This window comes from Lepus europaeus, chromosome 10 (assembly GCF_033115175.1).
Source record: "Lepus europaeus isolate LE1 chromosome 10, mLepTim1.pri, whole genome shotgun sequence".
NCBI classification, from domain to species: domain Eukaryota; kingdom Metazoa; phylum Chordata; class Mammalia; order Lagomorpha; family Leporidae; genus Lepus; species Lepus europaeus.
Window position 1 is genome coordinate 72,456,855 of NC_084836.1, and position 72,089 is coordinate 72,528,943.

A 72,089-nucleotide genomic window follows, 5' to 3' on the forward strand; every position below is an offset into this window, starting at 1 on the left:
GTAAAAAGGCTTTTCTCATGTTCTCAAACAGCCTGGTTGGGCTCTGGCTACCCCTACCCTAGTGGGAACTAACTTGCTATTCCATACCAGCAGACTAGGAGTTCTGAGCCTTGAAATCTGTTCAACTTTAATCAGGAAACAATTTTGTGTTGAAATGATTGGGCTGTGGGTAGACAGGGCAGCTGTATTGATACCTGGTGAGAATTTATGCAAGAAGGTGTTTTTTCAACTCCATATTTTGTTCTGAGATATACTTCAATTTATTTTCTTAAGAAAACTGTATCTGAGCTTTGCTCTCCCCTCTTAAATTTTTGTGCTTCCCTCTTCTTTTTAAACACCAACATGTGTACCCTTCTTTCTCTTCTCTCTATGATGCTGAAGAACCAGAGACTCCATTTTAAAACAATAAAAAAAAAAAAAACAACAGCCTCCGTTTCCCATAGCAGACACGAGTCCTTGTAAAAGCAGGCATTCAGGCATTCCAGAGATATCAAAGCTTACCAGGTACAGCTAGCTCGGTAGACCAAGGACAGCACAGTAGAGATTACTGAACGAAGTAATTCCCTGTACCCAAAGATTCCGTGCTGTAAGTCCCTGCTTTAACTCCCTGTACCCAAAGCTTTTATGCTGTATATAACTCTTTTTTTCCTGCTGATGTAGCCCTTTTTTCCTTTAAAAACTCTCCCAAACAAAGACCGGGCCTCACTCCTTCTCCGCTGTGCCAGTTGGTTGGATGGGGTCCCTGTCGCGGCTTGTACTCCGGAATAAACCTTGCTTTTGCAGTTCGATGTGATCAACTCTCTGGGGGTCTCTGCGGGGATCTAAGGATCTGGGCACAACAATGCTTAGAAGAGTTACAGAGACATTGCAGCTGTCTCCCCTGTCAGCACCACTTCCTCAGGCTGTTTTCTTGAAGTAGGCACTGGGTAAATTCTGCTATGCTAAAAAGTACCTGCCGCAACCCAACATACCTTTTCAATACAACTCATCATAAAATCAACCTCCCATGCAATCTCTCATCTTTGGTTTTTAAATATGTTTTGAGTGTGTCTTTTATGACAATGTCTTTAAGCTGGAGACTTCCCACTTAAAGCAAAAGGCTACTGAGGGACAGCACAACTGTTCTCAATACTCTTCTACTTTGCTGTGGATTCTCTTTTACTGTTTCCCTTTCTGTTTACTTCTGTGTGTTCTGATTCTGCTTCTTGGAGATATACACTGAATAGGTTTGGCATTGTTTTTGAATTTCTTATTTTTTTTGATCATCATTTATTGAGTGGTGTGTAAGTGATCCAGGCTAGCCATAGTCTGTCCTCTGGCTAAAGCTGCCCTTAGTTACAATATGAATGATGCTTCCCATTTATTTCTACAAATATAAGTTTAAACTGAAATCTCAAAAGTAACACTCAACAAAATACCAACTGAAAATCAAGATTCATTTCTTCTCTCCTAACAGATCTAGCTAGTCTCTGTTTCTATCTTGATATCCTACACTTGTACCAAATTCCAGAACAAGAGGAAGTTGTTAGCCAAGTCAAAACTGATAGATGTGGCTATCCATTCCCCTCAGAGTCTGAAGTCAGAATTGTGCTCTCCCTGGTGTAGTGGTGACATCCTTCATGGAGATGGGTCCCTCACAACAGGAACACACCTGGGTAAAGGAAAATTCAATGAGTCTTTTTGCTAAAATGAAATGGAATTTTGACTTGGAAATTCACAGGATTCTGATCAGGAGGGTGGAAAATTTTCTTTGTTTCAATTTGGAAGTTATATAAGTTGGCATCCTTTCCCCTTGGCCCAAAAATATCCCTTCCTTATAGATTTCTGTGTGTTTTCCTTCCACTGCACACATAGAGAGCCCATGCATATCTTTGTGACTGAGGGTTTATGGGGGTGTTTGTGATTGAGGGTATTTGGGAACAACTGCAGTATTCAGTTTTTTTTTATTTCTTTTTTTTATTATTTTTTGACAGGCAGAGTGGGCAGTGAGAGAGAGAGACAGAGAGAAAGGTCTTCTTTTGCTGTTGGTTCACCCTCCAATGACTGCCACGGCCGGCGAGCTGTGACCGGTGCACTGTGCTGATCCCAAGGCAGGAGCCAGGTGCTTCTCCTGGTCTCCCATGGGGTGCAGGGCCCAAGCACTTGGGCCATCCTCCACTGCACTCCTGGGCCACAGCAGAGAGCTGGCCTGGAAGAGGGGCAACCGGGACAGAATCCGGCTCCCTGACTGGGACTAGAACCCGGTGTGCTGGCGCCGCTAAGCGGAGGATTAGCCTATTGAGCCATGGCGCCTGCCAAGTATTCAGTTTCCTTTGTGACCAATAGTTAACCAGAAATGAAAGTGCAAAATGAAGAGGACATGGTTAACCTTGTAGCCAGCCTGGGTTTGTACTCCTTTTCTTTGCCAAAGTGCTGGAGTAATGTTCACTATGTCATAGCAGGTAGCATTGGTGTTTTTGATTTTGAGTGCTTGGAAATCAGATAAATAGTTTTTCTGTAGGCAAGGACTGAGGAGTCACTGGACACATCAGCAACAGCTTTCTTGGCTTTTGTTATATGATAATGTGTCAGAATATTTATGGTCTGTGTTATGGAAATGCATGCTTGCAAGACATTAGAAAACCTGCATATTCCCATTAGATGTCATTTAGGTCTTCTCTACATAATCATTTAAAAATAAATAATATTTTTCATATAACTGAGTGGCAGTCTTTAAGAGTGCTTCCAGGGGCTGGTGCTGTGGCATAGCAGGTAAAACCACCTCCTGCAGTGCCAACATCTCATATGGGTGCTGATTCAAGTCCCAGCTGCTCCACTTCTGATCTCTGCTATGGTCTGGGAAAGCAGTAGAAGATGGCTCAAGTCCTTGGGCCTATGCACCCGCGTGGGAGACCTAGAAGAAGCTCCTGGCTCCTGGCTTCAGATTGGCCCAGCTCCAGTAGTTGTAGTCATTTGGGGAGTGAACCAGTGGATGGAAAGCCTCTCTCTCTCTCTCTCTCTCTCTCTCTCTCTCTCTCTCTGCCTCTGTGTACCTCTACCTTTCAAATAAATGGATGAATCTTAAAAAAAGAAAAAAGAAAGAGTGCTTCCAAAGGCAAAATGAGTTGCAGCAGCAGAGGGTCAGTAATATGGACTAGGGGTAAATGGGAAGGAAGATGGGGAAGCAAGAAGGGGAGTTAGAAAGTACCTATGTCTCTCATCTTATAGAGACACCAACTAATCAGTCTATTTGGAGTATATTAGAAGGACTGTCAAGATGTGATGTGGTACCAGACTTTAAGTCTCTATAATGGAAAATGCTATTAATACAAATGTTTGAGAATTAAAAAGTCTAATGATCTTGTGTTACTAGACATGATAGTTATCTTAATGAGAAAGCCCCAGAGGCTTAAAGGGTTAAATACTTGTAAAATCCTACAGGTGCTTTCAAAAATACTGTGAAGTAAGCAAGTGCCTCTTGTTGGTTGATGAGTTTATAATTTTAAACATGGCGAATTAAAGTCTTTTGTCATCCACAGTTATATATGATGTGCTGCTCATAAAACTAAAGCATTGTTGGTTCTGTGCTTAGCTGTCCTCCTATAGGTTCCTATGGACTTTTTCCAGCCACTTTTATTGTATTCAGTACTTTGGGATGGCTCTGTAAACAGATGAAGCCAATAATGTATTAACAGTACCAACTGAGAGAAAGTATGGTTAACTGAGGTTACTAAAAAGAAAAAGCAATTCAAATCAATTGGCAATCTACAAAAAGAGTTAAAGATTTTAAAAGCTATTATTAAAATTGCTATATTGGTCTATTATGCTATATTATATGTGTGTACATATTGTATGTCCACATGGGGAAATTTTATTAAGAGTTTTATTTTCAATGGCTTATAGATAAGATTATCCATAAATTTAAGCTGCTAAAATCAATCAAAGATACATTTTAATTTGTGGGACCTGAATCTGTGTATCATATGGTTTAAACTTGTTGGTAGAAAGAAACTAAAAACATTTTAGATGGTTGTGCTTAAGTTTACTGGCTAAACAAACTACACCATGTTAGATATTTAAGAGGTGTTTCCAAATACATGATTCTTAAAATTTGTAGAAGGCATTGGACCTTCTGGTAAATGTTTTCTTAAGTTGTTATCTAATGGTTGAAACGGTTTGCTAAGTATTCATGTGATATTGCTATTGTCAGCAAGCGATCTAGGACTTGCTCCCTCATTTCTCTATTCTAAGCCCAACTTATTCTTTCATTTCTCTATTCTCTTCAAGGTAGGAAACTAATTCTATTATGAAGGAATCTGTAGGATGCACAATTTAATCTTTAGACCTTATAAAAGAGACGGCTAACATTTTTCTGCAATAGCATAGCCAAAATAAGAACTCAAATAATAATCTCATAGCTAGATTCACTTCGCCATCAGCGAAGTATACAGTAAGTAGAAAAAACCTCCCTTTCAGACCAAAGGGAAAGAAAGTTTTAAAGTGAGAATATAATTTTCCTCATGGGCATTGTCTACCTTAGAAAAACTACTACAGAACATGCCTGTGACTATAGACTTGTAGTTCAGGCCACCGAAGATTAGAGATGGGACACGGGCACTCCCTTGACTTGCATCCTCTGGTCTGCTTTAACACAAACCAGGAGGAAAAGAAAGCTTGGCATCAGAAGCAATGGGTGGCAGGCCTATTAATGGCTGATCTGTACAGTGATCTGCCCTCAAGGAGACTCAACAGGCCAGTCCACTGCAGTGGCTTTCAATGTGGTAAGCCTGGGCTTCAGCAGAAGTCAGCTTGTGAAGAGCCCTGGCAGCTCTGCCAAAAGTTGGATCACTGGAAATGGACCTGCCCTGGAGTTGAAGGATGCCCAGGTCAGAGCCACAGATCTTATTGGCTCTAAGCTGAAAAGCCCTTCACTCAGCCCAGCTTCCAAGGTGACCACTGCAGCTGAGGGGATGGTCAAGTAGGGTTAGCAACATTGCAGGCAGAACTGTAAATTTCTTGTTAGAGATGCCCCCTGCCTTTACCTGGCCAGCTCTCCTCCCAGGCCAGCCAAGTAATGAAAGTCAACAGAGTGCCTTCCCCTAGGAGGTTCACACCTCCCTTAGGATATACCCCATGTGAAGAGATAGATAGGCCTGGGCCTCTGAATTTACAAGGCCTAAAGCCCACCAGATTATTATCAAGCCCCTTCTATCAGGTTCTATTTGCCTCTCAATCAGAAAACTTAATTGTAGCTTAGACAGCACCTTTCTTAGCTCCTCTAATAATGACTCTGTCCTTTGTTCTAGGCCCTGTCTAGTGCACTTGGGCCTCATTCCTTTGTAATCATAACCTCTACTCTACCACCAATGGCTCTACTCCCAACCTGTGTGTACTGATGGTCCTCTTCCCCACTTAATGCTGTATAATTGTTCAAACCTGGTAAATGCCACTCTTAGGATCATTGGTTACTATCCTCACCCTGTCTTTTATGACCTTGTCTAAATATGATCAGAGCCGGCAAACTTGGAAGGCTTCCATAGCCTTGGCAACTCATGACGACAGCCTAGGATGGTTACTGGCGCCATAAACTAGAGTGTCAATTTGTTGGGTCAACAACAGGAGCCACTGTGCACTTGCTCCTCATGTGGGATCTCTGTCCTTAATGTGCTGTCCATTGTGATTTAATGCTATAACTAGTACTCAAACAGTATGTTTCACTTTGTGTTTCTATGTGGGTGCAAACTGTTGAAATCTTTATACTAAATTGATCTTCTGTATATAAAGAGAATTGAAAATGAATCTTGATGCAAATGGATGGGGAGAGGGAGTGGGAGAGGGGAGGGTTGCGGGTGGGAGGGAAGTTATGGGGGGGGGGGAGCCATTGTAATCCATAAGCTGTACACTGGAAATTTATATTCATTAAATAAAAGTTAAAAAAAATAAAAATAAAAGTGGAATTACTGTAGCCTCAGGAAAAGACTCAAGAAAAAAACTGCAGTGGAAATGCTTCCAGATCTAGTGGATGTGACACAGACGACCGACAGGGAGCCCACCGCGTGGAAGCCCTGCCGCGGGAGCCGAGCCACAGAATCTCACTAGCACAGGAACAGGAGGTAAGAGAAAAGCCTCAGAAACGCGAGATATTGGTGGGGAAAGGCAGAGGCCTCTCTCTCCACTTGAGCAAAACAAAGAGCAGGCACCATTTTACATATGTAAAGAGACAACCAGTACAGAAACTCAGTAACTTTGGGTCTATGGTGAAACTTGAGAACACACTGAGGGCTGCATAAACTCTTTGTGTGGTCCCAGGGGTAGATCAAATGAATACTCAAAGAGGCCAGATTTCAACTACACTCAATTCCACTCAGCTCTGCGGAATTACTTCCCAACTGAGTCAAAAGAGAGAGAGAGAGAGAGAGAGAGAGAGAGAGAGAGAGAGAGAGATATCCAGCAAGGAGCAAGGGAGAGAACAATCTGGGTGAGTCACTTTTTGCACAGCCTTAAACCTGAAGAATCAAGCAGAGCTCTCTGGCCACACCCACCACAGCCTCTAAGGATCCATCAAAGCAGACAGCCCACTTAGAGGCATAGTATAACGAGAAAAAAATCACCACAGCAAAAACAAAAAACAAACAAAAAAACCCCATAAATTATCCCCAACATGCCAAACAACAAACATAGAAACCGAGGTAACAAGAGCAAGGAAGACACTATGATGCCCCCAAATGAACAAGACACCCCAATGCAAGATTATGAAGATGAAGAGATAGAGGAAATGCAAGAAGCAGATCTCAAAAAATTGATGAGAACATTAAGAAGTTCTCAAAAACAAATTCTTGAACTTAAGAAATCCTTAATGGACAAGATAGAAAATCTCTCGCGTGAAAATGAAATATTAAGGAGGAATCAAAATGAAATGAAACAACTAGTAGAACAGGAAACTGTGATAGTGACAAAAAACCATAAAGAATGAAGAACTCAATAGATCAAATGACAAACACATTAGAGAGCCTTAAAAACAGAATGGGTGAAGCAGAAGAGAGAATATCGGAATTAGAAGACAGAGAACAGGAAAGGAAACAGCCAAATCAAAGAAAAGAAGAAGAAATTAGAAATCTAAAAAATACTGTCAGGAATCTACAGGATACTCTTAAAAAACCCAACATTCGGGTTCTAAGAGTTCCTGAAGGCACGGAGAGGGAGAAAGAATTAGAAGGCCTTTTTAGTGAGATACTAGCAGAAAATTTCCCAGGTTTGGAGAAGGACAGAGACATCCTAGTACAGGAAGCTCATAGAACCCCTAATAAACATGACCAAAAGAGATCCTCACCACGACACGTTGTAATCAAACTCAAAACAGTGAAACACAAAGAAAAGATCCTAAAATGTGCAAGAGAGAAACGTCAGATTACTCTCAGAGGATTTCCAATTAGACTCACAGCTGACTTCTCATCAGAAACCCTACAAGCTAGGAGAGAATGGCGAGACATAGCCCAGGTACTAAGAGAGAAAAACTGCCAGCCCAGAATATTATATCCTGCAAAGCTCTCATTTGTGAATGAAGGTGAAATAAAGACCTTTCACAGCAAACAGAAATTGAAAGAATTTGTCGCCACTCGTCCAGCCCTGCAAAAGATGCTTAAAAATGTGTTACATACAGAAACACAGAAACACGGTCACCAATATGAAAGAAGGTAAAGGAAGGAAACCTCACAGCAAAAGATCACAGGAATCTCAAACCATATATTAGAAAATATGTTTGGCAAATGGCAGGGCAAAGTTACTTCTTCTCAATAGTCACATTGAATGTTAATGGCCTGAACGGTCCAGTGAAAAGACACCGATTGGCTGATTGGGTTAAGGAACAAAACCCATCTTGTTGCTGCTTACAAGAAACTCATCTTTCCAACAATGATGCATACAGACTGAAAGTGAAAGGCTGGAAAAAGATATACCATGCCAACAGAAATGAAAAAAGAGCGGGCGTAGCCATCTTAATATCAGACAACATAAACTTCACCACAAAAACTGTTAGGAGAGACAAAGAGGGGCACTATTTAATGATTAAGGGATCCATTCAACAGGAAGACATAACGATTATCAATATATATGCACTTAATTACAGGGCACCAGCTTATTTAAAAGACTTGTTAAGGGACTTAAAGGGAGACTTAGACACCAATACAATAGTACTGGGGGACTTCAATACTCCACTCTCAGAGATAGACAAATCAACAGGACAGAAGATCAACCAGGAGACAGTAGATTTAAATGACACTATAGCCCAAATGGATCTAACAGATATCTACAGAACATTTCATCCTACATCTAAAGACTTTACATTCTTCTCAGCAGTATATGGAACCTTCTCTAGGATTGACCACATACTAGGCCATAAAGCAAGTCTCAGCAAATTCAAAAGAATTAGAATCATACCATGCAGCTTCTCAGACCACAAAGGAATGAAATTGGAAATTAGCAACTCGGGAATCCCTAGAGCACGTGCAAACACATGGAGATTGAACAACATGCTCCTGAATGAACAATGGGTCATAGAAGAAATTAAAAGAGAAATCAAAAATTTTCTGGAAGTAAATGAGGATAACAGCACAACATACCAAAACCTATGGGATACAACAAAAGCAGTGTTAATAGGAAAGTTTATATCAATAAAGAATTTGGAAAGGCACCAAATAGATGAGCTTTCAAGTCATCTCGAGGATCTAGAAAATCTGCAGCAAACCAAACCCAAACCCAGTAGGAGAAGAGAAATAATTAAAATCAAAGAAGAAATCAACACGATTGAATCAAAAAAAAAAAACATTACAAAAAATCAGCCAAACGAGGAGCTGGTTTTTTGAAAAAATAAACAAAATTGACACCCATTGGCCCAACTAACTAAAAAAAGAAAAGACCCAAATCAATAGGATCAGAGATGAAAAGGGAAACGTAACAACAGACACCACAGAAATAAAAAGAATCATCAGAAATTACTACAAGGACTTGTATGCCAGTAAACAGGGAAATCTATCAGAAATGGACAGATTCTTGGACACATACAACCTACCTAAATTGAGCCAGGAAGACATAGAAAACCTAAACAGACCCATAACTGACACAGAAATTTAAACAGTAATAAAGGCCCTCCCAACAAAGAAAAGCCCAGGGCCAGATGGATTCACTGCTGAGTTCTACCAGACATTTAGAGAAGAACTAACTCCAATTCTTCTCAAACTATTCAGAGCAATCGAAAAAGAGGGAATCCTCCCAAATTCTTTCTATGAAGCCAGCATCACCTTAATTCCTAAGTCAGAAAAAGATGCAGCATTGAAAGAGAATTACAGACCAATATCCCTGATGAACATAGATGCAAAAATCCTCAATAAAATTCTGGCCAATAGAATGCAACAACACATCAGAAAGATCATCCACCCAGACCAAGTGGGATTCATCCCCGTATGCAGGGATGGTTCAACTTTCGCAAAACAATCATCATAATACACTACATTAACAGACTGCAGAAGAAAAACCATATGATTCTCTCAATAGATGCAGAGAAAGCATTTGATAAAATACAACACCCTTTCATGATGAAAACTCTAAGCAAGCTGGGTATGGAAGGAACATTCCTCAATACAATCAAAGCAATATATGAAAAACTCACGGCCAACATCCTATTGAATGGGGAAAAGTTGGAAGCATTTCCACTGAGATCTGGTACCAGACAGGGATGCCCACTCTCACCACTGCTATTCAATATAGTTCTGGAAGTTTTGGCCAGAGGTATTAGGCAAGAAAATAGAAATTAAAGGGATACAAATGGGGAAGGAAGAACTCAAACTATCTCTCTTTTCAGATGATATAACTCTTTATTTAGGGGACCCAAAGAACTCTTCTGGGCCTCCCACATGGGTGCGGAGGCCCTAGCATTTGGGCCATCTTCCACTGCTTTCCCAGGCTATAAGTAGAGAGCTGGATTGGAAGAGGACCAGCCAGGATACAAACAGGGGTGGAGGCTTACCCAATTATGCACAGCACTGGCCCTCCAGTCTGTGTTTTTAGTGTAGGGTGGATGATAGGTTTGAGGGGAAAGAGAATGTGACCAGAGGTGAGCTAGGAATCAGACCTGATGGCCTTGGGGTGCAGGGGTCTTGGTGAGGTGTAGGAAGCATGTGTGGGAGGCAGGAGCACACCACATAGGCAGTTCAGGAGGCCTACTGGAGGGGTGAGAGCTTAGGAGGGGTGAAGCTCTTTTCCCCAGGGACATGGATATGCAGACACCTGCACCAGTGCTAGTTTCCCCCCAGATTTTGTGCACCTCCACATTGTCTTTGGAGTCCATATCACTTCCTGTCTCCTGTTCAAGACTGTGGAGCACACAGGGGGCATTTTTCAAGCCCAGGATCAGCAGTTCCGGGGCAGTGGTGTCCATACATTGTGAGTTCCACTTGCCTCTACAGTCTGAGACCCACAGCAGACACAGTGGCATTCATTATGAGCCCAGTAGTTTCTGGAACTCTTCACATATGTTTTATTCCAGGGAGCCCTCCAATGACATCCAGGTTGATTATTGCAGGCCTTTCTTTAAAATAAAATACATGGTATCAAAATAACAGAAGGTGCTCCACACCAACCCTGCCCCTCTTTATGACAATGCAGAAAGAGAGGGTGAAAGGCTCAGAGCCCTTTTCTGTGCTGGTGCAGCTGCTTCTCCTCCCTGCATTATTAGCCACCCACCATGTTTAGCCCTGGGTTGCCTCTGACCTCTTTTTCCCTTCATTGTATTTAGATGCAATATCATATTAGAGTTAGCAAATCTGAGTCTCTGAGTCAGGAAGGGACTTGACTAGGGCTAGATATTTATGTGATAGCTCCAGGTAGAGAATCCCCACTCTCAAAATATTTTCTTTCTGGAATTCTTTATTATCAGATATTGTTTGGAATAAATGGGCTTATAGAATTTGTATGTCATGGATATTGGGGTGATATGTAATCAAATTTACTGTAATGATGTTTCAGATTTGAAGTCTCTGGTGTGCACATAGACTATAAGTTACACAGACACTTCTACCCCCTGGCCTAAGTGAGACCCCATCTGCAGGCCTCCCCCATGTGTGTGTCATAAGCCCACAGTATGATGGGTTATCTATTCTCATGGGAGCTTAGGATGGGGCTTGAAGTGGTCTTGTAGTTCAGTGACAAATACCAAGCAGAGCTGAGATGGGGCTTCTGGACAGGGAGTAATAGGGGCAGGGAAGGGGATTTGAGTGGGGAGAGGCCTCACATGTATTGTCTGTGCACATTCTTATAGTAGTGAAAGAGGGCTGCCCATTAACCTGCACGCACAAAGAAACCCAGTATTTTTCTCCCCATATAAAGAGAGCCCTGTGGGGCTTGGGTATGCCAGAGAAAGGCTCTGTGGGTCAATTGGAAAGGTGGAGAGTAGGAGGGTTGGAGTGGGAATCACTGACTCTCTGCCTATTAACCTTGGATTTGAATTTTTTAAAGGTTTATTTATTTACTTAAAGGCAGAGTTACAGAGAGGCAGAGGCAAGGGAGGTGGTGGTCTTCCATTAGCTGGTTCACTCTCTAGATGGCTGCAACAGCTAGAGCTGCACTGAAATGAAGCCAGGAGCCAGGAGCCAAGAGCCAGGAGCTTCCTCCCGGTCTCCCACATGGGTACAGGGGCCCAAGGACTTGGGCCATCTTCTACTGCTTTCCCAGGCATTACAGAGAGCTGGGGCAGAAGTGGAGCATCCAGGACTAGAATCGGCACCCATATGGGATGCTGGCACTGCAGGCGGTGGCTTTATCCACTATACCATAGTGAAGGCCTCTGAATCTTTTATTTAAATAGACTCATTTAAATATGACTCATGTTTAAAAAGTCTTTTGTGCCCATGTGTATGTGTAGTAGAAACAGCCTTGGGAAATGAGATACTTGATATCTCAATCCCTGTCAGCTTCTTCATGGCTCCCTTTAAAATTTAAGGGAAAGGTTGAGGCCAGCTCTTTGGCACAGCGGGTTAACGCCCTGGCCTGAAGTGCCAGTATCTCATATGAGTGCTGGTTCTAGTCCTGGTTGCTCCTCTTCTGATCCAGCTCTCTGTTATGGCCTGGGATAGCAGAAGAAGATGACCCAATTTCTTGGGCCCCTGCACCCACATGAGAGACCCGGAGGAAGCACCTGGCCCCTGGCTTTTGATTGGCACAGTTGCAGCCATCTGAGGAGTGAACCAGCAGATGGAGGACTTCTCTCTGTCTCTACCTCTCTCTGTAACTCTTTCAAATAAATAAAATAATTTTTTAAAAAAAATTTAAAGGAATGAGCTCAGTTCATTGTTGGGGCTGAATGCCCTGCCAATCATGGGTTATCTGGTTCTGTCCACCCTGTCCCTAAGTCCTTCCCAAAAGCTGTCACAAAAGTGAACATGAGATTTAGACCCAAATGCCAAAATCACAGTGAAGAAGGAATTCTAGAGAAACTTTGACCTGAATGAGAAGTAATTCACCCAGTGGGGGAAGCCACCTAGGCCTGGAGGAGGAATCAGCAGAAGCGCAGTTAGGACCTAAGCTGTGCCTTCCTTCCTGAACAGTACAATTGGAAACAACAATCTTAGACTAACAGCCATCTGGGTGCATGAGCTTCCTTCCAAAGAGTCCCATCTGATGGGACTTCCTTCACTGTGAATAGACATGTGGATTTAACTATCCTAACAGTGGAGTTGCTTCATTGCAAATGCCATCTCTTTTTAACTTCTCAACATAGTGGTGGTAGCTTTTTTTTTTGGACAGGCAGAGTGGACAGTGAGAGAGAGAGAGACAGAGAGAAAGGTCTTCCTTTGCCGTTGGTTCACCCTCCAATGGCCGCCACGGCCGGCGCGCTGCAGCTGGTGCACTGCGCTGACCCCAAGGCAGGAGCCAGGTGCTTCTCCTGGTCTCCCATGGGGTGCAGGGCCCAAGCACTTGGGCCATCCTCCACTGCACTCCCGGGCCACAGCAGAGAGCTGGCCTGGAAGAGGGGCAACAGGGACAGAATCCGGTGCCCTGACCAGGACTAGAACCCGGAGGATTAGCCTATTGAGCCACAGCACTGGCCGGTGGTAGCTTTTTATTGTCTTTTTTCTTTATTTGAAGAAAGCACCTGTTGGAAAATTGACTAGTACCTACCTCTTGATGAAAGAACTGTTTATGAGAATTTGAATGGTTATAAGACCCCTTACCAACAAGGTAGGCACAGAGCTGGCATTATGATTCATGACTATTATAGCCCTAAGGAATTTGATGGCATTAGATTGATTTTTGAGCACTGCAACTTTCTTTGATAATGGGAAGTGAACCCTGGAATCTATATCAGGGTGTTCCTGGGAGCCCTAGTTTTCTCTGTATGCAATGTTGGTACTACGATGGTATAGCACTGCATTATATTAGATGCTAATTGGTGGCAGTTGATAAAACTAAGGCAGAGAACATGGACATTACTTAGTTATATCTTAGTTCTGGGGTGGATTGCACTCATTAATGTAAGCATCCAGTGAAATGTATTGAGCACCTACCATGTTCTAGGCACCAGGTTGGGTACAGAGGATAGGATGCTGAGCAAGGAAGACTATACTTTCTGCCTCCCTGCACCTTAAATTTTAGTTAGTAGTTTCAGGGTATTGTGAAAAGTGCCCCAATAGGGAAAGTATAAAACACCACATGATTCAAAGTATGAGAATTTTCAGACTTGTCTAAGATTTAAGGATGGCTTTCTAGAAGAAGTGACCTTTGTGATGATATCTGAAAATTAATAAGTTATTTATTCTAAGTGGATATATATATATATATATATATTCTTGTCTCCTTTTTTTGGCAACATAGAGCATTGAAATGGAAGAAAGAACAGAGTTGTCAAGAATCTTAGGAGAAAGAAGGAATAAAATGTCTCCATGCTAGGGCTAAGAACTGAATTCAGATCTCTACATTAATTCATCCAATTCTTGATACTGTCCATTTAGTGCTGATCTGGTTCTGAGACCTGATACCAAAGATGATCTTGCTTTTCAAGTAACTTTGTAAAGAGAAGTCACTATCAAATACTTTCTGCTAATGGTTGCCCTCTTAATCTCAAAGATCAGAGAACACTCAGAATCTTGTCTGGCCCAGAGGAGACACAGAGGAAATATTTGTTGAATGAAGGAAAGCATTATACTTTTGATGTTTATTGAGGTGGATTAAGGATCCTGTCTTTTTACTAAAGACCATACTCAGCTCTATTCAGAGACATGCTATGTCTCAGGACCTAGAGTACTCACTTGGCCATCAGCTAAAGTCATATAGTACCTGGGATCCTTGCCAGAGTTGTTTGACAAAATTTTCCTTGGGAGGTGCATTGCTCAGCCTTGAGGGAGGTAAGGTATGCAGTGCCCAAGACTACTGAAGCATTGTTCCAGTCTGGCACACACAGGCATATGAAAACCAACGCATTCCAGCCCAGGGCTCTGTACACTGCCATCCTCATTGTGGTTTTTCTTCTCTGCACCTTTATCTTAATCATCTTTCTACATCCATGGCGTAGACATTTCCTGGGATCCTGTGGGTATAGTTCTGTCCCCAGTGCTGTTTGCAAGTGAGTCATAAGAGGAAGTACTACCTACTCTTCTTGGAAGCCTAGTGGTCAAGGTGAGTAATTAGAATGTGTATGTGAAGAAGAAATGGTCACATAAAATAACAGATGGGAAAGGCTTGAGAATTTCTTTTTTTTTTCTTAAATTTGAAATTGTTTAATTTTTAGTATAAAATGGAGCTTTTCCACAAAATGTGTCTGCACGGAATTCACCTTCCCTTCTGCTTCATGCTCTAAGAGTACATTTATAGACATTAGTAATCAGGCTGCTTTCTTGCTTAAATTCAAATGAACATGGTAAGCACAAAGGAGCAACTGTCTTTTGTGTAGTAGCGAAAAGAGTCAATAATCCTTTCAAGAATGAGACTATTTCATTTCCTCCCAACTTGGATTCACCATAAACACGATCCACAAATGATATTGGAACCTCAGCTGCCTTGCCCGAACGATCATCTCCATCTGGAAGATGTAGCCTTTAGAAACACACTTTTCTATTAACTTCTGTAGAACTTCTTTTTGATATAATCTGAAACTTCCAATTAGATCAGATGCTCCTGGTCTCAACAAAATCTGGGTAATAAAATTGGCCCCATGGCTGATCATTTTTCTTTTCAGATCCCAGCCATAGACACCTCCATTTCCTTTGTAGCGAGTTCCAGAGACAATATCAAAATTCCCTTCCTTTTGTTTCCTAATGAATTCAGGAATAAATTTTGGGTGGTGTGACAGATCAGCATCCATTATAATGATGTAGGTCCCTGTAGCATGTTTCATTCCATGAATGTATGCAGTTCCTAGCCCCAACTTCTTCTCTCGAGGTCTCAGAAGAATTCTGTCTGACCCATAGATCTTCTCCAGCTGTTCAGCCACATCTCTTGTTCCATAAAAATATGGAACGCTTCACGAATTTGCGTGTCATCCTTGCACAGGGGCCATGCTAATCTTCTCTGTATCGTTCCAATTTTAGTATGTGTGCTGCCAAAGCGAGCACAAGGCTTGAGAATTTCAAAAGCAGCTCTCTTCCTGTGATGTCAGGACTGCCGCTTTAGATCATGTGTGGTATTGGAGGTGGAAAAGGGGAATAGAAAGTATTGAGATTGTTATATATGATGCAGATTCCTAGGACCCACTGTAGTCTTCCTGAGTAGAATCACAGGGAATGCTGTTCAGGATTCTATGTCATTAACTTTCAGCCCCCTGAGGCACTGCTTATGGCCCTGTGGTTTTTGGGTCACTCAACAAGTAGACAGCGTCCAAAGGAAGATTTTACATGGGAGTTAGACCCTGAGGGAATGGCAGTTAGGACAAGGAGAGAGTGTGCACAATGGTGTCTTTCTCACCCAGTCTCCTGTCCTGGGGAGGATCTGTACAACTGCATTGTATTGCACCTTGTGGCCTTTGCATCTCTATGGGTAGTTTCCTTTTTTTCTGTATCACTGCCTTCCTCTGGCTTCACCTTCTCTGTGCAATATTGTAATTAAGATGTGGCAAACTGGAGGACCTTGAGGTGGTTACCAGGTATGAGGGAGACTGGGCTCATTTTGTTGTGCCTTCAACACCACCAGTTCATCTTGCTGCTGTTATGCTGTCAGGAGTGGCTGAGTGCTTTTTAGCCAGCTTTTCCTTTCTTTTTGCAAGCCCTTAAGTTTTCAAATGCTTATTAGTAGAGAACAAAGGGTTGGAGGGTTAGAAGACACTCTAAGAATTAGTCACCAGCATATGCAGAGGACTTTCTGCTTTAAGCTTTTACCCTTCTGTGCCAGACCTGAAAGCTTAAATGAACCACAAAAAGGGGTTCATGTGAGCTCCTCATGGCTTTATATATCTGTTTACTAGAGAATCCATTGATCATATTTCCTTCTAGACTTGGGGAAGGGGTTTTCCTTTCAACATAAATTTTCTGCCTGCTTATAAAACACTCATTCTATTTTATTGTGATTATTTGCTTGTTTCTCTCCCATAGGGCTATGTCTGTCTCCTTGTGTGATTATCCAGTGTGTCACCTCATGTAGTGCCTGGCTCAAGACATGGTGATTGTGAGACTAACTGAACCCCAGATTACTCTTTCCTCTGTTGAGAATTGCCAGATGGCTCCACCCTTTTTCACATAATGTGAATGACCCTTCTAAGGTTGAATGCAGGACTGGGCACCTCCTAGCACACTGACTAATGGGAAGTCATGCCCATCAAGAGAGGGAGCCTGATCAGGGACAGGGTCACAATACAGAATCAGAAACTCTGAGCTTGACAGGTACTAGTTGTGTGACTGGGAAAATCACTTTGTTTTTCTGAGTTCCAGCTACTCATATAAAATGAGAGGTAGCAAATAATATTTACCACAGCTTGAAGAATTGCTAAGTTTGAAAAGGTAACAGTTTTATTTTAAAGATCTATTTGAAAGGCAGAGTGACAGAGAGAGCAGGAGAGATAAAGGGAAAGCCATCTTCCACTTACTGATCAATCCCCAAATAGCCATGATAGTTATGGTTGGGCCAGGCTGAAGATAGGAGTCAGAAACTCCATCCAGGTCTCCTACATGTTGCATCAGCTCTCAGTGTTTTCTCAGGCACAATAGTAGTGAACTGGATTGGAAGCAGAACATCCAGGGCTAGAACTAGCATTTCAATATGGGATCCAGCCTCACAAGTGGCAGCATAACATGCTGCACTAGAAGGGCAGCTAAACATGTGTGTTTTGTAATCTAAAAGTAACCAAATAAATGCCACACATTCACAATGTATGGATATAAACACACATACACACACACACACACATATTTGTCCAAAGAACAAAAGAATTTTAGAGGATAAAATATCTTATGAAATATATCAATGTACGGGTTGGCACTGTGGCATAGTGGGTAAAGCCACTGCCTGCAGTACCAGCATCCCATATGAGTGCCGGTATTCCATATCAGTACTGGTTTGAGTCCTAGCTGCTCCACTTCCAATCCAGCTCTCTGCTATGGCCTGGGAAAGCAGTGGAAGGTGGCTTAAGTCCTTGGGCCCCTACACCCATGTGGGAGACCCTTAAGAAGCCCTTGGCTCCTAGATTTGGATCAGCACAGCTCCAGCCATTGTGGTCAACTGGGGAGAGAACCAGTGGGTGGAAGACCCCTCTCTCTCCATCTCTCCTCCTCTCTCTGTGTGGCTCTGACTTTCAAATAAATGAATAAATCTTAAAAAAAAAGACATCACTGTGTAACTTGGAGGGAGCACTCCATGCAGTTTTTTTTTTTACTTGAAATTGGGCTACAGCAGAGTCCATTTTCTGACATTGATTGCAGCATTGCTTCCCTAGGTGACTTGGGGCAAAAGTTACCCAACTTGTGTGGATGCCAGTTGGCAGACCATGTTCCATACAGATCTGTGACATCTCAGCCAGCATTTTACTTTGCCACATCCACACGGAAAAGAACTCACCCTTTACCTTTCTCCTCAACAAATGTCTGAGCACCTTTATTCTGAGTCCAGGACCAATGACCCTTTTCCTGTTCTGGGGAGGGAAATGTTCTGGCTCAGAGGAATAACGCTTGGGCCTGAGGAATTATGGGTAGAGTTCAGATGAAGAGGGCCTTCTGCCCTAGAGATTTTATTTATTTTTTTTTTTGGACAGGCAGAGTTAGACAGTGAAAGAGAGAGACAGAAAGGTCTTCCTTTTCTGTTGGTTCACCCCAAAAAGGGTGCTACGGCCAGCGCGCTGTGCCGATCCAAAGCCAGGAGCCAGGTGCTTCCTCCTGGTCTCCCATGCAGGTGCAGGGCCCAAACACTTGGGCAATCCTCCACTGCCTTCCCGGGCCATAGCAGAGAGCTGGACTGGAAGAGGAGCAACCGGGACAGAATCCGGCTCCCCAACCGGGACTAGAACCCAGGGTGCCGGCGCCACAGGCAGAGGATTAGCCAAGTGAGCCACGACACCGGCCTAGAGATCTTTTCTAAGATGAATGCATAGCTGTACTCTGTGATGAACCACTATGATGAGATGAAGAGGCCATATCAGATTTGGAAGAATTTGGAAGGGCTTGTCACATAGGTGAGATCATTAGAAGTTAGAGATGGACCAGGAGGATTGGAAAAAGGAGGCAATTGGAAAACACTTTACTGTGTGTCAAACTTCATTGATTATTTAATAGACCATGAATAAGCAGATTCATTAGCAAAATCTTAATTAACAAGTTCCAGGATTACTCCTCCAAATTCCCAGGGGAACTATTCTCTTCGTATTTAGTCCCAGAGACTTCCTATTCTCCTCAAATGAACCATACCAGATGAACTGAAATTCAGTCTTTTATTATAACTGAAATAGCAGCAGGCAGATGCAAAAACACAGTGCTACTCCTCATAATAATAGCAGATATTCTTTGAGCTCCTCCTTGGTGTTAGCATTCTGTGTGTATTGAAGGTAATCATTTTTTTAATCTTTAAAATGACTTTAGGGGACAGGTGTTATGTATCTCCATTTACAATTGAGGAAACTGAGCCAAAGAGTCTTTAAGCAAATCTCCCCTCATCTCACAAGCAAGAAGTAGATAGCTGAGAGTCAAACCAAGGCAATGTGGCCATAGAGTCAAGGAGAAGAAACAAAACCCATGGGGAGGGAGATTTGTGGGTCAGATTCACAAGATAATAAGAGTAAGAATGACATTTCTATCTGTTCACTGAGTGCCAGATTGAAATATTCATTTACACATGTGAAAGGCAGGGTGAGAGAGATGAAGAGAGACAGAGACTGAGAGAGACATTTGATCTACTGCCTCACTAACCAAATTGCTTCAACAGATAGGGCTGGGCCAGGTTGAAATCAGGAGTCAGGAACTCCAATCATATCTTCCACATGAGTGGATAGGACCCAATATTTGGACTATCTTCCACTGCTTTTACAGGCATCTTAGTAGGAAGCTGGATTGGAAGCATGGAACAGCCAAGACTATAACTGGCACACTGATATGGGATGCCAATGTCAAGTCAGCAACTAAAGCCACTGTATTGCAAGGCTAGGACCCCAAACACCCTTTTAAGCACTTCAGGTGAGGAATTTGTGTCAGGATGGGCCCATATTGAATAAATTATAGGAGTTTTCTATAGGATGGCAACCTTTAGATACAGTCAATTTTAGCCCCTTGGAAACTTTTCTCACCCTTGTCACACTGTGGGTTCCTTGAGGTAGAGACTGTATTATTCAAGTTTGTTCCAAGTTTCTGATGCATTGCCTGTGACTAACTAGTTAAGATCTTAAAAAAGAAGTTTGTCCTTTGGGTAAATTCCAAGGAGTGGGATGCCTGGATTGTATAGTAGGGTTACGTTCAGGTTTCTGAGGAATCTCCAGACTGACTTCCATAGTGGCTTAACCAGTTTGCATTCCCACCAACAGTGGGTTAGTGTCCCTTTTTCCCCACATCCTCTCCAGCATCTATTGTTGGTAGATTTCTGAATGTGAGCCATTCTCACCAGGCTGAGGTGGAACCTCATTGTGGTTTTGATTTGCATTTCTCTGATTGCTAGTGATCTTGAACATTTTTTTCATGTGTCTGTTGGCCATTTGGATTTCCTCTTTGGAAAAATGTCTATTGAGGTCCTTGGCCCATTTCTTAAGTGGGTTGTTTGTTTTGTTGTTGTGGATTTTCTTGATTTCTTTGTAGATTCTGGTTATCAACCCTTTATCTGTAGTATAGTTTGCAAATATTTCTTCCCATTCTGTCGGTTGTCTCTTCACTTTCCTGACTGTTTCTTTTGAAGTACAGAAACTTCTCAATTTGATGCAATCCCAAATGTTAACTTTGGTTTTGACTGCCTGTGCTCCTGGGGTCTTTTCCAAGAAGTCTTTGCCTGTACCTATATCTTGCAGGGTTTCTCCAATGCTCTCTAATAATTTGATGGTTTTGGGTCATAGATTTAAGTCTTTAATCGATGTTGAGTGAATTTTTGTGCAAGGTGAAAGGTAGGGGTCTTGCTTCAAGCTTCTGCATGTGGAAATCCAATTTTCCCAGCACCATTTATTGAATAGGCTGTCCTTATTCCAGGGATTAGTTTTAAATCTTTGATCAAATATAAGTTGGCTGTAGGTGTTTGGATTGATTTCTGGTGTTTCTATTCTGTTCCATTGGTCTATCCATCTGTTTCTGTACCAATACCATGCTGTTTTGATAACAACTGCCCTGTAGTATGTCCTGAAATCTGGTATTGTGATGCCTCCGGCTTTGTTTTTGTTGTACAGGATTGCTTTGGCTATTCGAGGTCTTCTGTGTCTCCATATGAATTTCAGCATCATTTTTTCCAGATCTGAGAAGAATGTCTTTGGTATCTTGATTGGTATCGCATTGAATGTATAAATTGCTTTTGGGAGAATAGACATTTTGATGATATTGATTCTTCCAATCCATGAGCATGGAAGATTTCTCCATTTTTTGGTATCCTCTTTTATTTCTTTCTTTAAGGTTTTGTAGTTTTCATCATAGAGATCTTTAACGTCCTTGGTTAAGATTATTCCAAGGTATTTGATTGTTTTTGTAGGTATTGTGAATGGGACTGATCTTGGAAGTTCTTCCTCAGCCGTGGCATTGCCTGTGTATACAAAGGCTGTTGATTTTTGTGCATTGATTTTATATCCTGCTACTTTGCCAAACTCTTCGATGAGTTCCAGTAGTCTACCCAAAGGAAATTAATTTGGCTAATAAAAAAGCCATCTGCACATTAATGTTTATTGCAGCTCAATTCACAATAGCTATGACCTGGAACCAACCCAAATGCCCATCAACAGTAGACTGGATAAAGAAATTATGGGACATGTACTCCATAGAATACTATACAGCAGTAAGAAACAATGAAACCCAGTCATTTGCAACAAGATGGAGGAATCTGGAAAACATCATGCTGAGTGAATTAAGCCAGTCCCAAAGAGACAAATATCATTTGTTTTCCCTGATCGGTGACAACTGAGCACCAAAGGGGAAACCTGTTGAAGTGAAATGGACATTATAAGAAACAATGGCCTGATCAGCTCTTGTCCTGACTCTAGATGTACAATGTAATACTTTATTCTTTTTAGTATTTGTTGTTGTTGTTTTGTTGTTGTTCTAGTACTAGTGGTTGAACTCTGTAATTAACACACAATTATTCTTATGTGTTTAAATTTTAACTGAAAAGTGATCCCTGTTAAATTTCAGAGTGGAAAAAGAGAGGGAGGAGATGTACAATTTGGGACATGCACAATCAGACTTGCCCCAAATGATGGAGTTAGAAATGTGCCAGGGGATACCAATACAATCCCATCAAGGTGGCATGTACCAATGCCATCTCACTAGTCCAAGTGATCCATTTCAGTTCACAATTGATGGCTCTTATAGGTCTAAGAGTCAAAGGGATCACACAAACAAGACAAGTGTTTTCTAATACTAACTGATAGAATCAAAAAGGGAGAGAAAGATCCAACATGGGAAGCAGGATACACAGCAGACTCATAGAATGGCAGACGTCCTAAACAACACTCTGGCCTCAGAATCAGCCCTTAAGGCATTCGGATCTGGCTGAAGAGCCCATGAGAGTATTGTAGGCATGGAAAGCCAAGATACCATGGAAAAGAAAAAAAAGAAGAAGACCTAAATGAAAGATCTCTGTGAGTGAGATCCCAGTGGAAAGAACGGGGCCATCAAAGAAGGAGGTACCTTCTCTGAAGGGAGGAGATAACTTCCACTTTGACTATGACCCTGTCAGAATAAGATCGAAGTCAGCGAACTCTAAAGGCTTCCATAGCCCTGGCAACTCATGACTAGAGCCTAGGGAGATTACTGAAGCCATGAACAGGAGTGTCAAATTGTTAAGTCAGCAACAGAAGTCACTGTGTACTTACACCCCATGTGGGATCTGTCCTTAATGTGTCGTCTAATGTGAAGTGATGCTATAACTAGTACTGAAACAGTATTTTTACACTTTGTGTTTCTGTGTGGGTACAAACTGATGAGATCTTTACTAATTATATACTGAATCGATCTTCTATATATAAACATAATTGGAAATGAAAAAAAAACCTGGTGTTAAATTGGAAATGGCATAGAAAATTAATTATTTTTTTAAAAAAAATATTATGTAGGATCTCTGTCTTTAATGTGCTGTACACTGTTATTTAATGCTATAACTAGTACTCCAACAGTATTTTTTTCACTTTGTGTTGCTATATGGGGGCAAACTGTTGAAATCGTTACCTAATATATACTAAACCGATCTTCTGTATATTAAGAGAATTGAAAATGAATCATGATGTGATTGGAAGGGGAGAGGGAGCAGGAAAGGGGAGGGTTGTGGGTGGGAGGGAAGTTTTTGGAGGGGGAAGCCATTGTAACCCATAAGCTGTACTTTGGAAATTTATATTCATTAAATAAAAGTTTAATAAAAAAAAAGAAGTTTGTCGGGGCTAGCGCTGTGGCAGAGCAGGTAAAGCTGCTGCCTGCAGTGCCAGCATCCCATGTGAGTGCAAGTTCGAGATCTGGCTGCTCCACTTACAATCCAGCTCTCTGCTATGACCTGGGAAAGCAGTAGAAGATGGCCCAAGTCCTCAGGCCCCTGAATCTGCATGGGAGACTTGGAAGAAGCTCCTGGCTCCTGGCTTTGGATCGGTGCAGCTCTGGCCATTGCAGCTAATGGGGGAGTGAACCAGTGGATGGAGGACCTCTTTCTCTCTCTGCGTCTCCTTCTCTCTGTGTAACTCTTTCAAGTAAATAATAAATCTTGAAAAAAAAAATGCCAACTTGGGGCTGGCATTGTGTCAGGACATCATGTAAAGGCACCATCTGCAATGCTGGCTTCCTATATTTGCATCAGTTCATGTCCTGGCTGCTCCACTTCTGATCTAGCCCCTATGGAAGATGGTCCAAGTATTTGGACCTGGAAGAAGCTCTTGGCTTTGGCCTGGTCCAGCTCTAGCTGTTGCAGCCATCAAGAGAGTAAACCAGTGGATGTTTCTGTGTGTGTCTTTCTCTCTTTCTCTCTCCATTTCTCCCTCTTCTAACTCTGACTTTCAAATATAAATAAATATATCTTTTTAAAAATTTTTTAAAAGAAATGCTGACTCGGAGTTGGCAGTGTAAGGCAGCAGATTAAGTCACCTCTTGTGATGCTTACATTTCCTCTCAGACTTCTGGTTTGAATCCTGGCTGTTCCACTTCCAATCCAGCTTTCTGGATTTGTTGCCTGGCTTCACCCTGGCATAGCCTGGTAGTTGCAACCTTTTGAAGAATGAATTAGTGGTTGAAAATCTCTCTCTCTCTCTCTCTCTCTCTCTTTCAAGTAAATGAACAAGTTAAAATCCTTTAAAAAGGAATTCCAACTTTGTGAGACAGCAGACATGCACCTGTTCCTTCTGTGCACCCATTTCCTCAGGGTGAAGTGGGATGCTCATTGATACCAATTTCTTAGAGTTATACAGATAAGTGAGTTAATATAAAATATAGATAAGATCCTAGGAATAGTGCCTGGCAAAAAGTAAGCCTTTTATAGATGTCAGCTATAAGTAATATTACAAGAGTTGCTTACAAAATTGAATGCTCTTGAACCATGCTCTCTCCCACCTCTTCTCCTGATTTCATTACAGAGAGATTCTGGCAGGCACTGCTCTTATGGATTTCTGTAGTTCATGACAGGCCTTTGTCTACCACCTCCACCCAAAAATTGTAATTAAGGCATTGGTACCTAAAATCTTTCCTTTGTGACTCCAATTATATGGCCACTGGAGCAAGAATGATTTTACAGCTCATCCCATGGCCTCCTTTATGAACTACCATAAAAAGCATAAAGTGGAAATAACACTCCTAACTAGGGAGTAAGTAAGCCATATAGACTTTTTCTAGGACAAGGAGCTTGATTAGTCATATTCTTTTCTTCTGTCTTGACAGCCATCTGATACCAAGCCTAGGGACCATTTACTCTTTCCCATTGACTTTGGTGAGAAGATGAGGGAGTAACAGAAGGCCTAGAATTAATAGGAATTTTGAGTTAGGAGGGAACTATTGCAGGCTGCTTTGTTTTCTCATTTTCTATTTATTATGTTTAAAGCTTAAGAATATGTTTTCCATGCTGGGTATTGGGTGCAATGGTTAATAAGCTTCTTGGCACATCAGCATACCATATTGGAGTGCCAAGTTCAAGTCCTGATTCTTACCCTTATTTTTTAAAATAATTTATTTATTTATTTGGAAGTCAGAGTTTTATAGAGAGAAAAAGAAAGGCAGAGGGAGAGAAAGAGGTCTTCCATCCGCTGGTTCACTCTCCAATTGACCACAATGGCCAGAGCTGTGCTGATCCAAAGCCAGGAGCCAGGAACTTCTTCTGGGTCTCCCATGTGGGTGCAGGGGCCCAAGGACTTGAACCATCTTCTACTGCTTTCCCAGGCCATAGCAGAGAGCTGGATTGGAAGTGGAGCAGCCAGGATGTGAATCAGCACTCATATGGGATGCTGGCACTGCTGGCAGCATTTTATCCACTACAGCACAGTGCCAGCCCCCATCTTTCATTTCTTATCTAGCTTCCTGCCATTGTGCATCCTGGAATGCAGCATATGATGGCTAGTATATTTTTGCTCCCACCACCCATTTGGGACTTCCGGATAGTGTTCCAAGCTCCTGGCTTGAGCCTCAGGTGTTTGAGTCCTTTGTGGGTGTACCAGCTGATGAAAGATCTCTCCATCTTTCTCTCCTTCTCTGTCTCTCTCTGTATCTGTGTGTGTGTCTTTGAAATGAAATATAAAGCAAATAGGTAAAAATCTAACAAAAAAATGTTTTCCCCTGTATCCTATGAAAAGAAGTTTTTTTCTATGTAGATCTCATTTGCATATTTTACATATACTCTTCTAAATCTCAACTGGAAGCCTACTGATCACTGCTATCAGGATGGACTACTTTAGCTCCTGTCCTGAGATGCATCCTCTTCATCATCTTTAGTTCACACCAGGTGCTCATAAGCCCCCAGATTGCCTCCCAAATTTGCATCTTTGTTCTTTCTAAGTTTCTTGGCTGTATCATTTTCTTTTTCAGCATCCTAATTTTAAGAGGCTTAATGGGCAAGGAGATTATGGGGTCTCTGATATTTTCTGGGCCTTAGGCTTAATTAAGTGTTTGTTCTATGAAGCTGATTCCCAGGTGTGGGTAGAGCTTTGCTGGAAAAGAAATTGTGATGGAGAGGTTTCTATTAGAGAAATAGGGCTGCCACTGCCCATTCCACTTTGCCCTACCCTGCAACCCATGCCTGCCTTTAGATTCTGTTTTTAGAATATTAACATATCTGTATTCTCCCTTTCATGGATTTATTTTTTTTAAACAATTTTACTCATTTTCTTTTTTTGAAAAGCAAGGAGAGGGGGCTGGCGCTGTGGTGCAATGAGTTAACGCCCTGGCCTAAAGTGCTGACATCCCATATGGGTGCCAGTTTGAGACCTGGCTGCTCCACTTCTAATCCAGCTCTCTGCTATGGCCTGGGAAAGCAGTAGAAGATGGCCCAAGTCCTTGGACTCCTGCAACCATGTGGGAGACCCAGAGGAGTCTCCTGGCTCCTGGCTTCAGATTGGCACAGCTCTGGCCATTGAGGCCAATTGGAGAGTGAACCAGTGGATGGAAGACCTCTCTCTCTGTCTGCCTCTCCTCTCTCTGTGTAACTCTGACTTTCAAACAAATAAATAAATCTTAAAAAAAAGCAAAAGGGAGATATTTTAGTAAAAAAAAGAAAGAAGAAAGGCAAGGAGAAACACAGAGATAGGTCTTCCATCTGCTGGTCCACTCTCAAAATGGCTTTGGCTAGGCCAAAGCTAGGATCTGGGAACTCAGTCTCCCATGTGGTTGGAAAGGACCTATGTGAACTATTACTTGCTGTCTCTCAGGGTGCACAGCAACAAGAAGGCAGAATCAGAAGCAGAGCTGAAAGTTGAACCCAGATACTCCTATGTGGGATGCATGCATCACAAGCAGCATTTTAAAGGTTATGCTAAAGGCCCATCCCTCTTCTTGGCTTTTTAACGGGTAGAATAGAAGTATTCCATGGGGATAGGCTTGGCCTATTTATTCTGTGCTTTAAAAGTTTATTTTATTCAAAATCAGGAGTGGGGAATGGGCTACATAAGGCCTTGGCAATAATTTGATCTGGTCCTGCCAAGCCAACTGCTGATAGGTCTTGAAATTCAATAAATCTGTAACAGACTAATTTTTTAAAAAAATATTTATTTGAAAGGCAAATTTGGGCCAGCAGTATGACATAGTAGGCTAAGACTCTGCCTGCAGTGCTGGCATCCCATATAGATACTGGTTCTAGTCCAAGCTACTCTTCTTACAATCCAGCTCTCTGCTATGGCCTTGGAAAGCAGCAGAAGATGGCTCAGGTGCTTGGGCCCCTGCACCAGTGTAGGAGACCTGAAAGAAGCTTCTGGCTCCTGGCTTTTATTCAGCCCACCTAGACATTGTGGCCATTTGAGGAGTGAACCAGTGGATGGAAGACCTTTGTCTCTGTCTCTCCCTCTCTCTGTAACTCTACCTCTCAAATAAAAAGTTTTTTTTAAATGAAAATTTACAGAGAGAGAGGCAGAGACAGAGAGAGAGAAAAAGGTCTACCAACTGCTAGCTCACTCCCCAAGCAGCTGGGAGCCAGGGCTGGGCCAGACTAAAGCCAAGAGCCAGGAACTTCTGGGTCTTCCATGTGGATGCAGGGGCACAAGCACTTGAGCCATCTTGCTACTTTCTCAGGCACATAAGCAGGGAAATGGAGCAGAAGTGTAGTAGCCAGAAAAAAATGACCTAAATGAAAGATCTCTTTGAGTGAAATCCCAGTGGAAAGAACGGGCCATCAAAGGAGGTACTTTTCTCTGAAGAGAGGAGAGAACTTTCACTTTGATTATGGCCTTGTCTAAATAAAGTCAGAGTTTGTGAACTCAAGAGGCTTCCATAGCCTTGGCAGCCCATGACAAGAGCCTCACATGATTACTGACGTCATAAATAAGATTGTCAATTGTTAAATCAACAAGAGGAGTCACTGTGTATTTACTCCCCATGTAGGATATCTGTCCTTAATGTGTTGTACTATGAGAATTAATGATAAAACTAGTATTCAAACAGTACTCTATGCTTTGTGTTTCTGTGTGGATGCAATCTGTTGAAATCTTTACTTAGTATATACCTAGTTGATCTTCTGTATATAAAGATAATTAATAATGAATATTAATGAAGAATGGGATGGGAGAGGGAGTAGGAGATGGGATGGTTTGTGGGTGGAGGGTGGTTGGGGGGAGGGAACCACCATAATCCAAAAGTTGTACTTTCAAAATTTATATTTACTGAATGAAAGTTTTCTTAAAAAGAAAAAACAAAACAAAACAATGATTACCCCAGGAGAGGAAGCAAATTTGAAATTATAGGGAAAAGTTTATGGTCTATATAATTTCTGTGTGGCTTGAACTAGTACAATAAATATCATATCCATGGTAGTTTCCCCATACCTGTGACTCCATTCTCTGTTGTTTCAGTTTCTCAAAGCCCAAAATTATTACATGGAAAATTCTAGAAATAAAAATAATCTTAGAATGAATTAAAAAAAAAAGAAGTGTAGTAGCCAGGACTCAAATTGGCACCCATATGGGATGCTGACTTCACAGGTGGCAATTGGTCCCACATGTTGGTCCCAGAAGACTATTTTTTTATTTTTAAATATTTTATTTACATTATAAAAGTTTCATATATTTTTGTATATTCAGATTTAGGAACATACTGATACTCGCCACTCTACCCTCTCTCTCACCTATGCTCCAACACTTCTTCCTCCTCCCTCTCCCATTCTCACTCTTAATTTCTACAAAGATCTTCATTCAATTTATTTAATGATTGTAAGGTTAACCCTACAGTAAGTAAGAGTTAAACAAATAGTATGAAGAAGAAAACACTCTTCAAAAGAAGAGACAAGTGCTATAAAAAACATTAAATCTCAGAATGTCCATTTCATTCCAATACGTTACATTTTAATTACCCCTTTATCAGGGAATACATATGATATCTGCCTTTTAGGGATTGGCTTATTTCACTAAGTATAATGGTTTCAATTGCATCCAGTTTGATGCAAAAGACAGAATTTCTTTTTTTTAACAGCAGATTATTACATAGTGTATATATACCATAATTTCTTTGTCCAGTCAACAGTTGATTAGCATCTGGGTTGAGTCCATATCTTATCTATTGTGAATTGAGCTGCAATGAACATGGGGTAGAGATAACTCTTTCATAAGTTGATTTATTTTGGTTTGAATAAATTCCCAGGAATGGGATGGCTGGATCATATGGTAGATCTATATTCAGATTTCTGCAGCATCACCATACTATTTTCCACAGTGGCTGGACCAGTTTACAATCCCACCAACAGTGGATTAAAGTACCTTTTTCCCAAATCCCTACCACAATTTGTTGTTTGTTGATTTCTATATGAAAGCCATTCTAACTGAGGTGAGGTGAAACCTCATTTGGTTTTGATTTGCATTTCCCTGATGGCTAGAGATCCAGAGCATTTATTCAAGTGTCTGTCAGCCATTTGAATTTCATCTCTTAAAAAATGCCTGTTGAAGTCTTTTGCCCATTTCTTAACTGGATTGTGTTTTGTTGTTGAGTTTCTTGAGCTATTTATAGATTCTGTATATTAACCCTTTATCATTTGCATATGTTCTAATATTTATTTTTGCTTTTATTTTTTGGACTGTTTCTTCCCTCTTTGTTGTGGTTTGCTCCTATTTGTAATTAAATCCTCACTTGATTGGACTCATTTAGCATGGTTCTGATCTATTTTATTGATCTATTTGGAGATACATGCTGGTGTCAAGTAATCCCTAGGAATTGAGGATTTCCAGCTGCTAATACACTGTAACCTCATACTGACCAAACCACACTCCTTCATTCATTATATTCAACACATGCACCCCACCCGCATGTGTTCCAGAAGCTATGATAGGTCTGAGATTTTCAAAAAGCGGTATGGAAGTGGGTAATACTCAAGTCCTGCCCCAAACTTTGTTCTATTAGAATATTCAATCAGTTGCTGTCATATATACTACCCCCATTCTGTGAAAGGACACCATATCTTATAAATTGCCACACTCATTCTGAGGTTGTCCACACTCCTGAGTGTGTATTATCCCTTTAATTAAATCTTGCTTTCCTGATCCCCCTTTTCTATTTTGAATTCCTTCTTAGACTGAAATCTAGCTGGGGATACCCCCATGCAATGGAAAAACTAGTTCATATACTGTCTTGTATTCTAGTTTTACAATTATTTTAATATAATCTGGTTTTATTAGCCCTTCTGCCACAGTCACCCTCAATTTTATTTAAAGGCTATGCTTTTTTTCCCTCCTTATTTATAAAGGGATTTCTGAGTTCTGATTGGATTCACATTCAGCTCAGATCTCCACACATAATACCTCAGGGTGTGGACTTTTACTTGGTGGCATGACCATTCTTTGGTGACTGGGCTACAAATGTGATGGTAGATGTGCTAACTGCAGTTGCTCCTATTCTGTTTCCCACCAGGTAGACAGTTTTACAATTCATCCCTTCTACCTCCACTTTTACCAGTTGGGAATAGCTCCTTAGCCCTGATCAGGCCTCCGGGGGACCCTGCATCTGCTAGTCACAACTTGCAAACCTGAAATCCCAGGATAATTAGATATGAAACAAAATAAATGTCTATGTGTATGTTATTGGAAAAGTAACCCAAATAAAGACAAAATAGCCATATAGTTAAGGCCAAAGCAGAGTTTTTGTCAAGCATTCAGGAAGTAGGCCAGTAGTGAACAGAACAAAACAGGTATGAGTTTGCATATAGCGCCATACATGTTAACAAGGAATTAGGTCACTGCACAGCTGTCTTCTCAGTCCCAGTTCCTGATTTTAGGAATCTCAGAAATGAGATTAATAGAATATAAGAAGTGATAGGATAGTACCCACTGCGCTTGTAGCTTGTCTTGTATGTGAGGGCATATGCCTGGCTGCATGCATTTGTTCAGATTGTGAGTTTATTCTATAATCTGATGCAGAACAGCTTCAATTCCTGAATGCATGGGCAGCCCAGATCATTCAAGGGGCACCTGTATGGGTGAGTAGGAACTCAGGTTTGCTGTTTTGGGAGTGAGTGGGAACTCATGTTTGCTGTTTGCTGTATTTTGTGGGGCTACTCATGAGGTTGGACTAGTGTTCTGGTTTCTTTATGTTGTTCATCATACATATAGCATCTGTCTGGATCTCTTGTGTTATCACTGGTACTTCACACCAGAGGTGGAAGTGATTTTGCTGATATAAAAGTTGCTTTTTGGATGGTAAATAACACAGTTGTTTGTCTCTGAACCAGGTCTCAAGGTATCTTGCAAGCACCTATGAAATCCAAACAGTTTTACTTTCTGCAAGTGCAACATGGTCTATACCCTGCAAATATCTGTACCCAGAAATCCAAGCAGACATGGCAGGAAAATGTGTGGATAAGAGGACATTGGTGATTATGACATTGGTGATTATGGCTGGCCCAATACTTCAATTCATGGGCTCAATGCAGAGACTGCACACACTGTAGTAGCAGTATGGCTATTACAGCAGCATGGAGGAGTCCAGAGAGGGGCAGAACTGAGGAGTACACAAGGGGATCCATGAAAGGACCTGAGAGCAGTGTTTGAGTACAAAGTTCATACTAATGCAGAGAAGTCACTTCTCACATGCCACCATTCCAGCCCTAAGTATCCTAGCTACTACTGGAGTGTGCCAGAGCATGCTTTATCCTTTTGTACTCTTCTCTATTTCTTCATGCATGATTGCTTTGCCATTAGTTTCTCTAGTTTTTCTACTATTTCAAGTTTTTTTTCTTTAAATACAAATGCAGTTCTTAATTTTGTTTAACTCATGCCTTCTGTGTCTCTCCGTCTACCACCAGGAGTTTGGAGGAACTACAAAGGGTCACTTCTGGAAGACCAGGAGGCAGGGTAGAAGCACAATGAACTTGCCCAGCTTTCTATGTTTCTTTGAAAGATGCAATGCTTTATGTAGTTTTTAAAACCTTTTTTTTATTTGACAGGTAGAGATATAGAAAGTGTGAGAGAGAAACAGAGAGAAAGGTCCTCCCTCCATTGGTTCACTCCCCAGATGGCCACCACGGCTGGCGCTGTGCTGATTGAAACCCAGGAGCCAGGTGCTTCCTCCTGGACTCCCATGCAGGTGCAAGGGCCCAAGCAGCCAGGCCATCCTCCAATGCAGAGTGACAAACAGGAGGATAGAGAGAGAAACAGAGAGAGAGCGAGAGGGATCTTCCAACCACTAATTCACTTCCCAAATGCCTACAGTAGCTGAGGCTACGATACGCCCAATCCAGCAGCCAGGAACTCCATCTGGATCACCCTTGTATGTGAAAAGGACACAATTATTTGGGTCCTCTTCCACTGCTTCCCTAGGCAAATTGACATGAAGCCAGGTCCTAAGGAGAACAGCTAGAACTCAAAGTGGTGCTCCGATATGGGATGCTGATGTCTTCCTGACAGGCCACTTAATCCGCTGTGCCACAATGCTGGCCCCCAGTGTCTTGCTTTAAATTTCTCTGTCTTCTAAGATCTTGGGGGAAGGGCAGAGATGTGGCGTAGCAGGTAAAGGTGCCATTTGCAGTGCCGGCACCCCATATGGGCACCAGTTCAAGTCCCGGCTGCTCTACTTCCTATCCAGCTCTCTTCTATGGCCTGGGAAAGCAGTAGAAGATGGCCCAAGCCCTTGGGCCCCTGCACCTGAGTGGGAGACCTGGAAGAATCTCCTAGATCTTGGCTTTGGTTGATGCAGCCATTTGGGAAGTGAACCAGTAAATGGAAGGCATCTTTCTCTCTCTCTCTCTCTCTCTCTCTCTCTCTCTCTCTCTCTCTCTTTCTCTCTCCCTCTCTCTATCTCTCTGCCTCTGCCTCTGCCTCTTGGTAACTCTACTTTTCAAATAAATAAATCCTTAAAAAAAGAATCTTGGAGCCAACGAGTTCCTTCTGGGACAGTAAGGAGATGGGATGGGAGTGGGTCAGAGATGTGAAAGAAGGGGAGAACAGTCTCTTAGAGGGGCGGGCAGAGAGAGAGAGAGAGAGAGAGAGAGAGAGAGAGATGGAGTCAGTGCTTTGCTCTGCTTCCCATCAGCAGGCTGGAGTCAGAGGAGGAAGAGAGCATACTGGGTCTCTGGGACCCAGGAGGGAAGCCTGGCCTGGCTTTCCCTTCCCAGCACATGGGCAGAAATGGCTGCATGGTGAGCAGCGTCTGGGCAGACAGGATCCAGCTCAGCCCACAAGAAGCTCTGCTCCCTCCAGTGAGGCACAGAAAGAAACAGGGGAGAGCCAGTCACCACACCTTGGGAGACACCACAGCACAATTCACCCTTCCATTCCTAGAGGAGTTTTGCTCCTGAGAAGTTCTCATCCACTCCCTTCTCTGCCTGGGAAGGCACTGCCCCTAAAATGGCCTTTCAAGTGTTCCAGAGAAACAACACACCTAGTCAGACCTCTGTGTGCATGTGTATGTGTGTGTGGAAATGGAGAGAGCCCTTCAGAGCTACGTGTGTGTGTGTGTGTGTGTATGTATGTCACAAATTTATGGCAGCTTGACCACCCTGGAACACTCAGGGCGGGGGAGTGTCAGATCTCTGGGACCCACCTGGAGGAAGAGGCCTTCTAGTTCCCAAGGCTCGCTCCCCTGGAACTGGGGGAAGATGAGAGGTGACAGACAGAAGTAGATCACAGAGAAACATTGCTCCTCAGGCTGCTTCTGGGGCCTTCCTTTCAGGGTATCATTCTCTAAGTGTGGCAGCCAAAGCCACAGGTACCTAGTCCATCCAACCCAGTAGTTCTCTCTCCTGCACCAAATCTGGGGCACAAACATATTTCTCTCTCTCTCTCTCTTTCTCTCTCTCTCTCTCTCACACACACACAAACACACATACACACACATCTATCCCCCTTTCCCAGCTTGTCTATACATCAAGGCCAAAGAAAACACCAGAAACCATGCTGCCCCGGGTCTGACAGAAGATCACAGGTACACTTGGAAATGGAAAGGGCCCTTCAGCACTACACGCAAGGGGATAATGAAAAAAATTCAGTCAAGGGAACTACAGCAGGTGTGGGAGGGAGGTTGCTGAGAAAATAGATCTCAGAAGGTTCCAGAGCCTGATCGATTTAGATGTCAGGCCTGGGCCATAGTCTCCTTAAGGAAGAAGAAGACCGAGGCACTAGGTTTCATTTTTTAATCCAGACATCCAAGTCAGAAAATCCACAGGGTAGTCATGTCTATGGTTTCTTACGGGGACAAAATCCAGGGTCGATGCCATTCAAAACAAACAACATTCCACCTTTTCAGGTGTATCTTCTGTGAGGAGAAGGAGACTCAGAGAGGGAGGGAGACTGACCCCAGTCTCCAGTCCCAGGTGGGCCAGTCCCACCCATGGGCACACCAGCAGCTTCCAAACGAAGAAGTCTGACAGCCCTCCACACCCAGCCTGCTCCAAACCACCCCCCAACCACCGGCCCTGGATGTTGTGACTCCATCTTAGCCTTCACCAAACCTGAGTTTGATACTGTGGCCACTTGGGGAAGCAGAAATTTCACAATGGATCCACCCTCCCTCCCTCCCTATCTGGTCCACTTCCACAGAGACCTGTGCAAAGAGAGTCCAGGTAGGGCTGGGCCAGGTGAAACCCAGGATCTTGGAACTTCATTGAGGTATCCCATATAGGAGCAGGGTCCCAAGCACTCAGGCCATCTTCTGCTGCTTTCCCAAGCACATTAGCAGGAGTTAGACTCTGGCATTGCAGGCACTGGCTTAGCCTGTTGTCCCACCACACTGTTCCCATCAACCAAGTTTTAAGGAAAGGGAAGCAATCTTGGAGGCCTATGAAGCAGTTCAGTGCGTTCAAGCCTCTGCCTACAATGCTGGCATTCCATATGAGCATGGGTTTGAGTGCCAGCTGGTCCAGCACTGATCCAGCTTAACCAGATGACCCACAATGCTGGCATCTCTCTCTCTCTCTCTCTCTCTCTCTCTCTCACACACACACACACACACACACACATTCTCCTCCTCCTTCTCGCTTTCCCTGTCTCTGTAACTCTGCCTCTCCAATAAATATATAATTCATTAAAAATGAAAAAAGTGATTGTAGGATGGAATCTGCAACTATCTTCAACTAATGGTTAAGATGACCTGCCTTGGGGCCTGCGCTGTGGCGTAGCTGGTGAGGCTGCTGCCTGTGGTGCTGGCATCTTATATGGGTGCTGGTTCGAGTCCGAGCTGCTCTGCTTCCAGTCCAGCTCTCTGCTATGGCCTGGGAAAGCAGTAGAGGATGACTCAGTTCATTGGGTTCCTGTACCCACATGGGAGACTGGGAAGAAGCTCCTGGCTCCTGGCTTCAGATCATTGCAGCGTGGGCTGTTGCATCCAATTGGGGAATGAACCAGCAGATGGAAACACCTCTCTCTCTCTCTCTCTCTCTCTCTCTCTCTCTCTCTCTCTCTCTTTCTCTGCCTCTCCTCTCTCTGTGTAACTCTGACTTTCAAGTAAAATACATAAATCTTAAAAAAAAAGATGACCTGCTTCTCACATTGGAGTACCTGGATTGGACTTTTGACTTATGACTCTAGCTCCCAACCAGTGGAAATTCTGGGGTGCAGTCCTGATGGTTCCTGTCACTCACATCCAATAGTGTCTGACTCTATTTTTTCACTGTGAGGCTTTCTAACAATTCCCACACATTTTGAAGCAAGTATGTGAGCAGAAGAAGGCTGGCTTCCCAAGCATACATGCCAGCAGACATCTGCATGGATAATCCCAGAACCTTTACCAGCTGTAGAACTGCTTTGGGGTTAGAAAAGCTCTTGTGAACAGAGTACATGACCTTTCCTCAGAGGAAATGTAACATCAGTAGAGGCATTGTTTTTATTCTCTACTTTTTTTAAAAATATTTCTTTTTTATTTATTTGAAAGATAGAGTTACAGAGAGTGGTAGAGACAGAGAGAAAGGTCTTCCATATGCTGGTTCACTGCCCAGATGGCCGCAACTGCTGGAGCTGTGCCAATCCGAAGTCAGGTGCCAGGAGCTTCTTCTGGGTCTCCCACATAGGTGCAGGGGCCCAAGTGTTATGCCCAGTTCAGTTGTCCCCAAAGACCACCAAGGAGCCAATACCGCTGTAATGTGCATGAGAGTTTTATTACAGGTCCAGGCCTGGACTCTCAATCAACACCGACGCAGCAGGTCTGAATTGAGAGCACTGACCCTTCAGTTAACAGGGTTTTTATAGGGTTTTCAGAGACATTCTATACATTATGGTACCATTTAGCAAGTCATCTCATCCCACGGGAAATTCAAAGGACATCTCTTAGAATTGATTAGTGCATCCAGTGGCGGGAACGGACCTACTAAAGGTGGTTGGATGGCTTTGGGGTTGATGCCTTTTGAATTGATTGGCTGAAGCATAGGGTCCAAGCTGCTGTGGTGTATGTGCCGAACTGCAGGGTCTCAGGAAGCTGTTAATGACCTTATCTGCCCTGAGAAGACACCAGGAACTCTAGATGTTTCTCTGTTATCTGCTAATAGGCTGTTGCTAGGAAAGTTTATCACAAGGGGAGTTCATTTATTTACTTTTAGGAGCTTCTGGCTTAGGGTTCAGGGCCTGGTCAGGCCCAAGTTACAAGATGGAGGCCTAATTTAAAACAGTTACATCTTGATCCAGGCTCAGGTCTCACACAAGGACTTGGGCCATCTTCTTCTGCTATCCCATACCATAGCAGAGAGCTGGGTTGGAAGAGGAGGAGCCAGGGATAGAACTGGCATCCATATGGGATGCCAGTGCTTCAGGCCAGGGCTTTAACCTGCTGCACTACAGCACCAGCCCCTCTCTGCTCATTTTTACTTATTCCCCTTTTATAAAGTTTTGTTGCTGTTGATGATGACCTAAAGGGCAGAATTACAGAGAGAAAGAGAGCCAGTGATACAGAGAGAAAGAGCAAGATCTTCTGAAGTAGGCAGGTGTACTGTAGTAGGCCAGACCTATGAGATGAGCCTCTGGAAAATCCAGGTGCTGAATGGTTTACTGATGGCAGCAGCTATATGAAGGAAGGAGTTAGAAAGGCAGACAATAGAAGCCCAAGTACTACCACACGATACCTTAGCCCAAAAGGCGGAGCTTATTGGATTGACTGGGGCTTTTCAACTGGGAAAAGGTCAGCCAGTCAAGATAGATAGATAGATAGATAGATAGATAGATAGATAGATTCCAGATATGCTTTCCTTGTGTTACATGCACATGCAGCAATCTGGAAAGAGAGGGGCTTACTGACCCCTGTTAAATATGAAAGAGATACTGGCTCTACTTTAGGCAGTACTAGAGCTTTTAGAAGTGGCTGTCATCCACTGCAAGGGACATCAGAAGGGAGATAATTATGTTAACCAGGGAAATGCATTAGCAGATAGAGCAGCTACACAGGAAAGTTTGGAAATGGCCCTTATACCTCAATCTGTGGAAGTGGTTAAGGAACCTCACTATACGGAGACTGAGATGAATGGGCCCAATAGCGAGGCTACACTAAAAACACAAATGGATGGTGGATGCTAAATCATAATTATGCTACCAATGGCCACTCAATGGAAAATTATAAAGGAGATACACAACTCTACCCACTTGGGAAGAGATACCTTAGTACAACTGGTCTCCCGAGCTTTTGGAGGAAAGGGACTAAATACGGTCATAAAGGAAATGACTCGCTCTTGGCCACTGTGTTTACAGAATAACCCTCACCATGTAAGGCCACCTCCCCTGTTGACTCCTGTGCAGAGGAGGGGAACAAACAGGTGTAGATTGGCAGGTTGATTTTACCAATTAGTAATTATAGGTACCTCCTAGTCTTTATTGTTACTTTTACAGGGTGGATAGAGGCCTTTTCGACCCGAACGGAGAAAGCACACAAGGTGCTTAAAGCCATGTTGAAAGACATCGTGCCACGCTTTGGACTCCCATGGTCACTCCAGAGTGACAATGGACTTTCACTTATATCTAAAAGAACCCAGCAAAACCCAGCAGCTTCTGAGAATAATGATGACCATGCAGGAGACACTGAGGATGGCAATGACTGAAATATCCAGCTTGTGAAGTGAACTCATTAGATGAGATAGGCAGAGACTTTCAGACTGAGAACAGGCAGGGTCTGTGCCCCTAATCAGCAGGAAGTAGCTACAGAAGATGGAGACTCGACGCCCATCAACATCCTCTTGAGATTAAGGTTTGGAGTTTCTGAGGGGGGAATGAAGTAGGCAGGCATACAGGTTAAATTTGACCAGATTTGTGAACTGGAAGACCACGCCTTCGCCACACCCCTGTATGGCTTCATGCCCCTACCTGATGCCTTTGCCACGCCCCTGAGTGGCCTCGTTCCCCTACCTGGCCACACTGGGGTGCCCACCAGCCAATCAGGTTAATTAACCGCTCCCCTTTGGAGTGGGTTAAAAGCCTAGGGCACAGTGTGCCCGGCCCTGCTCTTTTTCCCTGGCGTCTTGCTAGGAAGGGGCTTGCTGTAGCCCCACACCTCCAGGGCACATGGCCTTCAGGCCATGTGCTCTAGGCTTCCTGGCCTAGATGCTCTTCCACATGACTGGTTCCTGGTGCTTGATATGAACCCCTATTCACCTCTCTCCCCTAAATAAAGCTCTCACTCTCCTATGCATCTTTCTCACTAAATAAAAGCTTAAAACGTACCATGCTGCCTCATTTATCTGTGCCGGTATTTAGAATTCTTCTCTAAATATTAGGCAAGAACCCTCTCGGGCTTATTAATATTGGGGATTTAGTAATAAGCTTGTGTTGAAATCGTAAGGCACCCCAAATTCTGGTAATGCATGTGGCACCCCAGATAACATTTCTAGGGAACTTTAAGGGGCCACATTTCATGGTAAATTTTAGGGGGTCTTGTCCGATTTTACTTCCACTTGCTGGTTCACTCCCCAAATGGCCACACTGTTCAGAGCTGAGCTGATCCCAAGCCAGGAGCCAGGAGCTTTCTCCAGGCCTCCCACCTGGGTGCAGGGGCCCAAGCACTTGAGCCATCCTACATTGCTTTCCGAGGCCATGAGTAGGGAGCTGGATCAGAAACAGAGTAGACAGCTGAGACTCAAATTGATACCCATATGGGATGCCATCACTACAGGTGGTGACTTCACCTGCTATGCCACAGTACCATCCCCTATTTACTTAATGAGAGAGAGAGAGAGAGGAAGAGAGAAAGAGGGAGAGAGAATTCTTGCCTGCTCCTTCAATCTACTTTTCACGTGCTCATGAAGGGTAGGGCTGGGACATGCTGAAGCCAGCAGTATGAGAAAAACTGGTAGCCTGGCCTTTGGAATCTACTTGTCACACCCACCCACCCTCAATGACTTGGAATCTGCTTCATTCAAATGCAGTAGAAACAGCCCAGGGCTTTTCTCTGAATGGGTTTCCCTTTCTCTCCTCCTGAGCCCCACCCCCTCGGGCTTTTGTCAGTGAATAGCCAATTTTCCCTGCTCCTCCAGAATGCTGCCTTTCTGGGGCAAAGGTCAGTAAGTCCTCTTAGCCCTGGAAACCAGGGCTACCACCATTGAAACCCTTCCTTGAAGGTTGACATCTTTCTTTATGGGTTGGGGTTTGTATGCTTAAGATAGAGTGCACATATGTCTCTTTCAGAGGAGACAGAGCCAGTGCAGTGGAATGTCAAGCAGCAGGTTAAAGCCCTGGCCTAGAAGCGCCGGCATTCCATTTGGGTGCCAGTTGTAGTCCCGGTTGCTCTTCTTCCGATCCAGCTCTCTGGTATGGCTTGGGAAAGCAGTGGAAGATGTCTGAACTCCTTGGGCCCCTGAACTCACTTGGGAGACCTGGAAGAAGCTCCTGGCTCCTGATCTATTAGCGGGAAGCTGTATGTTAAAGAAGAGCAGCCAAGTAGAATTCAAAGCAGTACTCCTCCATGGGGTGCACTCACTAGGGTGTAACTCACTAGGGCACAATGACCACCTGCCCCACTCACTCTGATTAATAAATAAATAAATAATTTTTGAGCTGATTTTTCTGGTGCTCTGCCTTGCAATTTTCCATTAAGAAAAAGAAGCAAGCTGTGATTTTTTTCATGTTGTGTCACATGCCATGCCACTTGTCTGAATCTCCTCCCTCTACATGGCCGATATTTTACCACAATTTTCACTTCTAATTCTTTTTTTAGATATTTACTTATTTAGACAGAGTTACGGAGAGGCAGAAGAAGAGGTAGAACGAGAGGGAGAGAGGTCTTCCACCGCTGGCTCACATTCCAGTGAAGGACTTGTGGAAAATTATAAAAATTTACCAGAGTTTAACCTGCTGAAAAGAAAACTAGGAAGTTTCAAGAAAGGTCAGCTTCTGGGAAACTGCAACTTAGCAGATAACAGGGAATAGCAGTTTGGAAACCCCTCTTGTGCAATGGTTAAGATAAGTAAAACTGATGTGTACTGAGATAAGCAGAACTGCTGTATACTAAGATAAGTGAAATTACTGTAAGCAAAAACCCCCTTCCTCTCTGTATTCACTTGCTTAAGATAATTTTGTGGTTTTTGCCTTTAAATACTGCCTATAACCCTTGTCCAGTACCTCACTCTCTCAGGAGGGAAGGGTCCGTTTTGCGCAAAATGTAAATAAACCGCCTCTTGCTGTTTGCATCGCTGGTGTCCGGAGTCTGAATTTCTGGGTCCCCAGGGTGCTACCAAGGACCCCGCCAGCTTTGGGTCTTTCACCAGGTGGCTGAAACACCCTGAATTGCACGGATCCAAATCCAGGAGCCTGAGTTTTTTCCTTGTCTCCCATGGGAGTGCAGGGGCACAAGGACTCAGGCCACCTTCTACTGCTTTCCCAGACCATACCAGAGAGCTGGATTGGACTTGGAGAAGATGGGATGGGACTCAAACGGGAGCCCATATGGGATGCTGGCACTGCAGGTGGCAATTTTACCTGCTACACCACAGCACGGGTCCCCTAATTCTTCTTGTTGTTCCTTTTTTTTTTTATAAGATATTTTTACTTGAGAGTCAAAGTTACAGAAAGCCCTTCCATCTTGAACTGGAGCCACAGGCAGAAGTTTAACCTACTATGCACCAGGACCAGCCACCCCCTCTTCCACTTTCAGAGTTTTATTTATCCAGTTCTTTTTAAAATTCATTTGTTCTTATTTATGTGAAAGTGTTATAGAGTGGGGGGCTGGGAGTTGGGAGAGAAAGAGAGATCTTCCATCTGCTGGATGGGGCCTGGGCAGCCAGTACAAATCCAGGAAGCAGGAGGCAGGATCCAGCAGCTTCATCTGTCGCACATCTCCCAGCTGGGTTCAGCGACTCAAGTAGTGGGTCATTCTTCTCGTGGCTTTCCAGGTGAATTAAGAAGCTGTATTGAAAATGGAGGAGGAGAGACTAGAAATAGACTTCATATTAGTGGATCACGGAGTCACAGCTGAGCCCCTTAAGATTTTTTTGTTTTGTTTTTAAAGATTGTACTGTATTGGCCAATTGAGCTCTCTGCTATGGCCTAGGAAAGCAGTAGAAGATGGTCCAAGTCCTTGGCCCCTGCACCTATGTGGGAGACCTGGATGACACTCCTGGCTCCATAGCTTCAGATCGGTGGCCAGCTAGGGAGTGAACCAGGGGGATGGAACACTCTGTCTCTCACTGCCTCTCTGTGTAACTCTGCCTTTCAAATAAATAAATAAATACATTTCTTTCCTCCCTCCCTTCTCCCTCCCTCCCTCCCTTCCTTCTTTCTTTATTTTATTTTATGTATTTTTATTTTTTGACAGGCAGAGTGGACAGTGAGAGAGAGAGAGACAGAGAGAAAGGTCTTTCTTTGCCGTTGGTTCACCCTCCAATGGCCGCTGTGGCCGGTGCACCGTGCTGATCCGAAGGCAGGAGCCAGGTGCTTCTCCTGGTCTGCCATGGGGTGCAGGGCCCAAGGACTTGGGCCATCCTCTACTGACTCCCTGGCCACAGCAGAGAGCTGGCCTGGAAGAGGGGCAACCGGGACAGAATCCGGCGCCCTGACTGGGACTAGAACCCGGTGTGCTGGTGCCGCAAGGCGGAGGATTAGCCTATTGAGCCGCGGCGCCAGTCTTCCTTCCTTCCTTCCTTCCTTCCTTCCTTCCTTCCTTCCTTTCTTTCTTTCTTTCTTTCTTTCTTTCTTTCTTTCTTTCTTTCTTTCTTTCTCTTTCTTTCCAATAAATAGATCTTATAAAAGAAAAAATCCTGAAGAGAAGCTCTTTAAAACAAACAAACAAAAAAAAAAAAACACCATTTGGGACAGCAGCATCTCATATCAGAGTGTGGCCTCTTCCTCCTTCTTGCTAAGATGTCTTGACCTGGTTCAGTCCCAGCTACTGTGGGGCACTTGTTTGTTAAGATGCCTTGATTTAGAACATAGAATTACAGAGAGGAAAGGTAGAAAAGGAAGTAAGTGTGTGGTGTGTGTGTGTGTGTGTGTGTGAGAGAGAGAGAGAGAGAGAGCGAGAGAGAGAGAGATATTCTATCCACTGGTTCCTTGCTCTCCCATCTATGTCATCTCTCTCCCTTCAACTATGTAAAAAGAGAAGGTGCTCCTAGGATCTATTCATGAGAAGCTGTATGTTAAGCAGAGCAGCCAAGCAGAACTCAAAGCAGCACTCCTCCATGGAGTGTGGGCATCCCAAGTGTAACTCACCAGGGCATAATGAACCTCTCAACTGCCCCACTCTGATATTTCAATTCTATGAAATATCCATAGCATTTGCAAGATTCCAAGGATCACTACAATTGAGTGAGCAAGCAGCTCTCTTTTCCCATGGCAGGCCAGGTTACGACCCGCCACCCAGTGTTCAACTTCTGCACCTACTGACCTTCCTTTTCAATTCAAAATGGCTCTTGAGGGGCTGGTGCTGTGGTACAGTAAGTTAATCCTCTGCCTGCGGCACTGGCATCCCATATAGGCATTGGTTCTAGTCCTGACTGCCCCTTTTCCAGTCCAGCTCTCTGCTATGGCCTGGAAAAGCAGTAGAAGATGGCCCAAGTCCTTGGGCCCCTGCACCCATGTGGGGGATCAGGACGAAGTGCCTGGCTTCTGGCTTCAGATTGGCGCAGCTCTGGCCATTGTGGTCAATTGGAGAGTGAACCAACAGAAGGAAGACTTTTCTCTCAGTATCTCCCTCTCACTGTCTGTAACTCTACCTCTCAAATAAATAAATAAAATCTTCAAAATGGCTCTTGATACCCCAGTACTAAAGACTCCATTTTGAGTCCAAATGCCTTCTCCTTCCCCTCCCCTCCCCCCACATTGATGATGGCAAAGTGTAATCATGAGGAGGATATCCATGATACCAACCTCAATTAAAAAAAAATGTAGTCCCATTCGGGATTGTCATAGTAGCGCTGCAGATTCACACACCACCCTCGACATAGGTATCCCATAGGAGCAAGCAGCGGTTTGAGTCCTGGCTGTGCTCCGTGAGATCCAGCTCCCTGCTAATGTGTGTGGGATGGGAATATAGTACACTATGGCCCAGCGCAAATGTAAATCTGTCTAAAGATTCATGAGTGGGTGTGGGATATTTCTGATGCTCTGCCTTGCAATCAACACTAACTTTTTAAAGATTTTGTTTTCATTTATTGTTTATTCAAGTGGCAGAATTACAGAGATAAAGGAAGGTCTTCCATCTTCCGGCTCACTCCCCAAATGGCTGGGCCGATCCAAAACCAGAAACCAGGAGCTTGTTCCCAGTCTCCCATGTGTGTGCAGGTACAAAAGCAGCCATAGCAGATGCCTGCCTGCCTGTGCCTTAGGGAAAGGCTCAGCCTACTACTTCTCCTCTGAAAGACACTTGAGCATGCTCTATCTTAAGCATACACACCCCAAGCCATAAAGAAAGATGTCAGTCTTCTACACTCTCAGATTTGCAGATATCATCAAAAGGTATACTGACTACAGTCTGATGCTGATCATCCCCTGTGAAACGCATGTAGAGACTGCACCAGCTGCTTCTGCAGGCAGAAGAACAACCATACTCCACACACAAAATGCACCAAGCGAGCCTTTGTGTCCTGTGTGATAGGACTTTGGGGAAATGCATCAGATAGTGCTTATAATTCCTGTTTTAGAGGCAACACCAATCCCCTTCAATGAAGAATTTGGCTTTCTGTTTCCCCAATTCCCACATGGAACAGTAAAGCTTTGGTGTGTTCATCAGTAGATACTGCGATCCAGCACCTTATCAAGGCAAATGAATGCAATTAAAACATTTAAGACAAGTAAAAATCAGACATTTAAATAGAGGTTTAGAAGGCTCTGCTTCTCCAATCAGAAAAGAAATGTAAATAAATGTAATAATAATAATGTAAAAGAAGCGTAAATAAATCACCCGTGGAGGCATGAGCTACTCACCAGTGTTACTGCTCTGATTTCCTTCATAATGGTGCAATTAGGGGACTCTTGGCTTTTTCTCTTGGATGTGTTCATTCACTGTCTCTGGACAAGCTGAGTTATTTCTATGGTGATATTTTATGTGATCTGAAGTTACAACAGTTGCAACATTTAAAACTCTATTTATCAGGAAAGAGTTGCAGAAAATGAGAGACAGAGAGAGAGAGATATTTTCTATCTACTAGTTCACTCTATAAAAGGCCACCACAGCCAGGACTGGGCCAGGCCAATGTCAGGAGGCAGGATCTTTATTCAGGACTCCTATGTGGGTGGCAGGGGCCCAAACACTTGGCCCATCTTCCACTGCTTTTCCCAGTATTTAACAGGGAGCTAGATCAGAAGCAGGGCAGTCAGTACAGGAAGCTGAACCTATATGGCATGCCAGTGTAATCTGAAGTTACAACAGAAGCCCAGGCACCCAAACTTGCCATGTATCTCCTAACTGAAGGCTCAAAGGCCTGCCCTGGAATAGCTTTGGAGAACCTGTGAGGTATGCATGCTCTCAGTAGTGACTCTGGGGACTTCAAGCGACTTTCCTTTAGTCCCACATCATTTTCCCACTCTGTATACTAATTGCACTAGGTAAGAACAAGCCTACCTGGTCTAACATAAACATGTAGCCAGCAGCCAAATTCAAGGGACAGTAACCTGCCTCTGTTACAGTCTTTGCAGCACTCAAATCTGACTCTCACAGCACAATGATTAAGCCAACACCCCTACCCACAGGGTTCTGTGAAGACTTTTTTCTGCTGTGGAAGGCTGGTGAAGAGGTCAGTCCCTGTATGGCAGTGTCTTCACATTGGGCAGGATCAGGGCAAGACCATGCTGTCCTAGAACTCATCATCTGAGAAGGTGTTTAGAGGAATAGTGGCAATAACTTCCTAGATTTTCTGTTTCTCTCTTTTTTTGTTTTAAAGATTTGTTTATTTATTTGAAAGTCAGAGTTACACAGAGAGAGAAGGAGAGGCAGAGGGGGGGGGGTTTCCATCTGCTAGTTCACTCCCCAATTGGCTGCAATGGCCTGAGATGAGCTGATCCAAAGCCAGGAGCAAGGAGCTTCTTCCATGTCTCCCAAGTTGGTGCAGGGGCCCAAGGACTTGGGCCATCTTCTACTGTTTTCTCAGGCCATAGCAGAGAGCTGGATTGGAAGTGGTGCAGCTGGGCCTCTAACCAGCACCCATATGGGATGCCGACACTGCAGACAGCAGCTTAACCTGTTACGCCACAGTGCTGGCCCCTCTGTCTCTCTCTTTTAAAGATTTATTTATTTATTTGTGGGGAAGAGTTACAGACAGAGAGATGGAAAGACAGAGAAAGAGGTCTCCTATCAGCTAGTTCTCTCCCGAAATTGCCCACAATGGCTGGAGCTGAGCCAATACAAAGCCAGGAACCAGCAGCTCCTTCTGGATTCTCCCACATGGGTGCAGAGGCCTAAGCAGTTGGGCCATCTTCCACTGCTTTCCCAGGCCATTATCTCAGAAGTGGAACAGCCAGGACTTGAAACAGCACTCATATGGGATGCTCGCATTGCAGGCAGAGGCTTAACCTACTATGCAAAAGCACTGGCCCCTTCTGTTTGTCTCTTAAAAATTCACAGATTTGATGACCTACAGAATGTGGGAACAGATCTGAATGTGTGTATGTGTGTATGTTTGTGTGGTATAATTTATTGGTTCTGTCTCTGTCCTCCCTGTGAGAAGTTTCAGGACTTACACAAGGAACTTCAATGTTGAATGACAGCAGGAGCCAACAATAGTTTCAAGAAGAGTGAGGCCTCATTGCCTCAGACTCTAGTGGCCAGAAAATATTCAAGGAGACTGGATGATAGTATCTGGGTGCAAGGTTTGGAATGACTCTGGTGTGGTAACCCATTCCTTTGGAAGCGGCAGCAATCCCAGAGAGAGAGAGAGAGAGAGAGAGAGAGAGAGAGAGAGAGAGAATCTTCTATCTTCTGGTTTACAAATGGCTGTAACAGCTGGGGCTAGGCCATGTTGATTTCATCCAGGTGTCCTACATGAATGGGAGGGATCCAAGTACTTGTGTGATCTTCCACTGCTTCCCAGGGATATTAGCAGGGAGCTGGACCAGAGGTGGAGCATCCAGGATTCAAACTGCTACTGATATGGGATGTCAGCATCACAGGTGAAGTCTTAACCTGCTGCACCATAACCCAGTCCCAGCATAATGTGTCTTAAGTTGGGATAGTAGCTAGTAGTTTCACTCCACTACTGGGTAAGGGAAGACCATGAGGAATTTGAGGGTTCCATAGTATCAGGGAGAGAGTATCCTTTACACTCTATATGTGTATGTCCTGTGTCCAGATTAAGTGTCCACCTCTCAAGGTGACACAGATTTCCCAATCCAATAAAATGTTGGACTGTAATGGCATAAGCAGGTACTCAGCATGGGCACTGCCTGAGATCCCTCTGGTCCAATGGGATGTGTCAGGGAGAAGCAGGGCCTCCATTATAGGCATATGTGTTGACTCCATGTTAAGTATGTGGGCCTTGTGACCCTAGAAAGGCATGCATGTGAGGTTGGTAGCTCATCAGACTTCTCTTTCCCTCTCCAGTTTATAAAAACATTCTCTTTCTCTGTCTCTTATTCTTTTTGTAACTCTGCCTCTCAAATCAATTAACCTTCAAAAAATTGGGGAGGGGGTGAGGGTGGCCTTGTGGCATAGTAGGTTAAACTTCCACCTGCAGTGCCTTGGGGTACAGTTCAAGTATGGGCAACAATTCAAGTCCCAGGTGCTCCACTTCTGATCCCTGCTAATGGCTTGGAAAAGTGGTGAAAGATAGCCCAAATACTTGGGTACTTGCACCCATGTGGAAGACCTGGAAGAAGTTGATGGTTCCTGGCTTCAGAATGGCCCAGGAATGGCCTAGGCCCTGGCCTAAAAACAAGTAGGAAACACAAACATACTGTCAACCACTCCACATGTTCCATTCCCCTCTGCCTGGCTGAGTTCATCTCTCTGCTTTTCTTTGCCCTGATCAAAAGGAACAAGTGGTGCTAGCTACAGGCCTTGTAGGTGGCAGAGTTTGCTAAAATATTTTCTCAGGATTCCCAGGAAGTATAAAAGAATACAAATTTACCAATTTTTTGTACTTGACTGTTTTGTGTGCTCCAATACATCACCATAAATTTTCCTTATATAGAGAGTTCTCTAAAGGTGGGCCCTGGCTGCATATTCCCTAGCAGAATTAGCCTGGAAAACAACTTACATTCTGTTACCCTAACCAACCCTGATTTCTATTTTACTCACACAACTATGACTAAAGAAAAAGCATTTGCCCTTTGCAGATCAGACATGTAATACATACTAACCTGCATGCTTCTTGGGCTTCTACAATAACTATACAGAAGACACCAGGGCATAAACACACATCACAAAGTACGAAGGAACATTATATCATATTAACCCCAGTTCAGTCTGCTGTGAGTTAAATGTTATTACCTCAACACTCTTTTATAGCAGCTCTTGGAACAACTACAACACATATCTGAACTGACATACTGGCAGCCACTAAAGGGATACTCTCCAACTATCTTTTTTTAATGGGACAGCAAATTAACAGGACCTGTTAAAATGTATTTGGTGAGGTTGGTGTTGTGTTGTAGCACATTAAGACACCAATTGTGACAATAGCATCCCATATCAGAGCGCCAGTTGAAGACCCAGCTACCCTGTTTCTGATCCACCTTCCTTCTAATGCACCTGGGAAGACAGTAGAAGATGGTCCAAGTACATTGACTCCAATCACCTTTGTAGGAAAGTAGGATGGAGTTCCTGGATGCTGGGTTTGTCCTGGTCCAGAACTTTCTGTTGTGGCCATTTGGGGTGTGAATAAGTGAAGGGAAGATCTCTCCCTCACTCTCCCTGTAAATCACTCTGTTTTTCAAATAAATAATTGTTAGTGAAAAATATATTTGGTGTTTTAACACAATTCCCAAACATGGATTCCAGTGTATTAGAAATGATGACTCTGAAAATCTAGCATATCATTAAATAGCTTTGGTACAAGTAAAGAGAGCCATTGTGATCAAACAAAATCATTTTCTGATATATACAGCAGATCTTACTTATCCCTGAAAACTTCACAGGATACTTTTTATGCACATTGATATATAATACAATGTGACTTGGTGGTAGAATGAGATAACCACTTGTGGAATTCATGGTGGTAATAGGCTCAATGGAAACAATTTTCAAAAAGATTTATTTACTGTGGGTGATAGCGAAATCAAAATGGAAACAAAAAATTCCTTGAAACTAGTGAAGATGAAAAGACAAGGTATCAAAACCCATGGGATACAGCCAAAGCAGTGTTAAGAGGAAAGGTTATAGTGATAAATGACTACATAAAAATATTGGAGGAGCTGGCATTGTGGCACAGTGGGTGAAGCCACATGCTGCAATGCCAACATGCTATATAGGTGCAGGTTTAGCTGTTCCATTTCCAATTCAGCTCCCTGGTAAGGACCAGGGGAAAGGAATGGAAGATGGCCATGTACTTGGGACTTTGCTACCCACATGGGAGATCCATATGAAGCTCCTGAATCCTGGCTTTGGCTTGGCCCAGCCCTGGCCATTGCAGCCATCTGGGGACTCAATCAGTAGATGGAAGATTACTCTGTCTCTCCCTTTTCTCTGTAACTCTGACTTTCAAATAAATAATAAAATAAATAAATAAATATTTTAAAAAATAGAAAAGTTATCAAAAAATAATCTAACAATGTATATCAAGGACCTAGAAATAGAAAAACAAGGGTCCAGTAGTAGGTTAAGCTGCTGCCTGTGATGCTGGCATGCCATATGGGTGCTGATTTGAGTCCTGGCCTCTTCACTTCTGATCCAGCTCCCTGCACATTAGCCTAGGAAATCATCAGAAGATGACCCAAGTACTTGGGCCCTTGTACCCAAGTGGGAGACCCAGATGTAGCTCATGGCTCCTAGGTTGGCCTGGCCCAGCCCAAGCCTTTGCAGCCACTTGGGGAGTGAATCAGTGGATGGAAGATCTCTCCTTCTCTCTATATATTTATGTCCTTCAAATAAATAAACAAATCTTTTTAAAAAGTGAAAAAAAACTGCCCTGTAGTATGTCCTGAAATCAGGTATTGTGATGCCTCCGGCTTTGTTTTTATTGTACAAGATTGCTTTGGCTATTCGAGGTCTTCTGTGTCTCCATATGAATTTCAGCATCATTTTTTCCAGATCTGAGAAGAAGGTCTTCGGTATCTTGATTGGTATTGCATTGAATGTATAAATTGCTTTTGGGAGAATAGACATTTTGATGATGTTGATTCTTCCAATCCATGAGCATGGAAGATTTCTCCATTTTTTAGTATCCTCTTCTATTTCTTTCTGTAAGGTTTTGTTGTTTTCATCGTAGAGATCTTTAACGTCTTTGGTGAAGTTTATTCCAAGGTATTTGATTGTTTTTGTAGCTATTGTGAATGGGATTGATTTTAGAAGTTCTTCCTCAGCCGTGGCACTGCCTGTGTATACAAAGGCTGTTGATTTTTGTGTATTGATTTTATATCCTGCTACTTTGCCAAACTCTTCGATGAGTTCCAGTAGTCTCTTAGTAGAGTTCTTTGGGTCCCCTAAATAAAGAATAATATCATCTGCAAAGAGGGATAGTTTGAGTTCTTCCTTCCCCATTTGTATCCCTTTAATTTCTTTTTCTTGCCTAATACCTCTGGCCAAAACTTCCAGAACTATATTGAATAGCAGTGGTGAGAGTGGGCATCCCTGTCTGGTACCAGATTTCAGTGGAAATGCTTCCAACTTTTCCCCATTCAATAGGATGTTGGTCGTGGGTTTTTCATATATTGCTTTGATTGTATTGAGGAATGTTCCTTCCATACCCAGCTTGCTTAGAGTTTTCATCATGAAAGGGTGTTGTATTTTATCAAATGCTTTCTCTGCGTCTATTGAGAGAATCATATGGTTTTTCTTCTGCAGTCTGTTAATGTAGTGTATTACGTTGATTGTTTTGCGAATGTTGAACCATCCCTGCATACCGGGGATAAATCCCACTTGGTCTGGGTGGATGATCTTTCTGATGTGTTGTTGCATTCTATTGGCCAGAATTTTATTGAGGATTTTTGCATCTATGTTCATCAGGGATATTGGTCTGTAATTCTCTTTCAATGCTGCATCTTTTTCCGGCTTAGGAATTAAGGTGATGCTGGCTTCATAGAAAGAATTTGGAAGGATTCCCTCTTTTTTGATTGTTCTGAATAGTTTGAGAAGAATTGGAGTTAGTTCTTCTCTAAATGTCTGGTAGAACTCAGCAGTGAATCCATCTGGCCCTGGGCTTTTCTTTGTTGGGAGGGCCTTTATTACTGTTTCAATTTCTGTGTCAGTTATTGGTCTGTTTAGGTTTTCTATGTCTTCCTGGCTCAATTTAGGTAGGTTGTATGTGTCCAAGAATCTATCCATTTCTGATAGATTTCCCTGTTTGCTGGCATACAAGTCCTTGTAGTAATTTCTGATGATTCTTTTTATTTCTGCGGCGTCTGTTGTTACGTTTCCCTTTTCATCTCTGATCCTATTGATTTGGGTCTTTTCTCTTCTTTTTTTAGTTAGTTGGGCCAATGGGGTGTCAATTTTGTTTATTTTTTCAAAAAACCAGCTCCTAAAGGCTTCCATAGCCATGGCAACTCATGACTAGAGCCTAGGGAGATTACTGACGCCATGAACAGGAGTGTCAAATTGTTAAGTCAGCAACAGGAGTCACTATGTACTTACACCCCATGTGGGATCTGTCCTTAATGTGTTGTCTAATGTGAAGTGATGCTATAACTAGTACTGAAACAGTATTTTTATACTTTGTGTTTCTGTGTGGGTACAAACTGATGAGGTCTTCACTAATTATATACTGAATCGATCTTCTGTATATAAAGAGAATTGGAAATGAAAAAAAAACAACCTGGTGTTAAATTGGAAATGGCATAGAAAATTAATTAGTTTTTTTAAAAAACTATTATGTAGGATCTCTCTCTTTAATGTGCTGTACATTGTTATTTAATGCTATAATTAGTACTCCAATGGTAGTTTTTTCACTTTATGTTGCTATATGGGCAAACTGTTGAAATCTTTACCTAATATGTACTAAACTGATCTTCTGTATATAAAGAGAATTGAAAATGAATATTTATGTGAATGGAAGGGGAAAGGGAGTGGGAAAGGGGAGGGTTGCGGGTGGGAGGGAAGTTATGGGAGGGGGGAAGCCATTGTAACCCATAAGCTGTACTTTGGAAATTTATATTCATTAAATAAAAGTTTAAAAAAAAGTGAAAAAAAAAGAAAAAGAAGTCATCACAACTGATGACACAGAAATGCAAAGGATCTCATAAAAAACTACTATCAGAAATTATATGCAAATATATTGGAACACCCCAAAGAAAAAAATAAAATCCTGGATAAATAAAAGCCACCAAGATTAAATCAAGAAGGTACAGAAAATCTAAACAGATATATAACTAGCAACAAGACTGAAGCAATAATTAAGTCTTTCAAGAAAGAAAAGTACAGGGGGCTGGCAGTGGGCAACAGTGTGTTAAGTTGATGCCTGTGATGCTAGTATCCCATATGGGACCGTGTGTCTCAGCTGCTCCACTTCTGACCCAGCACTCTACTAATCTGCCTGGGAAAGCTACAGAAAATGGCCTAAGTGCTTAGACTGCCGCCACTCATGTGGGAGACCTGAATAAAACTCCTGTTTCCTGGCACTAGCCTGGCCCATTCCTGGCTGTTTTGGCCATATGAAGAGTAAACCAATGAATGGAAAATATTTCTGTTTCTCTCTGTTAGTAATTCTGCATTTCAAGTAATGAAATAAATTTATTTTTAATATTTATTTATTCATTTATTTGAAAAGTAGAGTTATAGATAGGGAAAAACAGAGGCAGAGGTGGAGAGAGAGAGAGAGAGAGATCATCCATCTGCTGGTTCATTCTCCAAATAGCTGTAACAGCTGTGATGGACTGGGCCAAAGTCAGGTGCCAGGAGCTTCATCCAGAGCTTCCACATGAGTGCAGGTCACCAGGTACTTGGGTCATCCTCTGCTTTTTCCTAGGTGCATTAGCAGAAAGGTGGATTGGAAGTAGAGCAGCTGGGACTTGAATGGTGAACATATAGGATGCTGGCACTGCAGGTGGTGGCTTACCCCACTGTGTCACAGCACTGACCCCAATAAATGAATCTTTAAAAAGAGAAAAGTCTGGGACCTGAAAATTTTAGTACTGAATTCTACAAAACATTTGAAGAAGCACTATCTCAAATACTTTTCAAACTATCTCAAAATATTGAACAGGCTGGAACTCTGCCAAATTTTTTAATGAAGTAAGCATCATTGTGACACCAAAACCAGACACAACACAAAAATACATCTACTGATTAAAATCCTTAATAAACATGCAAAATTCTCAACCATACAATAGCAAATCAAACCCAACATTACATTAAAAACATCATACATCATGATCAAGTAGGATTTTTTGCAGATGTAAGTATGGTTCAACATTTGTGAAATAATAAATGAGATAAATTGCATCAACAGAATAAAGACCAGAAACAACATGATCTTCTAATTAGGTATAGAGAAAGAATTTGATAAGCTTTAACATTCCATTAATGATAAAAGTCTTCCACAAATTAGATATCTATGGATCATACCTCCAAATTATAAAGGCTTTATATGACAAACCAACAGCCAATATCATACTGAATGGGGAAAATCTGAAAGCATTTTTCTTCATATCTGAAACAACACAAGGATGTGCACTTTGACTATTATTATTCAGTATAGTACTGAAGTATTAGGATAAGCAATTAGGAAGAAGAAAGGAAGAAAAAGCATCATCTCTCTCTGTATCTTCCTCTCTGTTATTCTTTCAAATAAGTGACTAAATCTTTAAAACAAAAACAAAATAAAAAATACAATAAATAAGGGCCATCAATGTGGTGTATCATAAAGCCACTGCTCCATGTATGATCCAGCTCCATGGTGATGGCCTAGGAAAGCAGCAGAAAATGGTCCAAATATTTGAGTCCTTGTCACCATGTGGAGTGCCCATATGAAGTTCCTGGCTCCTGACTTTGTCCTGGTCCAGCTCTGGCCAATTCAGCTATCTTTGAAGTATATCAGCAGATGGAAGGTCTGTCTCTACTTTTACCTCTCTCTGTCTGACACTGACTTTAAAATAAATGAATAAATCTTTAACAAAAAAGATAAAGGAAGAAAAAAGAAAGAAATGGCAACAAAATTGGAAAGGAGGAAGTAAAAATATCTATGTTTGTAGATGACATAATGCACATGGTAAAACCCAAACACTACATCAAAAAGCTGTTAGACCTGATAAACCAATTGAGTAAAGCATTGTTACAAAATTGATGTACTATTGTGATTTAATGCTATAACTAGTACTCCAACAGTATTTTTTTTCACTTTGTGTTACTATGTGGGGGCAAACTGTTGAAATCTTTACTTAATATATACTAAACTGATCTTCTGTATATAAAGAGAATTGAAAATGAATCTTGATGTGAATGGAAGGGGAGAGGGAGCAGAAAAAGGGAGGGTTGTGGGTGGGAGGGAAGTTATGGGGGGGGGGAGCCATTGTAATCCATAAGCTGTACTTTGGAAATTTATATTCATTAAATAAAAGTTTAAAAAAAACAAAAAAAATTGATGTCAAATGAGGAGTCAAGAAAGAAATCCCATTCACAATAACCACCAAGAAAATAAAAATCTATACATTGGACCCAGTGCTGTGGGGTAGCAGGTAAAGCTACTGCCTGAAGTTCTGGTATCCCATATGAGCACCAGTTCAAATCTTGGCTGCTCCATTTCAATACAGCTCCCTGCTAATGTACCAGGGAAGATCTGGAGGAAGCACCCGGCTCCTGGCTTCAGATTGGCACAGTGCCAGCCGTGGCGGCCATTAGGGGAGTGAACCAATGGAAGGATGACCTTTTTCTCTGTCTCTCTTTCACTGTCTATAACTCTTCCTGTCAAATAAAAAAAATTTGAACTAATGTACCAGGGAAAGCAGTGGAAGATGGTCCAAGTCCTTGGGCCTCTGCATCCATGTGACCCAGAAGAAGTTCCTAGTTTTGGATTGGCCCAGCTCCAGATGTTGCAGTCATTTGGGGAGTGAACCAGCAGATGGAATCTCTCTCTCTTTCTCTGCAACTTGGCCTTTCAAATAAATACATCATTTTAGAAAGTAAAAAAAAGGGGCCGGAGCCATGGCTCACTTGGCTAATCCTCCTCCTGTGGCTCTGGCACCCCGGGTTCTAGTCCTGGTTGGGGCACCAGGTACTAGTCCCAGTGCTCCTCTTCCAGTCCAGCTCTCTGCTATGACCTGGGAGGGCAATGGAGGATGGCCCAAGTGCTTGGGTCCCTGCATGCGCATGGGATTGGGAGGAAACACCCAGCTCCTGGCTTCAGATGGTGCAGGCCATAGCGGCCATTAGGGGAGTGAACTAACAGAAGAAAGACCTTTCTCTCTGTCTCTCTCTCACTCTCTCTCTTTCTCTCTCTCTAACTCTGCCTGTCTAAAAAAAAATAAAAATAAAATCAAACATGTAGGAATAAATTTAACTAAAGAAGTGAACAGTCTTTACAATGAAAATTACAAAATACCAATGAAAGAAATGATCTAGGACACAAAAATGGAAAGATATTCCTTGTTTTTGATGGATGAACGAATATATTTAAAACATCTATACTGCTTAAGGCAATCTATACTACCACAATGCAATCTCTATTAAACTACCATGACATTCTTCTTAAAGATTTATTTATTTGCTTGAAAGTCAGAGTTACAAAAAGAGAAGGAGAGAGAGAGAGAGAGAGAGAGAGAGAGAGAGAGAGATTTATCTGCTGGTTCACTTTCCAAATGGCTACAAGTGCCAAGACTCCATTCAGGTCTAACACATGGTTATCAGGCTTCCAAGCACTTGAGCCATCTTCTGCTGCATTCCCAGTTGCATAGGCAGAGAGCTGAATCAGAAGCAGAGCAGCCAGTACTTAAATTCATACTCATGTGTGTTACAAGAATCATAGGCAGCAGTTTAATGTTTTATACCACAATGCTGGCCCCACCAATGACATTCTTTACAGAATTAAGGATAAAAAACACATTCACATGGAATCCCAAAAGATAAAGAGGTGCCAATGGATTCCTGAATAAGAAAATCAAACTGGAGGCATCATAATACTTGATTTCAAAGCATACTACAAAGCTATAGTAGTTAAAACAACATAGTATTGGCATAAAAACTTGCAGATAGATCAATGAAACAGAATAGAGAGCAGGGACGTTAATCCATTTTTATACAGTCAACATATTTTTAACTAAAGTTCCAAAAACATACATTGGAGAAAGGAGAATCTTTTCAGTAAATGGTGCTGGCAAAAATAAATTTATGTTTGTAGAATGGAATTAGATCTCTAATTCTCATATGCAAAAACATCTCAAGATGCGGTCTATGAAGAGAGCGGCAGGATGGTGGAATAGGAAGGGAGCACACTGATAGTTCGCGAAGACACAGGTTAATAAAAGTGGAGATACTGTGGGGACAAGGAAGAGAAGGGGAAGAAACAGCAGAGGAAACTCTTCCGGAACTAGTGATTCACAGTGGACCTGCGTGGAGAGCGTGGGAGCCCAAGTTCGGGACACCAGCGGCAGACTCAACGCACCAGCGCTGGAACGCGAGGTGAGCCGAACCTCAATAGCCCGGACACCAGCGGGCAAGCAGAAAGAGGAGACTAGAGAGAATGAGGCTTGAAACTCCGTGGGGAAAAGTTCACCAGGTTAACTAGAAGAGAGAGAGGAGAAAAAAAAAAGTGACCGATACGGACATGAGTTTCTCTCTCTCCGCTCACCCCTCAAAGGTGAGCAAGACAAAGAGCAGGCGCCATTTTGGACATATGTCATAAGCAGGGCGACCTCAGGTCTGCACCGGCCCTGAGCCTAGCAGAAAAACCTGACTCTGGGGTGAGGCGTGAAATAACAGGAGATTAGGATCTAACTTGGCAACCCAGAGGGAGACTGAAGGAGAACTGGAGCCCACACTGAGGGCAGCAGAGATTCCCTGTGTAGCCCTTGGGAAAAAGCTTCCGATCTCTGGCTCCTGTGGGTATATCATTTGCCTGCTAACTACCTCCAATTACATTCAGCTGTGCGGAATTACTCCCATTTTGAATCAAAAAAAAAGAAAGAAAGAAAGAAAGAAAGAAAGAAAGAAAGAAAGAAAGAAAGAAAGAAAGAAAGAAAGAGATTTACCACACCTAACCTGGGAGTGTCATCTTTGACACACCCTCAACCCTGAGGAACCAAATGCAGCTCTCAGGCCACACTCATCTCAAGCCTCTAAGGCTCCACCGAAAGCAGACAGTCCACTTAATATAGAGCCATAGTGTAACAAGAAAAAACACCACAGTGAAGAAACCAAATATCTCCAACATGCCAAACAACAAACGCAAAAACCGTGGTAACAAGAACAAGGAAGACAGAATTACGCCCCCAAATGAAAAAGACACCCCAATTCAAGATTATAAAGATGATGAGATAGAAGAAATGCAAGAAGCGAATCTCAAAAAATTGGTAAGATCATTAAGAAGTTCTCAAAAACAAATTCTTGAACTACAGAAATCCTTAATGGACAAAATAGAAAATCTCTCTCATGAAAATGAAATATTAAGGAGGAATCAAAATGAAATGAAACAACTAGTAGAACAAGAAACTGTGATAGTGATGAGAAATCATAATGAAATGAAGAATTCAATAGATCAAATGACAAACACATTAGAGAGCCTTAAAAACAGAATGGGTGAAGCAGAAGAGAGAATATCAGACTTAGAAGACAGAGAACTGGAAAGGAAACAGGCAAACCAAAGAAAAGAAGAAGAAATTAGAAATCAAAAAATATTGTCGGGAATCTACAGGATACTATTAAAAAACCCAACGTTCGGGTTCTAGGAGTTCCTGAAGGCATGGAGAGGGAGAAAGGATTAGAAGTCATTTTCAGTGAGATACTAGCAGAAAATTTCCCAGGTTTGGAAAAGGACAGAGGCATCTTAGTACAGGAAGCTTATAGAACCCCTAATAAACATGACCAAAAGAGATCCTCACCACGACACGTTGTAATCAAACTCACCACAGTGAAACATAAAGAAAAGATCCTAAAATGTGCAAGAATGAAACGCCAGATTACTCTCAGAGGATCTCCAATTAGACTCACAGCTGACTTCTCATCAGAAACCCTACAAGCTAGGAGAGAATGGCGAGACATAGCCCAGGTACTAAGAGAGAAAAACTGCCAGCCCAGAATATTATATCCTGCAACGCTCTCATTTGTGAATGAAGGTGAAATTAAGAATTTTCATAGCAAACAGAAATTGAAAGATTTTGTTGCTACTCGTCCAGCCCTGCAAAAGATGCTTAAATGTGTTACACACAGAAACATAGTCATCAATATGAAAGAAGGTAAAGGAAGGAAACCTCACAGCAAAAGATCACAGGAAGCTCAATTTCTCTTTGACATAGAATTAAACTCTGATGCTCTGTTAAAGCAATGTGTTAAAGTAATCTATTATGTCCTCTTGATGTCTGTTAAATTCTAATTGTTCAAAAACAGCTGAATTTTTATTAAGAGCTATGGGTTATTTAAATATGTGCTTATTTTCAAAGATTTGAATAATCACCTTGTAACAAGATCAAATTTGCTCTATGTTATGTCATGATTTTAAGGAATCTTATTTCAACCAGTCATTTTGGAGTTTGAGCCTTCTTGGCATTCTTGACAGTTATTCAAAAAATCAAAGTTTCAAACAATCTGGACTCTAAAATTTCCAGTAAATCTTGGGCTTTGGTTTTTCAAGTTTGGGCCCAACTGAAAAAATCGAAAGACCCATGTCTCTCATCTTATAGAGACACCAACTTATCAGGCTATTTGGATTATATTAGAAGTACTGTCAAGATGTGACTTTGTACTAAATTTTAAGTTTCTATAATGGAAAATGCTATTAATACAAATGTTTGAGAATTAAAAAGTCTAATGATCTTGTGTTACTAGACATGGTAGTTATCTTAATGAGAAAGCCCCAGAGGCCTAAAGGGTTAAATACTTGTAAAATCCTACAGGTGCTTTCAAAAATACTGTGAAGTAAGCAAGTGCCTTTTGCTGGTTGATGAGTTTATAATTTTAAACATGGCGACTTAAAGTCTTTTGTTATCCACAGTTATATATGATTGGCTGCTCATAAAACTAAAGCGTTGTTGGTTCTATGTTTAGCTGTCTTCCTATAGGTTCCTATAGGCTTTTTCCAGCCACTTCTATTGTATTCAGTACTTTGGGATGGCTCTGTAAACAGATGAAGCCAATAATGTATTAACAGTACCAACTGAGAGAAAGTATGGTTAACTGAGGTTACTAAAAACAAAAAGCAATTCAAACCAATTGGCAATCTACAAAAAGAGTTAAAGATTTTAAAAGCTATTATTAAAATTGCTATATTAGTCTATTATGCCATGTTATATATGTGTACATATTGTATGTCCACATGGGAAAATTGTATCAAGAGTTTTATTTTAATTGGCTTATAGATAAGATTGTCCATAAATTTAAGCTGCTAAAATTAATTAAAGATACATTTTAATTTGTGTGACCTGAATCTGTGTATCATATGTTTTAAACTTGTTGGTAGAAAGAAACTAAAAACATTTTATATGGTTGTGCTTAAGTTTACTGGTTAAACAAACTACACCATGTTAGATATTTAAGAGGTGTTTCCAAATACATGATTCTTAAAATTTATAGAAGGCATTGGACCTTCTGGTAAATGTTTTCTTAAGTTGCTATCTAATGGTTGAAACGGTTTGCTAAGTATTCATGTGATATTGCTATTGTCAGCAAGCGATCTAGGACTTGCTCCCTCATTTCTCTATTCTAAGCCCAACTTATTCTTTCATTTCTCTATTCTCTTCAAGGTAGGAAACTAATTCTATTATGAAGGAATCTGTAGGATGCACAATTTAATCTTTAGACCTTATAAAAGAGATGGCTAACATTTTTCTGTAATAGCATAGCCAAAATAAGAACTTAAATAATAATCTCATAGCTAGATTCACTTTGCCATCAGCGAAGTATAAAGTAAGTAGAAAAAAACCTCCCTTTCAGATCAAAGGGAAAGAAAGTTTTAAAGTGAGAATATAATTTTCCTCATGGGCATTGTCTACCTTAGAAAAACTACTACAGAACATGCCTGTGACTATAGACGTGTAGTTCAGGCCACCGAAGATTAGAGATGGGACTTGGGCACTCCCTTGACTTGCATCCTCTGGTCTGCTTTAACAAAAACCAGGAGGAAAAGAAAGCTAGGCATCAGAAGCAATGGGTGGCAGGCCTATGAATGGCTGATCTGTACAGTGATCTGCCCTCAAGGAGACCCAACAGGCCAGTCCACTGCAGTGGCTTTCAATGTGGTAAGCCTGGGCTTCAGCAGAAGTCAGCTTGTGAAGAGCCCTGGCAGCTCTGCCAAGAGTTGGATCACTGGAAATGGACCTGCCCTGGAGTCGAAGGATGCCCAGGTCAGAGCCACAGATCTTATTGGCTCTAAGCTGAAAAGCCCTTCACTCAGCCCAACTTCCAAAGTGACCACTCAGCTGAAGGGATGGCCAAGTAGGGTTAGCAACATTGCAGGCAGAACTGTAAATTTCTTGTTAGAGATGCCACCTGCCTTTACCTGGCCAGCTCTCCTCCCAGGCCAGCCAAGTAATGAAAGTCAACAGGGTGCCTTTCCCCTAGGAGGTTCACACCTCCCTTAGGATATACCCCTTGTGAAGAGATAGATAGGTCTGGGCCTCTTAACTTACAAGGCCTAAAGCCCACCAGATTATTATCAAGCCCCTTCTGTCAGGTTCTATTTGCCTCTCAATCAGAAAACTTAATTGTAGCTTAGACAGCACCTTTCTTAGCTCCTCTAAAAATGACTCTGTCCTTTGTTCTAGACCCTTTCTAGAGCACTTGGGCCTCATTTCTTTGTAATCATAACCTCTACTCTACCACCAATGGCTCTACTCCCAACCTGGTTGTACTGATGGTCCTCTTCCCCACTTAATGCTGTATAATTGTTCAGACCTGGTTAATGCCACTCTTAGGAACATTGATTACTATCCTCACCCTGTCTTTCATGACCTTGTCTAAATATGATCAGAATCAGCGAACTTGGAAGGCTTCCATAGCCTTGGCAACTCATGACGAAAGCCTAGGGTGGTTACTGGCACCATAAACTAGAGTGTCAATTTGTTGGGTCAACAACAGGAGTCACTGTGCACTTGCTCCTCATGTGGGATCTCTGTCCTTAATTTGCTGTGCATTGTGATTTAATGCTATAACTAGTACTCAAACAGTATGTTTCACTTTGTGTTTCTATGTGGGTGCAAACTGTTGAAATCTTTATACTAAATTGTTCTTCTGTATGTAAAGAGAATTGAAAATTAATCTTGATGTGAATGGAAGGTGAGAGGGAGTGGGAGAGGGGAGGGTTGTGGGTGGGAGGGAAGTTATGGGAGAGGGAAGCCATTGTAATCCATAAGCTGTACACTGGAAATTTATATTCATTAAATAAAAGTTAAAAAAAAGAAAAAAATCTCAAGATGCATCAAAGGACTAAATTTAGCCCTTGGGACAATGAAATTGGTAGGAGAAAATCTAAGGAAAATACTTCAAGACATAGGCATAGATGATACATTCTTGGCTAAGATCCCCAAATTGCAGGCCACAAAAACAAACCTAGACAAATGAGATTATAGCGAACTCAAAAGCTTGTGCACAGCAAAATATTAGTCAGTAGAATGAAGAAGCATCCATAAAATGAATTTACAAGCTACTTATCTGACAGTGGATTAACATCCAGAATATATCAGCAACTCAAAAAACTCAACAACCAAAAAGAACCAATCCAGTTAAGAAATTAGCAAAAAAACCTGAAATAGACCATTTTCAAAAGATGAAATGCAAATTGGCCACAAATATATAAAAAAATGCTCAATATCAAAAGCCATCAGAGAACTGTAAGTCAACACCACAATCAGATGCCTCATGGATACTTTACCCTTGTCGGAATGGCTATTATCCAAAACACAGAGGGCAAAAAGTGCTGGAAAGAATGTGGAGAAAAGGGAACTCTTGTACATTGTTGTTGGGAATTTACATTGGTATAGCCACTGTGGAAACAAAAGGGAAATAATTTTTTAAGACTGAAGTCAGGATCCAGGAGTCCCACCGTGGGTTCATGGACCAAACCATTTAGGTGGTTTGATGCTTTCCCAGGTGAATTAACAGGGAGCTGGATTAGAAAGGCAGAAGCCAGGACTTGAACTGGCACCCATCTGGGATGCTGGCATTGCAGACATCAGCTTGGCTTGCTGTGTCACAATGCTGGACACAGAATTTTCTTTTTTCTTTTGTTTGTTTGTTTTGACAGGCAGAGTGGACAGTGAGAGAGAGACAGAGAGAAAGGTCTTCCTTTGCCATTGGTTCACCCTCCAATGGCTGCCATGGCTGGCACGCTGCGGATGGTGCACCATGCCGATCCAAAGGCAGGAGCCAGGTGCTTCTCCTGGTCTCCCATGGGGTGCAGGGCCCAAGCACTTGGGCCATCCTCCACTGTACTCCCTGGTCACAGCAGAGAGCTGGCCTGGAAGAGGGGCAACCGGCACAGGATTGGTGCCTCGACCGGGATTAGAACCCAGTGTGCGGCACCACAAGGTGGAGGATTAGCCTATTGATTCGAGGCGTCGGCTGATAATTTTCTTTTTTCAAAATGATTTGCTTACTTATTTAAAAGGCAAAGGTACACACAGAGAGAGGTTGAGACAGAGAGAGAGAGAAAGAGAGAGAGATCTTCCAACTGCTGGTTCACTCTAAAAATGGCTATAATGGCCTGGGCTGGGCCAGGCTTAACAACAAGAGCCAGTAGTTTTACCTTAATCTCCCATGTGGGTGGAAGAGGCCCAAGTACTTTGGCCATCTTCCATTGCTTTCCAAGGCACATTGGCAGGGATTTAGATTGGAAGTGGTCAACTGAGACTCAAATTGACACTTATATGTGATTCTGGAATTTCAGGTGTCAATGTAACCTGCTATGCCACAATGCTGGCCCCTAGAAATTCCCTAAAAAACAGAAAAAGCCCTACCTTATGATCCAGAGATCTCACTATTGGGTATATACCTAAAAGCAAGGAACTCAATGTATCAAAGAGCTACCTGCTCCACTATGTTTATAACAGCACTGTACACACTGGCCAAAATACAGAATCAACCAACATGCCTATCATCAGATGAGTGGATATAGAAAATGTGGTTTATATAAAATAGAAACATTATTTGGCTATAAAAAAATGAAATTTTGTCATTTGCAGGAAAATGGTTGGAGCTGGAGAACACATATTGAGTGAAATAAGTCCAGCACAGAAAGACAAATAATAGGTGTTCTTTATATTTGGGAGCTACAATTAAAAGAAAGGGGGGTAGCACTGTGTTATAGCAGGTTAAGTTACTACCATTGACATCAGCATTCCAAATGAGGTCTTGTTTGAGCCACAGCTGTTCTACTTTTGATCTAGCTGTATGCTAATGTGTCTGGGAAAGCTGTGGAAGATGGCCTGAGTGCTTGGGCCTTTTGTCACCTATGTAGGAGATCTGGGTGAGATTCCAGGCTCCTAGGTTCAACCTGGCCCAGTCTCGGCCATTGCAGCCATTTGTGGAGTAACCAGCAGGTATCTTCTCCCTCACACTCTGGTATTCTGCTTTTCAAACAAATCAATGTTTAAATTTTTTTAAAATCATGTTTTATGTTCAAATTCTTTTGTTGGATTTTTGGTGCAACAGCTATGTTGCTACCACAGATGCCTGCATTCCCTATTGGAGTAATTGATTCAATTATCAACTACTCTGCTTCTGATCCAGATTTCTACTAACATACATCCTGAGTGGCAAGAGGTGATGGCACAAGTATGAATCTTTGCCACCCATGCAGGAGACCTAGATCAAGTCTTTCTTTCTCTCTTTCTCTTTCTCTCCATCTGCCTTTCAAATGTTCTAAAAAAATATGAAAAGCTGAGGGGCTGGTGCCATGGCTCACTAGGTTAATCCTCTGCCTCTGGTCCCGGCATCCCATATGGGTGCTGGTTCTAGTCCCGGCTGCTCCTCTTCCAATCATGCTCTCTGCTGTGGTGCTTGGGCCCTTGCTCCCATGGGAGACTGGGAAGAAGCACCTGGCTCCTGGCTTTGTATCAGCGTAACTCCGATCATTGTGGCCACTTGGGGAGTGAACCAATGGATGGAAAACCTTTCTCTCTGTTTCTCCTTCTCACTGTAATTCAACCTCTCAAAAAATTTTTGAAAAGCTGAATTTTTAGGTACTTTATAAAGTCATCATGGTGTGTCAACACAACACATATTTCTCTTAGTTCTAATGTGATTTATGTAGTGAGGTGTATATTTGTTTTTAGTTAGTTCTTTCAGTATAGTTTGAAGGCAAAGCAATGCTTTGATTTCCTAGATTTCTGCTGTTTGTAACACTGAAGCAACAATATTTTCTAGAATCCCTATTCTTACTAAGAATAGTAGAAATGTCTTGATGTGAATTCCAGATGCAGGAGGTAAATCAGTCACATTTGTAGTTTCATGTATTGTGTTGAGAATTGTTTACGTCATGGTTGTATGCATACTGTGCATAACTGTTCCTTATTGAAAGTTACATTGACAGGGCTGGCATTGTGGCATAGCAGGTTTGGCCTCTGTCTGTGTTGCCAGCATCCCATATGGGTGCCAGTTCATGTCTGACCATTGCAGACATTTGGGGTATGAACCAGCAGTTGGAAGACCTCTCTCTGTATCTCCCTCTCTGTGCCTGTGGCTCTGCCTCTCAAATAAATAAATATACATTTTTAAAGTTACATAGACTCTTATCAGTGCTTGGATTTTATATTATTCTAAGGAGATTCATTAAAATGCGTTCAAATAAGTTTATTTTTAATGTTTGTGGTTGTAACCCAGTGATTCCATGCTGTCCACTGTGGCCTCCAATGGTAAGTTCTTGTACAGATTTTATTACTCCATCATTCTCTTTCCATTATGTATGGAGCTGGAGTACTCTTTAATAGGAAGCAAAGATGCATCATCTGCAATAAGTATTGGTATGTTGCTGTGTAGTCTGATTTTATATGACATTTTTTTAAATACCTGGTTCTCAACCTGGTGTGGTATAGTTGTTACTAGTGTGGGAGTTCCAAGTGTGACAGTATGTGTAGTAGGTAGTATTACTATTGACCAAATAATAATTATGAAGATTATGATTATTATGAGTTTATGGAGTACATTTAAAGCCATGGTTTATTTGTAGTTTTAGCAGTCCTTGTATTATTATTCCTTAAAAAAAGATTTATTTATTTACTTGAAAGGCTGAGTTACAGCCAGAGAGGGAGAGATAGAGATCTTCCATCTCCTAGTTCACTCCTCAAATGGTCACAACAGCCAGTGTAGGGCCAGGTCAAGTCAAGTAGCCTGGAAATCTATGTGGATCTCCCATACAAGTAGGTCTCACACATAGGTGGCAGGGGCTCAAGTGCTTGAGCTTCCCCAGGCACACTAGCAAGAAGCAGATCAGAAGTGGAACATCTAGGACTCAAACCATTGCCCATATGGGATGCTGGTGTCACAAGCAGCTCCACAACGTCAGTCCCAGGATTAATAGCGACACAAAAACTACTGTTATGTAGCAGAAAAAGGTTTCCAGGGGCCTGGTGTTGTGATATAGTGGGTTAAGTTACCACTTTTTTTTTGACAGGCAGAGTGGACAGTGAGAGAGAGAGAGACAGAGAGAAAGGTCTTCCTTTTTGCTGTTGGTTCACCCTCCAATGGCCGCCGTGGTTGGCGCGCTGTGGCCGGCACACCGTGCTGATCCGATGGCAGGAGCCAGGTGCTTCTCCTGGTCTCTCATGGGGTGCAGAGCCCAAGCACTTGGGCCATCCTCCACTGCACTCCCTGGCCACAGCAGAGAGCTGGCCTGGAAGAGGGGCAACCGGGACAGGATCGGTGCCCTGACCGGGACTAGAACCCGGTGTGCCGGCACTGCAAGGCAGAGGATTAGCCTATTGAGCCGTGGCACCGGCCTTAAGTTACCACTTTCATCACTAGCATCCCATATCAGAGTTCTGGGGTTCAAATCATGGCTGTTACACTTCCAATTCAGTTATTAATGTACCTGGGAAATCAGTAGAAGATGACCAAAATACTTGGAGCCCTGCTACTTATGTGAAAGCCTTGAATAAAATTCCAGGATTCTAACTCTGGATTGGCTAATACAGTCATTTGAAGAGTGAATCAGTGGATAGAAGATCTCTCTCTCCATCTCTATCTTTCTTACTCATTCTACTCCCTTCCCCCCAAGTTTCTCTCCTTCTCTCTTGGTTAATCTGCTGTCAAACATATCTTTTTAAAAAGATGATTAGGACTAATCTTTTGTCTTGAGTAATTGATATCACTGATGGGATGGGCAGACAGCTGTATCCTACTACTATTAGCATCGCTAGCCAATGCTAGGCTTTTTAGCACAATTTGTTGTCATATCTGCCAAAGTTTGTCCAGGGAATATTTATGAGATTTTATGAAACTTGAGAAGCTCTTTGCTTCTTTGGCACAATGTGTTGTCTACTCTGTCAATAACATCTTGCAAAGTGATAGATTGCTTCTTATTTTTAAAAAGACTTATTTATATATTTGAAAGAATTACAGAGAGGCAGAAGGAGAGAGAGAGAGTGAGAGGTATTCCATCCATCTACTGGTTCACTCCCCAACTGGCCACAACAGCCAGAGCTGTGCTGATCTGAAGCCAGGAGCCAGGAGCTTCCGGATCTCCCATGAGGGTGCAGGGGCCCAAGGATTTGGGCCATTCTTACTGCTTTTGCAGGCCATAGCAGAGAGCTGGATGGGAAGTGGAGCAGCTGGGACTTGAACCGGCACCCATATGGGATGCTGGCACTGCAAGTGGTGGCTTCACCTGCTATGCCACAGTGCAGGCCCTTTAGTGCTGTCTTAATTTTCTGCCAAGTTACTCTATAGCTTCTATCTTGGAAACATTTACAGAGTGAATGTGTGCCATTATTTTCCTTTCCATCACAAATAATCAAGATCATTTGAAGGTGGGGCCAGTATTGTGATTTAGTATGTTAAGCTGCCATCTGCATTGACAGCATCCCATATTGGTGCTGGTTTGAGTCCCAGCTGCCTCACTTCTAATCCAGCTCCTAGATAATGCACCCGGAGTGTAGTAGAGGATAACCTCAGTACTTGGGCCCATGTACTCATATAGGAAACTCAGAAGAAACTCCTCACTTTAGCCTGGCCCAACCCCAGCCATTGTGGCCATTTGGGGAGTGAACTAGCAAATGAAAGATCTCTCTCTCTTTCTTCTTTTCAAATAAATAAATCAAATTTAAAAAAAAAGAAAAAAAGATCACTTGAAGGAGTATGTTTTTAGAAATCTTGTTTGTATCTCCCTTATGGTAATTGAGATGCTCGTAGTGCTTCCTATTCCTTATCTTTTCTCTTTTTTTTAACATTTTTAAAAAAACTTTTATTTAATGAATATAAATTTCCAATGTACAGCTTATGGATTACAATGGCTTCCGCCTCCCATAACTTCCCTCCCACCCACAACCCTCCCCTCTCCCGCTCCCTCTCCCCTTCCATTCACATCAAGATTCATTTTCAATTCTCTTTATATACAGAAGATCAATTTAGTCTATATTAAGTAAAGATTTCAACAGTTTGCACCCACATAGAAACACAAATCTACGTCTTAGCCATTAGGCATAATGCCCATCTGTATTGTACATTTCTGTAAGTGTGTGAGTGAATAGCTAGATTTTGATGCTTTGACTTCATTTGACGGAAATATTAAATACATTAAAAAAAAGAAACACAAAGTGAAACATACTGTTTGAGTACTAGTTATAGCATTAAATCACAATGTACAGCACATTAAGGACAGAGATCCCACATGAGGAGCAAGTACACAGTGACTCCTATCGTTGACCCAACAAATTGACACTCTAGTTTATGGTGCCAGTAACCACCCTAGGCTCTCGTCATGAGTTGCCAAGGCTATGGAAGCCTTCCAAGTTCGCTGACTCTGATCATATTTAGACAAGGTCATGAAAGACAGGGTGAGGATAGTAACCAATGATCCTAAGAGTGGCATTAACCAGGTCTGAACAATTATACAGCATTAAGTGGGGAAGAGGACCATCAGTACAACCAGGTTGGGAGTAGAGCCATTGGTGGTAGAGTAGCGGTTATGATTACAAAGGAATGAGGCCCAAGTGCGCTAGACAGGGTCTAGAACAAAGGACAGAGTCATTATTAGAGGAGCTAAGAAAGGTGCTGTCTAAGCTACAATTAAGTTTTCTGATTGAGAGGCAAATAGAACCTGATAGAAGGGGCTTGATAATAATCTGGTGGGCTTTAGGCCTTGTAAGTTAAGAGGCCCAGACCTATCTATCTCTTCACAAGGGGTATATCCTAAGGGAGGTGTGAACCTCCTAGGGGAAAGGCACCCTGTTGACTTTCATTACTTGCCTGACCTGGGAGGAGAGCTGGCCAGGTAAAGGCAGGGGGCATCTCTAACAAGAAATTTACAGTTCTGCCTGCAATGTTGCTGACCCTGCTTGGTTTTCACTTTAGTGTAATTGGAGGTAAGAAAGAACTCCATAGATTGCTTATATTTCTTTTCTTTTTTTAAAGATTTATTTTATTTATTCAAAAGACAGAGTTACAGAGAGAGAGAGAGAGATCTTCCATCTGGTGGTTCACTCCCCAGATGGCCATAATGGCCGGAGCTGTGTCAATCTGAAGCCAGGAGCCAGGAGCTTCTTCTGGGTCTCCCACAGGGATGCAGGGGCCATGAATTTGGGCCATTTTCTACTGCTTTCCCAGACCATAGCAGACAGCTGGATCAGAAGTGGAGCAGCCGGGTCTTGAACTGGCGCCCATATGGGATGCCAATGCTTCTGGCCAGGGCGTTAATCCGCTGCACCCAGCACCAGCCCCTGCTTAAAGAACCTCATCCCTACGACTTCAGAGAGCCTAGGAATTAGGTAATAATTACCCAAATCCTTGATTGTGCTTTGCAAAAATATCTACTTTCTTCTACTGTCAGCAGTTGGCTATCTGCACATCAGGTGAGTCAACTGAGATTTGGAGGTTCTACAGCAACAGCTCCAGCTAGTTTGGGATATTGTTCAGCAACAGAACACAGAGGCACTACAATCCTAAGTGGGCTTCTCATCTGTGGCACGCTGGCCCTATATGCCACAGTCACTATTGGGAGCCGTTGTCTTGAACATTTGATTGTATTAGAGACAACCTTAAGTAGCTGTTGACCAGGTGTTGTTGGTCTAAGGTGCTTGTTGAGTGGAAGAATGAAGGCTGAAATTTGACTTGAAATCTAGAAATGTCTTTGATGAGTAGCAATCTTATGTATGAAGATGCAAGTCAGTAGCCCCTGTGCTATTTTGGTTCAGCTGTAACTGAATATTGACTATAAGGGATTTCTCCCATTTGGAGCTAGAGAGAACATTGCCTTGAAAAATAATTGTGTAACTTGGCCAACTTGTCGTGTAATTTGGTTCTTTTTCAGGTCCAGCCAAAATAGCGATGGGTGATCAGAGCTCTAGTCTTAAGGACCCTAGGGTATATTTTGCAACATCAAGAAATTTCAGGTTGTCTATGGAAGAAAAAAGTTAATATTCTACTGTAACACTGCTTTTCTTCACTAATCCCCAGAACTGAATGGGAAATAGCCACTTAATACATCTCTAGGTTAATCTAAATTCCTTCCAGTTCAAAAATTTAAGTAAATCTTTAGTAGCTAAACTGCCTCAAACATTTTTTAGAGATAGATATTTTGAAAATTGTTAGCATACTTTTGTGCCTGTGTTTATTGGTCAGAAATTGTTATACTTATCCTTGTAAGCTATTTGATATCATGAAAGTATAGTTTCAAAATAGGAACAAGTAATTCAGATGAAGGTATGGCATTTGTTGTATTCTGTGTATTAAGTACAATGAGGTAGCCCTCTGACAGGAAAATAATCTGAAATTATAACTATGCTTGTCTAATATCTCAGTGTAATAAGACATCTAGATATACTTGCTAAGTATAAATTAGGTAAAGAGAAATGAGATAAATATTTCTAAATGTAATCTGCTGTATTCTTATCATCTTAAGTTTCATAGAAAAAATTATATTCATTAACACATTTTCATAAATTGTGTATGTATGACAAATAATTCAAGACTGCTTGAAAGTAATTAAGCTTGAAATTGTGTATGTTCTTTATTTTAGAAAATTTTGTTAATTTGGTGATCTTTAAAGATTATTTCAAAATGTGAATTAGCAAAGAAAGTAGATGAAGAAAGAAAAAGAAAATTATTAAGCATGAGAATGTATTGTCTGTGAAGAAGGTTAGAAAGAAAAGAGAATATTTTGGATAAAGATAGGGAATTATTTATAAGAGTTTTTGTCCTAAGGTAGAATGGCTAGATTACTGTAGATTGTAAGGGGAAAGATAGGGCAAAAAAACCAAACATTTATGTAAGTTGCAGAAGGTGTGGGAAATTCACAGGAGGTTTAAAAGAAATAAATCTTGTAAGAAAATTTGAGTGTGATAAAATTAACTAAACTTTTATAAAATGTTGTTTACAGAATTTTCTAAAAATTGAGCATTATTATCAAATGTATACTGACATAAAATCAGAATCTTAACCTCTGTTAAAACAAGGGTTTTTTTTAAAATTAATTAATTTATTTGAAAGTCAGAGTTACACAGAGAGGAAAGAGAAAGAGAGAGAGAGAGAGAGAGAGAGAGAGAGAGAGAGAGGTCTTCCATCTGCTGGTTCACTCCCCAATTGGCCACAATGGCTGGAGTTGTGCTGATTCAAAGCCAGGAGCCAGGAGCCAGGAGTTTCCTCTGGGCCTCCCACTTGGGTGCAGGGGCCCAAGGACTTGGGTCATCTTCTACTGTTTCCCCAGGCCATAGCAGAGAGCTGGATGGGAAGTAGAACAGCCAGGAGTAGAACTGGTGCCCATATGGGATGCTGGTGCTTCAGGCCAGAGCATTAACTCACTGCACCACAGCGAGGGCCCCAATATACATATATTTAAAAACCCTTGTTTTGGGGCCAGCCCTGTTATGCAGCGGGTTAACGCCCTGGCCTGAAGCACTGGTGCCCCATATGGGTACCGGTTCTAGTTCTGGCTGCTCTACTTCCCATCCAGCTCTCTGCTATGGCCTGGGGAAGCAGTGGAAGATGGCCCAAGTGCTTGGGCCCCACGTGGGAGTCCTGGAAGAAGCTTCTGGCTCCTGGCTTCAGATTGGCACAACTCTGGCCGATGAGGCCAATTGGGGAGTGAACCATCAGATGGAAGACCTCTCTCTCTCTCTCTCTCTCTCTCTCTCTGCCTCTCCTCTCTCTCAGTAACTGTCTTTCAAATAAATAAATGTCTTAAAAAAAGAAAGCTAAAAAAAATATATATCAATATATTAGTAAATATCTGAAAACACTCTTGACATTTAATTCTGAAATCTGTTTTAAAAACTTCAACATCTTCTTTTAATAGTTTGTGTTTAATTGGTGACTGTCAATTTTCTGGTCAGCTCCCTTAGGATCTTTTCTTCTTCTTGGTTCTGACTCTGTTAATTTTTCCAAGTGATGGTATGATTTTATGTGCTAATTATTCTATTTAAGGTTTTTCTTTCCCTTTTTGGTGACTGAACAAAGAAACATCAACTTTTGGTTGGTTTATCTCCTATGTTTTGTACTGTCTATACTGTTCTGACTAGGAAGAGCTGAGCTTGAAAAAAAGTTAAGATCGTTCAAAATAAGATGTGCTTATTTTGAAATATTCAATTGATTACTTTATAACTATGATTAAAGCTGATCTATGTCTAGCTAAATACCCTAGCTAAATAGATATGTATTATTTTGTGATTTTAAGTGTTCCTATTTTAATCTGTTATTTGAATCTGTTCTGGTGTTTTTGACAAGTTTTCTGAGAATCAAAGTTCTAAGTTTTTGACTTTGAGATATCCAGTTGGGTACTTGGATATATCCAAAGGATATATCTTTCATCCTGTTGAGGCAACAACTAATTAGGCTATATAAATTTTATGGGAAGTATTGCAAGATATAAAATGATGCTGAAGTTTAACTTGTGCTCTGATGGGCCTAATGTGATGTTATCAATAGTGATAGTTATCTGGATGGAAAATAGGCCCAAAGGTCAAAAATGATGGAAGTTTTGTAAAACCCTTCATTTGCTTTCTAAAATGCTATAGAGAATAAACATAAGTGATAATCTGTTTGTTATATATATTTAAAGAGTATTTATTTGAAAAGCAGAGTTACAGGGTGGGAGGTGCTGTGCCATAGCAGGTAAAGCAGATACCTGAAGCACCAGCACCCCATATAGGCATTGGTTCAAGTCTTAGCTGCTCCACTTCTGATCCAGTTCCTTGCTAATGCTCCTGGGAAAGTAATGGAAGATGGCCCAAATCCTTGGGCCTCTGCCTCCACATGGGACACATGAAGCTCTTGGCTCCTGGTTCCTGAATTCAGGCTGGTCTAGCCCTGGCTATTACAGCCATTTCAAAAGTGAAACTGTGGATGCAGGAATTCTCTCTTTCTCTTTCTCTTTCTCTTTCTCTTTCTCTGTCTCTGTCTCTGTCTCTGTCTCTCTCTGCTTCTGTCTCTCCCTCTCTGTGATTCTGATTTTCAAATAAATAAATAAACCTTTATAAAAAAAATCAGAGAGGGACAGATAGAGAGTAAGGTCTTCCATCCACTGGTTCACTTCCCGAATGGCTGTAATAGCTAGTGTTGGGCCAATCTGAAGCCAGGAACAGGAGCTTCCTACAAGTCTCCCATGTT

General features: G+C 42.2%; 1 non-coding gene and 1 pseudogene across 1 annotated transcript; both read right to left on the reverse strand.

The window, feature by feature from the left end:
- Window positions 1-14,803: 14,803 nt before the first annotated feature.
- On the reverse strand, window positions 14,804-19,793 carry LOC133768092 (dolichol-phosphate mannosyltransferase subunit 1-like; annotated as a pseudogene).
- LOC133769324 (U6 spliceosomal RNA) lies at window positions 15,472-15,578 on the reverse strand. The gene has a single exon (XR_009867192.1). It is a non-coding gene; the product is annotated as a U6 spliceosomal RNA (small nuclear RNA).
- Window positions 19,794-72,089: the final 52,296 nt, after the last annotated feature.